This window comes from Haliotis cracherodii, unplaced genomic scaffold (assembly GCF_022045235.1).
Source record: "Haliotis cracherodii isolate W230 unplaced genomic scaffold, xgHalCrac1.p SCAF_1, whole genome shotgun sequence".
NCBI lineage: Eukaryota > Metazoa > Mollusca > Gastropoda > Lepetellida > Haliotidae > Haliotis > Haliotis cracherodii.
Genome location: NW_027266264.1, coordinates 27,399,831 through 27,460,915, shown reverse-complemented (window position 1 = coordinate 27,460,915; position 61,085 = coordinate 27,399,831). Strand labels below are relative to the sequence as shown.

Below are 61,085 nucleotides of genomic sequence, written 5' to 3'. Positions count from 1 at the left end.
CTGATTTTTCCACTAGTAAATAAAGTTCTTTGGTATGACCTCTTTTATCCCTGCTGACGTTATCCTAATGTTCAATTTCAGTCTGCCTCACCAAGCGTAAGAAAGCATTGTACATGATAAACCACACTGATGCAATTTTCTATATATATATTTGTAGATATGAAGCATTCTAGTTAATTGTGGATACACTGGGCAGACATCCTGATCGTCGTTTACTACTATAAGGTGTATGGTTGGAGGCAAGATCAAAGGCGCCGCACAGCATTTATTAGATAACAGACGGGGTCGTCCGTTTCGCTTTGAACAACCACCCCACCTGTCTGTAGGAGTTATATAATCAGTGCGCAAATAACTGTGTCAAGTCCACTGCCGGGCTGATGCGATGTCAGTGTCAGCGATGAACATGAATGCCCAAATCATAGACCTGTAGCACTCACAAGTTGCTTAGCCAAAATATTTGAAAAGTGTATATTCAATTCTCTGATAACAGCAAATATAACCTTAGAAAAAGATTCAACATACAAACAATCAAATGTAGAACACAGACCTATGCTTATTGTCATTTCTTCTGGATATGATCAACCTGCGGAACCCTATATCCGATGAAGTAACTAATGCTCGCTCATTAAAAGAAATCAAATCCTTAATTAATCGTTCTGATGCAATTATTAATAATTTTGACTTCAAATATTTTCATAGATCATGCCAAATTGTCCACTGTCGCCTTAGGCTCGGCTGCAGTGACTTAAACGCTGATAAGTTTAGACGACATGTATCAGACATACCAGACTGCACTTGTGGATATCACCTTGAAGATGCAATTAACTTTTTCTATAACTGTTAAAAAATACGATAATATCAGAAACACTGTGTATTTCTACACACATGGGTATGGTCTAAACATGATATTACATGGCAGTAGTTAAGCAGTTCTACAAACATGACTCTTCTTAAATCAGTTCATGACATCATTGTCAAAAGCAAAAGGTTTGAGTAGCTTAATTTTATGCATGTAGTAAAGGAAAACTGCATTACCTTATTTCACAGACACCACTTGCTTCAGTGTACTGGCTTCGTGTATTTCATTTGTGCATTTTGTATGTTTATGTTCATCACTCTCTTATATATATATATATCCAGCTGTTGTTAAGTTGTTACCTGGAGAGGTATTACATAAGCAAGTTTTGCTTGTTTACCGATCCAGATTTCTTTGGAAATAAAAATACGTTTAAGCCAACACAGCTAACCCTAAAACACATGATTGTAAACTATTCAAAAAGGAGCACTAATCTCTGGCTTCTTCTCGGGTGTCGAACTCAAACTCAAACTCATTTATTCTTAGAATAACATGACATACAATTATCTACAATTTTTATTATGTACAATTTAACAAAAATAATAAAAATAGGATACGTGGATACTAATACAATTTACCAATTGTATTGTACACATTGTTAAGGGATTTAGATAGGCCTTTTAGATTTCTTACACTGTTAGTGGTCATAATTTTCTTAAATGTTTGGAAACTAAAGATATTGCTTATTTAAGAGTTCATATCGCCGTTGGTGTAAAGCTTCACATCGGAATGAATAATGCAATTCATTTCCCACAGCGATAGAGTCACGGAGTGGACACTGGCTGTCTTCCCTGGGAATGTTCAGCCATCGACCAGTTTCAACTGGTAATCCTTGGTTAGAAAGTTCTGAATTTTAGTATTGGGAGAAATATTGATTTTAAGAGCAGTAGATATTTCGCAAATGAAGGTTGATTCTTCAGGTAATACGACCTTTGGATTTCCGCTTGGGCTTACTAGCTGCCGTGAGTCAATTTGCTCGTTAACGCAACCGAGCGTGACAAGAGACTGGGCTACCAGTCTGCAAGGACAGCTAAATAAACTTACGCATTTTTGAAAACTGATTGGTTACCCGTGATCTATGAAGATTTCAACAAAGGGCGCATGGTAATTAATTTCTTCAGCCTAAACAAACAGACAAATAACGGCGAAAGCTCATCGGATGTCGTTATTTGGAAATACCCCTGATTGTTACAGTTTGATAATAAAAAAAGTATCCCTGAGTGAAAGCATTTGCGGATTTCGGATTGCGTGGATGATACAATTACTACTCCCTTGTTGTCATCCACATTTTCTGGTATAACCCTACACTTCTGTATTTGTCGTAATTCACATGCTGCTCAGTTAATGAATTTATATTATGTATACTCAGTTGTAGCACCACTCAGATTACCGGATAAAGGTTCAAATTTGGTCTTTCTTGTACCTGGGGTAATTATTTAATCTAAATCCAGGTTTGAAGTGAGGTGGAATGTGAATTATGCACGTGGCAGCCCAGCAAGAGATGTATGATCAGATTTACTTTTTTTGTAAATCAACTGATCATTCCCAGACATCAAAGGATCAACAGGAAATACGTTGATTGATTAATTACTGTTATCTTGCACAGTGGATATGTCAAAAGTAAGTGTTTACATGTGAAGGTAGGGTTACTAAACCTAGGGAATACACTCATATCATGGCGTGAAGTACAGATGTAAAAACAACATACTTTGTTCAAAGGGTAACCGATAATACACTGACTGGTTGTTCATTGTTACCTAACTCAATGTATGTTTTTAAGAACCGTGGACATTATAAAAATAGTTGTCACGTGGGCTTTCTCAGCTAACTTGGCACCTATGTGAAACAATTGAAACAAACTAAGTGATCAGTTAAGAAACAGACACGGGTTATAATATTCGATACATTTAAATAACGTTTAAAAACGATATATTTAAATATTTTAATATATTTCATATATATTCCAAATATTGTTTCCAAATAATTATTATTAAAGTATTTGATTCTCACATAGACATTTGACATCGAATAAGTATTTTTGTACAGCTGCAGACGCAATGGATATTGTTCCTTTATGTTGATATTCCCGGATACATTATAACTTTGGTAGGTTGTAATAATGATATTTGCATTTTGTTTTCATTCATTCGCTGCAGCTTTGAACAGAATCATTCTTGTTCCTTTCCGTTTGGTTGGGAAGTTTTTCGATGCGCGATAGACGTTGTTTTCACAAGTATTTTCTTTTGTAAGCGTGTATATGTTACAGTCAATGTGTAAAATATGATTCACTCAGGCAATTTATTAAATATCTAAATATTTCAGTCATTTTACAAATTGACTGAATAATCCATTCATTTATTTAACCGACTGACTAAAAATGATAAAGACGACCAAAAGAGCTTAAACACATCACAATATATTAATTATGCTAAGAAAAGAAGCCAAACAATACAGAACTGTACTTGGTGATGATATTAAACATAAACAAATATTTGGAATTCGTTATCATATTAATAAAGATGGACATATTTTTCAGTTAATTTGTAAAATAAACTGAATATTTAGGCGTTTAATACATTTCCTTAGTGAAATCTGTTTACAGTTTGAATGTAAACATATACACACGGTAAAATAAGCAATGTGCAGATGAAATATTTACTTTGTGTTGCAAGTCAAAATAGTGTACACGAAGATCGCACAATTACCAAGCAAGTGACTTATCAAAACTGCATCACCATTACCGATGCTCCCCACAAATATACCTACATTTCAAAAACTGTATTTCATTTTTGTTGATCAGTGTGACCATATGTCCTTCTACTTTCAATAAAAATGCGCTTACGAATGGCGAGCACAGGTCGCGAACAAGTCTAGATTTCTGCTATATCATCCGGGTACTCACTGAGAAAATACAGTAATGCACAGGTAACAACTACTCCCGCGGAATTGCTTTAGATCAGTGCTCTTTTGTACGTTGAAATACTATATATTGTGAATGCCAAAATGATGTATCAAGGATCAAGTAGAAGATACATTGACCGTTGCACTGGGAGTTTATTCAACAGACCGTGAAAATAACACTGCTGTATCTTATTATTTATTTTAGATGACGCAGTCAAAGCTCACTTCTCCTGGCGGCCATTATCGAACGGCCAGCTAAAACACAACCCCGCGCTTACTTCTACAGGTCTCTTCCTGTAGTACGGTAATTAGTATTCTCTCCCTCAAGTGTATCCTCAATGATATAACCCACCCTCATTAATTACATGCTGCTCTTTTCCAGCCTCACGGCTATGGAGCTGTGATAAAGAGTCCAAGTCATCATAAAGTAATTAGGGTCCAATAAAAACAATGCGCCGCCAAACCTCATACATATTATCACTGAAAGTCGTACTACAGACGGTTAATGTCAAATCACAATAAAAGCATTTCAATTGCAATAACATGTTCCAGGACCATGTATTCTCTTAACACCATCGGATTTAGAAGCAATGGTCGTATAAAACAAAACACATCTATTTGATCACAACAGTATTCATGTTATTCCCACAAAATCACATAAAGAAAGGAGACATTAGGAAATACATGTGCATTATCATTTTTCGTCAGGATAACAAAATTTTCTCTCCTTGTTACCACCTCCAGGTTCAGCTTAAGACGGGTCCTCCTTTGGTCAAAAGTTTGTTCCCCCTCTAATGAGTGTGTCACGCGTTGCACACGAGTGGCGGACGGGGTGCACACCCGTGTGCAACGCGTTGCACACGGGTATCACACGCGTGACCAACCCGATGCACACTGGTTGCGTAACGCGTTGCCCATGCGTGTAAGGGGAATGAACTTCTAGGCAGTAGTGTACGTGATCACATTTACCCATACTTACCCACTTACATATACACATTTAAACATAATTACCCAGTCATATAATCACATTTACACATATTACCCCTGTCATATAATAACATTTACACATATTTACCAAGGCATATAACCATATTTACACATATTAACCCGGTCGCATAATAACATTTACACATATTTACCAAGGCATATGAGAACATTTACACATATTTACCAAAGCATATAACCACATTTACACATAATAACCCGGTCGCATAATAACATTTACACATATTTACCCGATCACCTGATGATATTTACCCTTTACTCCCCGCTTCCCTGAACATATTTGCACATTATCATCCTGTTACAAGTACACACATACACAAGTACACACTATACAATAGGTTTCTTCTCACAGATCCTATCTCAATATTTTGTTCTATCCAATGTCATGTTGTCACGACCAGTCAGAACACAAAACTGTCAACTGGTGTTTGTTTACTTCCTTCCGACAATCTCTCTTCAAAAGATGACAATGACGACATCAACACATTAACGTCGAAAGAAAAACGCATCAAGTTCCTGAAAAATTGTCATTGTGACGAGCTCCACGCAGTTATCAGACCGTAGCGACAAAACCACGTGACCTCATCAATCACGCTTGCTCATTGGTCAAAGAGTCTGAGATTTGCAGACATTACCCTGCAATGGACAAATGACATCACACAAGTCACGTGGTGGATGATATGTTCTGTTGTTGATTCTTACCACAGGTGGGCGTACCTGCGGAGTAGATGCTGGTGTCCTTACGCACGCTTCCTTGCTGTATGCAGGATGTGGTACTCTTTCGTCTTAAGCTTTCTTTGGGTTGCGTTTATTACTTCTGTGAAGGCTATGACACTCAAACCCAGGGACAGCTTAACAGGTAAGTCTGTTCAGGTGGTGGGATCCAGCATTTTGATAGCTCCTTATATTTCACACGTTATATATATGTAAGGAGAAGACAATTTTGAAAAACAAATGTTTGAAGTTAGAACAATAACTATGCCAAGTTTGTTGAAGTCCGAATATCGATTCTGAATATTTAGTGTTCAGTTTCGAAACTGTGACATTGCTAGGAATAATACTATTAAGATTCTGCGCATAAGTTAATGGTACGAATAAACCCATAAGTATTCTTGATTGTGCAGTGTGTCACATGCCAGTCATGTTGATTGTTTGATGTCGCCAATGCATCTTCTTTAAAGCATTTTGTTGTGATTGAACGAAGAATCTATGAGCAGGCGAGATTTCACTACTAAATAACGCTACAAAATATGTTTTATCATCATGTCCCATTTTTGTCATGAATTATAGCTTTCAGTCAGTCGTAATAAAGTGCATTTGCATATATTGTGGACTTTCAACACAGCGATCTACACAACGGCTGAGTAACAATTACACTGTTCGGGAACTAGACCTCTGAATTGAAGGTAATTGGGTTTCAGTATGCAATTTTAAAGTAAAGACGTCGAAGTGATGGGTATACTATGACTTTTATTAAGGATACGGGATAATTTAAATGTTCTTTTAGACACGGCCAGGTGACAAAACAAGAATTATACGGGGGAGGGTTAGCATGATTAAGTTTAGGGAAAACTTGAATACAATAGAAAAGTATTATGATCACACAATATACACCTCTGCAGTGTTATTTGTATTTTATCGCATTAATGGATACAGTGTGTAACTTTATGTTTTTTGCTAATCCATTTTACTTCATGATGTGTTGGTAATAAACTCCTTTGTTTGTAATAAACGAACTACGTTATACTTTGAAAACTTTTTATTTAAAAAAAAACATTTCCTAGTATTGTGGACAAGTAAGTTACCATTTCATTAATACATATTGTAGATTTCCATACATTAACCTGTCATGAACATATACATGTAATGTTTATTCGGAAAATTCTATGTCACATGTAATGTAATCACCACGTGATTTCAAGAAAAATGTATTTCTGAATGCTTTTGTTTTTAAAAAAAAAGAGATATTTTAACAGCTTTCCTACTATGCCCCAGAGAAGCTGTCTTAATTACCTATTCATGTCACAGTCGCGAGTATCATGCACACTATGAAAAGTGGGGAGCCTATGTGGGCCAACCTTTCCGCTACATAGTCACGGTGGCAGAGGGTCACTGCATGGCCTGACATTGATATATGGAACGCGTAAAAGTAACACCACGGGATTAAAACAAGCAGTACGAAAGTGATAAATGTACCAATCACTGCAAGTGACAATGAATGTACATTGTCATCTTCAAAGGAACACTATCACAAATGGAGATGACATTCACAAAGCGAGAATCAGACGATTTGCATTTGCGTCCTCTTAGATTCTTATATGGCTTTCAGTAAAATTCAGTATGATGTAGATGGCAATTTCCACATGACGTCGATAATGATGGCACCGCCTCCTTGGTCTAGTGGTAGAGCGTCCCCCCGGAGAACGGAAGGTCCGGGGTTCGATCCCCGGTGGCGTCATACCAAAAGACGTTAAAATATGGTACTTGTTGTTACCCTGCCTGGCGCCCGGCAAGAAGGGGCTAAAACAAGAACTGATCGGCACACACACACGTGCATGCACGTGCAATAATCTTGGACGTGAAGTTAAACACCATTTCACCTCACGTCACCGAATGTTATGTCTGTATTACGTCAAAACGGGTCTGCATTAAATCAACAAATTCGTCATTATTACACGCGTATTTCGTATGGATTTGGATAAGCTCGATTATTTTGAAACATATTATTGCTTATTATTGAAGAGAGTGGTGAAATTGCCCATAGACTTAATCAGTAATGTTATGATTTAATACACAGCAATATCCTACATGTGACATATTACAAGTCTACATTTTCTGTAATGCCCATGTTTTGAAGGAGTTTATCGTACACGTTGCCAGTGTTGATAGATTATAAGCATCACGAATGCGAGTCATGATATAATCGCTTGTACTATCAAATACAATTTCTGGATTGTTAACAACAGCGAATATGAAGTCAAAATTCGAATATTGTACATCTCAGCACTTCTATCCCCTTCTATGAATATAGAAGGGAAGAATCCACCTCTTTATGTACTTCCAACTCGAAATCTCCTTTCGTGAACACCCGGTGTCATCATTGCCGTCGCAATCATTTGCATATATGGTTGTTTGATTTTATTTCTCAATTATATTTTGTTGGCTCTTTTCTCAATTTTTGAAGTGCCAGAGATTCAATTTGTACATTGCAATGACGTTTGAAATGAAATTTAGTTCATATTATAAGTAACAATATGTTCACGTTTGGCAGCTCTTCCATTCTGGACAATCACACAGTTTCATCATTTAAGGGTTAGTATCCCGAAAAACACGTGGTGTCTTCAACGCAAGCATTTGATACTTACTCACTGTTTATTGCTAGAAATAAAAGAAAGAAAGCCGATGTAGAAAATAGAATAATAAGTCATTACTCCCTAACATATATAAAAGAAATATTTGCATTTCTGAATCGTATATGAGCTGCTTATTTGAGTCCCGGGCGTCTCTTGTTCTAGTAAGGGAGTGCGGTTTGCCTAGGGTAAAAGCGACGCTTGTAGTACGTCACCTTGTGTGACAGTGTCATCATGTAACGCGGTGGAACAACTGATTACTTCCACGTGAGTAGCCGACTGGCGCTATATAAGGAATATAAAACTGTCACAATGCAGCTTAAGCTGAGGTCACCCATCAATTTTTGTGTCAAATAAAGCCAAAAATATGAATTATTTATTATTTTGAATGTGAAGATGATTTTGCTTTTGTAATCTATGACTATAAAGTAGAAATGTAATCAAGAAATAGAATAGTGTTATATTTTTCTTTTATGATATTCTTTCATTTTGTAATTGTTTTTAAATATCATACTTAACTTCAGCATATTATTATAACCCATGGTGTAGCCGCATTAGTGCTGATACAACAAAAACGAGCGCAACCTCTTTCAAATACAGTTTTGTCCTACCAATCATGGGGTAACAGAATGTAAATATGCCCTTGCAATGAAAACTGTTCCCCATAATGGTAAACAGTATTCACTGCAAGGGCATATTTACATTTTGTTACCCCATGATTGGTAAAATGGTAAGACCCGTGAAGATTCCGGGGTAGAATAGGTTTTCAGCAACCCATGCTTGCCGTAAAAGGTGACTATACGGGATCGGGTGGTCAGGCTCGCTGACTTGGTTGATGCATGTCATCGATCCCAATTGCTTGGATCGATGCTTATGATATTAATCACTGGATTGTCTGGTCGATTATTTACAGACCGCCGTCATATAGCTGGAATATTGCTGAGTGCGGCGTTAAACAACAAACAAACAAAAACAAAATGGTAAACAAGGTTAACGTTTGGTTTTACATTCTTCAATCCCATGTCCGCTATTGCAATGAAATACAGAAGAGCTATGAACGGACGGACACCACTTTGGCAGATGCATTTCTGGGTCCAGCAAAACAACCACAAAAATGATAAGTTGTCTAAAATCCTAAGTATTTCTCAGTAATGGACAGCAATTAAGAAGCATTGAAGTCAACTCTCAATGTCCTGCGACATGCGCCACCATTATATGTGGTAATTTAAACAATATTTACTAGTAAACAGAACCTCAATCCCATGGATGCGCGACATTGTCTAATTACATTCATGGTGTGGGTAGTATGGGTTAGCGGAGAAGGTACGTGTTAGTTTTGTTGCAGTGACTTGGCGATTTCTAGTATCACAGTAACCAACATTCCGCTGAATGAATATGGTTTGTTGTTCAGTGTCCATATCATGAAACCGTGTAGCTGAATGAATATATACATGTAGCTATGAAGAGCGGATGTGCTCAGATGCGATACTGGAGTAGGAGTCTCTGGCACATGCATGAAGGTGTCGATTCGAGACTGCAACACAGCCATGGTAAACCCGTAGCAAATGCATCACCATCGAATAACCATTTCTTGTTTGTTTCATTTTTAGAAAAACAAACATTGGTGTTTACTTTCCATTGCCCGCCAGTTTATTAAGCTCTGGAAGTCTAGCTAAATGTGTGTATTCCTCATGCAATATATTGAAACACACCTCTATATATTCCCAAACTGTATAAATGACAAAACTTATATCACACTTTCACATGTTATGCATAGATGAAGATCTGTCAAATAGAAACGATCGCCTTAAATAACAAGTAAATGTTCGGCGTGCAATACACCTATGATCATGGGGTTCGTCGTGAGTCTGGTTCCAGGTTTTCAGCAGCATACTCCTGAGCTTCACCAACAGGGAACATGACTGGGACATGCCTTACTTCAGGTTTTCCTCGTTCATTAGAGCGGACACACCGTGATATAACGGTACTTCTGTGAAATGTAGTGTTAAACCAAACTCTTTGATTAGAGTGCTGAACGTGTAGATTGTGTACATCCATCACATCCCCAAACTGCACATTGAAGACATAAACCGCCGGGCACAAGAAGGTATAACATGTTTGACCGTGGCTAAATGTGAAAAAACAAGAAATGGTTATGTCAGTTTCGTTTTTGATCTTATGTTTGCAGTGATTTTCTGCGACTGTTTTCACCCTAACATTTTGATAACGTTTGCATTGTTTTGGTCCAATCCATTTTTCAAGTGTATACTTTCTTTAAGTTTATTTGATATTGTCGTTATATCTAGATGACGATACATATTTATTACAAAGCTAGTATTAAATTTGCATATCAATGAGATGTAGATATCAATGTGTCAAAATTGCAAATACATGTGTCCACAATTATCCAAATAATTTTACGGCACCAAATCATGTAGAACCCCACGGTGCATGTCTTGTGATATGAACGTCATCTGTTTCTTTATTTGCTTCAGATGTAGCGAATGTGCAGTTGATATTAGCTGATGATGGGCATCGATTCAGGAGGTCAGCTGACAGTGACCTTCCAATCAATTTGCATTTTCGAGTTTCATCTAGAGGAAATGACGTCAACCTCAGACTGCGGCGGTCTCTTACCAACCAGGCGTCAGATATTCAAGTGTACGTCATCAGGGAGAACAGTGTTGTGAAGGAGGACCTGCCGCCCATAGAGGTAGTGAATACATAGAGGTAGTGAATTCATAGAGGTAGTGAATTCATAGAGGTAGTGAATACTCACAGGTAGTGAAAACATTGAGGTAGTGAATACATAGAGATAGGGAATACATAGAGGTAGTGAATACACACAGACACTGAGTACAAAGGGGTAGTGAATACGTGAAGAGGTGTCTCATTTTCCCTCATGTGTTTTTTTTCTTGCCACCATACCCTGCAACACAATAAGAAACAGTAAGCATACATGCCCCAAACAACCTATGATTGTCGTAAAGGATGCCCATATGGATCGGGTGGTCAGGCACGGTGATTTGGTGGATGCAGGTCATCGTTTCCCAATTGCATGTAACGATGCTCATGATATATATCACTAGATTGCCTTGTCCAGACTCGTCCGTCATACAGCTGGAATATTGCCGAGAGCGGCGTTAAACAAAAGACAAGTTTTTCCTCAGTCACTCAATGACTCACTCACTTATTATCTTAACTCCTACATAGCTGTCCTGTATTAACCCTCTGAATGTTTACCCCCAGAGTGCTGCATCCTACCTGGACAAGGTATTGGGAGCCTCCATCATGGTGAGGAAACACCGCGATGGAAACTTCACATTGGTAAGTTCGACAACCTGACTGTCGAGAGCAATTCGGTCGGTAGGACAATGACATAGTTTACTTAAACGTGTCCTCGTGTTTAACAAGTTCCAATTGCATTATTTTCAATGGTATGTTTAAGAAATAAACGACTTGTGGGAGTTGTTTATCGTGCAATAAAACACTGAAGGGAAACTCTTCCATGTCATTTCATTAATTGGAAAGATAGTATTTCGTCCAGTGGTATATGCAAGTGTGTCACTGATTTAACAATGAGGAAACGTTTTCCACTTGCACTGCAGGAAGGGACATACTACGATACCTCGGGACAAGTGTACATCAGCCATATCAATGGCCCCAAATATGCCGTACATCAAATTGCCCATATTAATTATGGGAATGACTTTGTCATCAACGCAGGTATGTTTTACTTTTCAAAACAAAATCAACATATACGTCAACACCGGATATGATAGCTATACAGTCGAATATGGTGTATACATGTAAATACATCAACGCCAAAAAATAATCAGTCTTGAGTATCCGACGAAACAGAATACATTGGTCGTCAAAGGTAAAATAGCGGTGGACATTTTATGAATGGATCAGTGATGACACCGCGAAAAGGGCATGTTCTGCCCTTCCGGTATAGCACCGGTCTCTCCCACAATTTGTATAAAGAATATATGTGTTTGTTGCCTGCCACCGCGCAGCAGTACTCCTGCTTGGCGATGGCGGCAAGTAAAACAACAAGTGAGGGAACAGAATTCCAGTCACACGACAGCCCATTTACTGATTTTGTTGAAACTAAAAACGATATTTTAAATTTTGATTTTTTACGAAAGTCCACGAAACAATATATCCGATATGTGCTTGCCTCGCAATGTTTACTTTAAATATCCATTGCAAGAAACCTCTTCTGAAAGTCGCTTCCTGAATATATTCAACATTCAGCCATTGATTGCGTGAACTGTTACTTACGTTACTCCCAAAAATGTAGAGTTTGAGCTTTTTAGGATTTTGGAAAATCAGTTAAGGGATATCGCCGTTAATGACAGAATTCGCTATTGTCGTATAGTTTATATGATTATATGTGATAAAATAGTCGGGTTGTTTTAAATAGTTCGCTAAAAGAGATAGTACGTTATGTCCGTGCTCGTGATAAAGATGTTCTATTGTATGTAGAATGCTGACACATAAATGTGAGTCTGGCTGTTCTTCAAAGGCCAAATTATACGTCAGTACATATATGGTATGTGCATGTGATATATGATATATTTCTGTGTTCTAGAATCCAACGTGAGATCCTCACACACGACATCAGCACGGATGAAACGCAGAAGCGTAGACGAATATACTATCGAGATCCTCTTCTGTGCTGACTATAAAGATTACTCAAGGCACGTTAACGTCATTATAACTTTTGTGTTCATCCTCAACGTGTAAATAACACTGATATCATTTGTCATTTAGTTTTCATTGAAACTATTTCTGTTGGCAAACAATTGAGACACTGATATTTCTCTAAAAAAGAAGGGAATATTCGAAAATAACAGAAGGTTACATAACTACAAAGGGATGGTAATTGACCAGGAGAAAGAAGGACAAGGTGTAACATGGTAATCAATAGAGCAGTTTGGAGTGTATTGTAAAGGTGCAAACAACCAAGAAAAACGACAGGGGTTCGTTGGGAAAAAGGGAACATTTGAGATGGCTTGATCAATAATGGGTCATGTCCTCACGATTGGTTAAACATTCGTTCATACGGTGTGGTATGGTCCGAAATAATCGGCCAATGATAATTTGAGGGAGTCTTGTCCACATGTCTTGCAGCGTCTGGCCCAGTTCGGATCACCTTCTTACCATCTTTTATACATTGCAGTTGGGAGAATCATTTCCACAACCGTACACTTGCCCACAGTGAGATGAGATTATATTATGCATTTATTGCACAGTCGGTGAGTGAAATTGTCAAATCATCATCATCATCATCATCATCATCATCATCATCATCATCATCATCATCATCATCACCACCACCACCACCACCACCACCAAAATTGGATGATATAAATAATTTCATTGGATTTATCAAAAAGGACAAGATCGGGTTTGTTGACCTCTATATGTCTGAGGATGTATACGGGCCTATTCCAAAGAATTTTATATTTATCATATTCCATGACGCCCACTACATATTATGGGTCGTACTATGGATGGATCTTCTCAACACGCTGCACATAAGCTCGATGCAGTGGTCGTTCAGATAGCCTCTCCTTGATAAACTGAGTATAGGCCGATTTGATATGGCTCTTCGCTTGGTCGACACTCATTTCTGTACCGTCCAGCAGTACAGAACCATTAACAAAATCAACAATGAGATTATGTCCCACATCCTTGTTTATGTAAACTGTGGAATACCTTATTTTCATGAGTCTTGACATTCTTCACAAGAAACACATACAAACCAGACAAATTAAAGTGTGCAAAAGCGCCCAATATAATTCTATAATGAAGAGCTTCCACATTAATCAAACCACGTCATCCCATTATAACTGCTGTATATAAGCGATTGAGGGAAGAGCGAGTGTGTCGGGATCTATTGCCTTACATGATTCTACGTGTGAGAGTGTCAATACAGTGATTTTCTTATTTCGTCCATTCAACAATACCGAAAGAATACGAAAGGATGGGTACAGCAGAAGTATTTGCGACTCCAGATATTCTAGTCTACAATAAAATAATTGTACTCTGCTTTTAGGGTTTTGTCGCTTTTATTTGCATATTATGATCATAAGACAAATCTCGGTCATAAATCAGGTCTGTTCATAAACACATGTTGATATAAAATGCAATCTCTTATCTTAGGAACACCTGCATATATGACATTATATCATTTTTCGCAATCCGTCAATTCATTACACCCGTTGCTATCAATCATGTCTAGTACATCGACTCGACTTACAAAAATAGATCTATCTTTGATAGACGTAAAAATCGCATTATGTGATATTCTCTCGGTGATCATATGGCACAAGGTTCAACGCTTTGCTCGGTAATCTATCTTGTCAGACACGATCTGTTCGTGTGGCTTTGATTGCTCATAATTTGTGTCTTTGATTTCTTTTCAAGATGTCTGTGAGATATGCCAGCGTGACTGATGTGGATCCACGTATAAAGATTAACATACTTGTCACGGGCCTGCTCATTCTTGACGTAAGTAATGTGTGTTCATTATAGGGAGGAAAGATACTGTTAAAAGTATCCGATATCTAGTAACGATAATCAACATATCGTTTTTCTATTACCATATATCGTGTGACGATATTCATATATAGTGTAAAATATTAACATATAATCATATTTCGAGTTCCTATCATCATGTTATACAGTAATATATCGTGTTAAGATAATCCATATATCGTGTAAAGATAATCGATATATGTTAGTACAGTCCCATTGCGTGTTAATACAATCATCTATCAAGTTAAGACAATCATCGATCGTGATAAGATAATCAGCTATCGTGTTAAGATAATCTTATATTGTGTTAAGATAATCATATATCGCGTTACGATAATCATATATCGCTTTAAGATAATCCACATAAGGTAATTCATTCCGATTTCGTGGTAATAAAATCATCGTTCACGTTAAGATAATCGTCTATCGTGTTACAGTAATATCTCGTGTTACGATAATCATATGTCGTGTTACGATAATCATATATTGTGTTATAGTGTGAAATATTTGTATACAATCATATTCCGTGTTACAGTAATCATCAATCGTTTAAATACACTAACAGATCGTGTTAGGATAATCATATTTCGTGTTCATACATCATACATCGTGTTAAGATAATCATAACAAATTTTGAGCAACAAAGTCTGGAGCTATTGGAATTATTGCTCGACATAAAGGGAAAGTTGACTATTGGAAGGTTGAAGAATGATTCCTTTGTTCCACTTGATCTGCATCCATTATGAAATGAGAAAAATCTTCAGAAATCGGAGGAACTGGAATGAGAACTGGAATGAGAAGAAGTAGTTGTTCTTTCAAAGCGTTAATACTTTGGACTTATAACAACAGCTAATTTTCACAGGTAAGGGGCGGCCTTGCCCACAGTTAGATTTAATATTGACGTTCAAAACATCGTTTGTTTAAAACATTCAGCTTTGGAATTTTTGCCATTGGGTCACAACAGGGCCGCTACCATATATGATACTTTAATTACAATGGTAAAAAATGCTATACCTGGAAATCATTGACATCGTTAAGAATTAAAAAAATATTAACCAATGTGATGTCGACATATTCATCTGTATTTTGATGTGAATGTCTTAGTGAAACTATGTCATTGTTTGAATAAGGAAACATCTTTCCTTGATAAAGTGACGTAATTCTGAAGTGGTTTGAGGAGTAAGCTGTAGTGACAATCTCTCTTCTCCGACATCATTCACATCTTCATCTTTGAGTTGCTGCAGCTGGCTATCAGTGCTTAACTATTATAACGACCAAATTCTGAATGATTTGGTCTGAAAATAGTCAATGATAACAAGATGTTTATAACAAATATAGTTACATTTGATTTAAACACTTAGAACATTCTGATCATTATTTTTTAACAACGTACCCTAAATCAGTGAACATCCGAGACACCTTTTTTGCAATGAGATAAGTAGCTGACAATAAAAACAATACCCTTTGTTTATAGAAAATGACCTTGAATAAACATGTGAAAGGAAATCGTTGGGACGTTTTAGCCAAAGGCAGGCCATGCCTTAGATCTGTTATATTCATTTATATTATATGACATATATCTGTCATTAATTGTAAAGGTATGAGGGTCATACGCTATTGCCCTGTCCTACAATTTGCAATGTAAATATTTCCCTGTGCCCGAACCTGGTAGTCATGTAGAACAATTTACATAAACGTACATTTAAACATAGACATCTACATTATCACACAGAAGGATGACACAATTTCACATCAAGAGGAACCACATATACCTGATTGTGTATTATGAGATTCACATAAAATAAGTGACCTGAAATATCATGTATTTACTTTGAAAGTTTTTATTTTGAATGTTTTCAATTTTACGATGTCCCTATTACAGATTTGAACATGTTGAATCATAAATATAAAGTTAAGATATGATTTTAGACACATAAACATTTCAAGTTTACTTGAAGTTTAATTGACTGAATTTGACGTTAATGTTGAAACATCTCGTATTTCTTGAATAATGCATTTGATATGACCTTATATATTAGTAGCTTCGCCATGACACATCTATAAAATTTAGCAGGCGTCATTTGTCCCGATGTCGATACTGGGAGTACGTCTTACACGATGGTTGGAGGCTGATGTGAATAGAAAAGTGTTTGTCCCGGGTATTCTTTATTTCACATACTGAAGAGGCCACAGGCCTATAGTACAATTTGAAGAATATACAATTTTATACAAATTAAGTACATATCTCACCAAATCACTTCACGTCATTCCACCTCGCATCTCAACGCATTCACATAATTTCACACATACAGTACAATACCATACCCTGTAATTTCATAATTTCTATTTTACCATATCACAACTTGTTATATCATACAACATATTCTATAACATCATATCATATTGTATCATTATTATAAGATCATACTATATAGTATTATTTCATATACCATTATCATATCATAACATACCATACATACCATCGTACCATATATCACACCTATATTATATCACATTTCAACATGTCATATCACACAACACATTAGCAATTTCATAGCTTGTCCCATCATATCTTATCATATCATACCATATAATGCCATGTCATTCCATGTCAATTTATTTCATATACATCAATCAATATTTATTCAACACTGGAAGACCGCAAGCCATAAAATATGTACACTAAAAAAACAGTATTTACACAATTTCTATAATACACATAACATATTGCATCATATCCCCTCATGTATCATATCACACCACAACACTTATCATATCATATCACATCATGTCATGTCACATCATATCATTTCATATACATATAACTATACTAAACCATTTGTAATATCACATCCCACAATATCATATGACAGCCTAGTAGTTTAATACCATTTCTAACTCTTTTGTTTGTAGTTTATTCATAAGGCAAATATCTATAAATATGTACTTAATGTATATACACAATAGTTTCCTAATACCAAGCAGATAAGATTATTCTTTCATAAGGTTCTGTCGGTATAAAGAGGCATAATATATGTACATGGAAAAATTTTGTAAGATACTTCTTTTTGTGTTTGACAGCAGTGTAACAAATTTAATAATATTAGGGTACCTGTAATGATAAGCTTGCAGGTATTTTTCTCTAGGGTGTAAATACACTGGACATACTAGCTATAGTAAGAAATGAAATTCATCTTCTACTGAGTTTAAACTACATAGATAAAAGATTCTTCCTTCACGAGGAATGTTTACATAGCGCCCTGTTTCTATTAAAAGGTCGTGAGAAGAACATCTAAAACGTGAAAGAGCGGTTCGAAATTTTTTAACATTAACTTTTTATAAATAATCTTAATTATTTCTGATTTAAACATTTTGTAATAAAAAACACTTGTTTGTTAGAGTCAATGATGCTGTCCAAGATTGTAAATAAATATCCTTTAATCTCTGGGTTAATGAAAGTATAAACATTGATTTGGAATACATTTTGGTTTTGCCAAATATCACCAAAGTCACAACTGAAAAGTAATTCTCTAACACCTGTAACCCAGTTTCTTTTCCCATTATTATCATAAACTATCATCATATTATAACACGTTTTTGGCAATCTATATGAGGGCATGTCAATAAGTCTCAGCCAGTATTTAATAACTTTTATATTTGAATATACATAGAGAGGGAATCTTCCACATTCTCCATACACCACCAAGCTGGAAGCGTTTATTTTAACACCTAAATACTTTTTGCAAACATATAAATGAATCTTTTCTATGGCATCAAAGTGCTGTAAACCTCAGACTTCTGCCCCATACAACAAAATGGGAGTATCTTTATATCAAATATTTTAAAAAAAGATTGATGAGAAATGGTTTCTAAAACTTTCAAACTCTTATGGATACTTACAAAGACCTTTCTTGCTTGTAAAGCAGCTTGATACAAATGTTTATGCCATGACAAGTTTCTACTGAAGTAAACACCAAGATATTTATAAAATCCTGTAGTTCCTATTTTTCCAATATTCTTTACTTGCTGAATGACCTCCATTCTTAAATACCAAAACTTTTGTTTTACTCATGTTAACTGTTAGCTTCCATTTATTGCAGTAACTTTCAAGTTCATTAATTTGACACTGCAGTCCTTTGATTGTTGATGAAAAGAGAGCAATATCATCTGCAAATAAAAGTAAAAATATCTGTGGAATATCTGGATGGAGCTGAACACCATAATTACAGTTGGTATTTATTTGTACAGCCAGTTCATTTATGAAAAAAGTAAAGAGAAATGGGCTTAAGATACATCCTTGTCTTACTCCTAACTGACTAATAAATGTTTCTGAAATATCATTATTGTTTCGCACACACACCTTAATATTCTCGTAAATGCTACCCAATAGTTTGTTCATCATAAAGCTGAAGCCATGTGATCTTAAAAGGTTCTATAGTTTATGTCTCTGCCCTGAGTCAAATGCCTTGGCAAAGTCAACGAAGAGCACATAAAGTTTTCCACCCTTGACACTGTGGTATTTGTTAACTAAAACTTGAAGGATAAAAATGTTGTCAATAGTTGAATAGCCCTCTCTAAATCCAGCTTGTTCTTCATTGATTTTGTTGAGGGTATCTGCCCAAAACACTAACCTTTTATTTATTATGTTTGTGAATAGTTTACCAAATATACTTAGCAGTGAAATACCTCTGTAATTGTTTATATTATTTAGATCACCTTCTTTGGCACAATTATCCCCATTGACCATGCATCTGGAAATGTTCCATTTTCTAATATAACATTAAATATAAGTTCAAGGTAAGGTACAATGATATCTGAGGAATGTTTAAAAAACTCAGGAATAATCTGATCCATTCCTGGTGATTTGTTGCATTTAAGATGGTGTATACTCTCTAAAATCTCATCTCTAGTAATAGGGGAATCCAGTATATCATTTGCAAACTGAATATCTGTTTCAGTCTGAGTATTATCTTGTGACTCCTGGAACTGATTTTCAGGGCCCTGATAAGTAAATAATTGTTTAAAGTAGATGTACCAATCGTCAATGTTGATATTATTTGCCTTTTGATGTTTGCTTAGACTTTTCAGTTCTGACCAAAATAGTTTAGAGTCATGAATGTTATTTTCTAACCGGGTATTGTGGTTACAGAGTACATAAACGTTCAGTGGAATTTACATGGTTTTAAAACAGACCCAGCTGATTTTGTTGATCAATTTGTAACCTTGGATGAGTCTTGGGTTGATCACTATCGAAAAAGACTAAACAACAACCAAAACAATCGAAATATCAAACGTCTCCTCCTCCGAAGAAGGCAAAATCAGTTCCATCAGCTGGAAAGGCGATTGCTTCGGTTTTCAGGGATTCCTTCCGGTGGGCCACCTCTCAAAAGGTGAAAAAAACATCAATGACCAACATTATGCAAATCTGCTATGGCAACTGCGTGAGAATAGCAAGGCTAAACGTCGTAGAAATATCACTGTATCCACCAGGGTAATGCACCTGTGAACAACTTTGAACTCACGCCGTGATATAACTGGAATACTGTTAAAAGCGGCGTTAAACCCAACTCACTCACACACATTTTTCAGCAGATATTCGTAGCTCATTATCCCATGGCGTTGATGTTTTTGATTTACGTGTCTCAGTATATGTCTCCGAATGGAAAACCTTCTTGAAAAAGACCTGATCAGAATACGCATGGTATAAAAACTGAGAAACTACCACTATAAACGTATGTAGGTATTCATGTGCATATTGAACAGCATTATCATGTGGAGTTATGTCCCTTTCGCTGTTGGTCCGTCAATGAACTATACACATGGTCGGTGCCGGATTTCCTAAAGCGGTAAATGAGGACGACTCTAACATGTAAGGTAAAAAACGTTTGATATATGTCACATAATATATATGTTATTCATGACATGTGTTAACAATGCCGACATGCTGGCGCCCTTTCATAGCACTTCCTCTGAGCGCCATTCACACGTGAATAAATTATTTTAATAGGTATCGGTCATGTGTAACTAGGGCGTAGTACCACGAAATCCTAAAAAAGTCACTTTGTTCCATATTTCTAACATTGGTCCTTATCATCAGAGTAGTGCCTCTTCGCCATTAATGTATTATTATATTATAAGGTGAGGTGAAATTGGGTCGCGTCCAAGATTATTGCACTTATATAGCGACGTGCATGCACGCATGTGTGTGTGTGTATGCGTGTGTGGCTGCTTGTACTAGTCCGGACTGATGCCGATTCATAGTGCCAGCTCACTGAGATACCATGCCGCAGTTTAAAATGAATACCCAACCCAGACACAGTATACTGGCTCCGAGCCGACCAGTCCTTGTTTTAGCCCCTTAATGCCGAGCGACAGACAGGGTAACAACAAGTACCATCTTTGGTATGACGCGGCAATGTATCGAACCCCGGACCTTCCTCTCTCCGGGCGGACGCTCTACCACTAGACCACGGAGGCGTTCATTATGATATGATATGATATTAATGTATATTTATGTGTCTTTTTTTTACCGACGATGAACAAACAGCAGATTTAGTAAAACCACACGTTCTTTGAAATCATGTTACAAATATTTCAGCCAATGGACCCCGCCGTGGTCTTGTGGTAGAGCGCCCGCCCGGTGGGCGTCATACCAAAAGACGTTTCAAAATAGTACTTGTTGTTACCCTGTCTGGCGCTCGGCACAAAGGGCTAAAACAAGGACTGGTCGGCTCAGTAAACTGTATCTGAGTGTGGTATTTATGTCAAACTGCGGCATGGTATCTGAATGGGCTAGCACTATAATATCGGCATTACTCCGGGCTCGTAAAAGCAACCTCACACAAACACACACACGTGCATGTACATCGCAAGTGCAATAATCTCGGTCGCGAAGCAAAACCGCATTTTATGCATAGGTAATCCCTTAAGCTCAGTTGAATGTATCACATATGTGACCACATCAAAGAAAAGAAATATATATTCAACTGTTTTTCTTCAGACACCAGAGAAATCTTACTGGACAGAAAACGAGGCTAGTCAGTCGGGTACCGTAGAGGTCAAGCCAGCCCTGAGGTCATTTAAAGACTGGCTTCAGTATCAGGACAATCTACCACCAAGTGACCATTGGATGTTGTTTTCTGGGTAAGCTCTCCGCTTTATCTTGATGCGCATACCGGCCCTCAGTGTATCTGTGTCCACATCACCAGTGATACCGAAATGATCTTGTCCCGAGGCCAATAACTTGAGACGAGTAGAGTTCAGATGACCGGTGCGTCTCTAATTGTTTGTCGTTATTGAATCAACTGCTCACGATGAAGCTGATGTGACTTTAAGATTGGGATAGGGATTATTTCTTTGATCGTTTTCTTGCTGTAGTGACTAGAATTGTTAACTTTGACAATGTACTTTCGTTTCAATTGACAGCTATGTATACATACTGGTATCGGAACTGGATAAGTAGTACATATGGATTGAAACATGTATGATGTTTGATGTATGATGGTAGGACTTATGATAGTTCCTAGGGCTTCAAAGACCGCCTCCGTGGTCTTGTGGAAGAGCGTCCGCCCGGAGATCAGGGGTAAGATCCCCGGCCACATCATACCAAAAGACGCTCAAAGATATAACTTGTTGTTACCCTGCCTGGTGCTCGGCATTATGGAGCTACAACAAGGTCTGGTCGGCTCGGAGTCAATATACTGTGTCTGAATGTTGTATTCATGTTCAACTGCGGCATGGTATCTCAGTGGGCTAACTCTATAAATCGGGATCAGTCCGGACTAGTACAAGGAGCCGCACATATACACGCACGCACGCACGCACGCACGCACGCACGCACGCACACACACATGCACGTCGCCATATACGTGCAATAACCTCACCTCACCCTCAGGCTTCGATCCTGCTCCACATTAAGCAACATTTAACACTGTCATGTGGTGTTTCCTTTTGCAATTGCCTTCGAACTATGCCTTTGTTCGAAATATACCTCCGTCCATCCATCAGTCAATGGGTACCCGGTAGGGTAAGATGTTATAGGACTGTTCACCTTCTAACGCCTTACAGGCGTCTTGGGTTGTGTACTCCCAAAGGAGCTGATAAATGACAATTCGAGCGCACATGGATGGAAATTAGCCTCTGTTCATCCAGCAGTGAATGGGTACCCGGTAGGGTAAGATTGTAATGTGACTGTTAACCTTCTAGCCCCTCTAGCTTGGGTTGTATACTCCCCATGGTGTGATGGACGGAAATCCGAGGGAATACTTATCCAATGACCCTTGTTGTATTAATGCAGCGCTTCGAGCATGCATGGTATATGGAGTCATGCGCTTTACAAGGGGTCTCTTATTATTAACGATACATTCACTGAAATCATATCGTGGACACGGCTTCAAGTCAATAGTACAGGACAGATATGATGTCTTATTAAATATATCAATGTACTGCAATAATAGCTATACTCTACAAATTGGGGCCGATGGAGTACCCAAATACAGTCGAACCCCATTACCTCGAACCTGTTGTAACTTCGAGATATCCGGACTTTCGAGATAAAGAGGCATAAACATTATATCCTAACACGTTCGGGCCAAGAGAATAGTTTCGTAATAGTTTCGTGATATTGGTACTTTGAGGATAACGGCGTTCGAGGTAGTGAACGAGGGGCGACTGTAGTTGGCACCTTACACCAAAGCCCGGGATCGATTCCCCGTATGGATACAATATGTCACCCCCTGTTGTTGTAATATTGTTAAAAGAGGGGTAAACCCGTATCCACTCTACACAGTGCCACACTGACACAGCAATCCACCCTTTGTTTCAGGTATGATCTGACCAGCAGCGGTTCCAGGATTGTAGCAGGTACCATGTCAATTACTAGCAGTGTCGAGAACATGACAATGATCGATTCTATTACACACATGTAATAAACGCGTGTAAAAGATAATATAGATCTATAACGTCCTGTATTCTCGACATATTCATTAACTCCGTTTCATACTTCATTCACTAAAGGACACATATGTAAAATGTACACATACCTTCGTGGATAATTTTATCAAGCTTTCTTTGCTGTTAGGTCTGGCCACCTTGGCTGGGATGTGCACCTCGGCATCTGTCTCTATCATAGAGCAGGACTACTCGGCTAGTGTCGGGGCCACAGCGGCACATGAACTGGGGCACAGGTGGGTACGACAATTGATGAACTGGGGCGCATGTGGGTACGACTATTGATGAATTGGGGCACACACATGTGGGAGCTATTATTGATGAACTAGGACACATGTGGCAACTACTATTGATGAACTAGAGCACACGTGGGAACTACTACTGATGAACTAGGACACATGTGGGAACTACTACTGATGAACTAGGACACATGTGGGAACTACTACTGATGAACTTGGGCTCATGTGGGAACTACTATTGATGAACTAGGACACATGTGGGAACTACTATTGATAAACTAGGACACATGTGGGAACTACTATTGATGAACTAGGACACATGTGGGAACTACTATTGATAAACTAGAGCACATGTAGGTACTACTATTGATGAACTTGGACACATGTGGGAACTACTATTGGTGAACTAGGACACATGTGGGAACTACTTTTGATGAACTAGGACACATGTGGGAACTACTACTGATTAACTTGGGCACGGGTGGGAACTACTACTGATTAACTTGGGCACGGGTGGTGCAACGGCTAATAATGAACTACAACACTAATATTCTTTCATCAGTCTTTCCGCCGTGCATGATGGGACTTTGATGGCCAGGGGTTGTAACGCCGCTGACAACTACATCATGTCAAGTAAACTCATCAACCCCACCAACAATGCAACGGCATCACGACCTTGGGAGTTCTCCTCCTGCTCCGTGGCAGCGTTCAGAAACTACCTGGCAAGGTGAGACATGGTAACTTTTCCCGGGTGAGGCGGGTGTGGTCACAATGTAGAACCAGGGTGACATTTCACAGGGAGCTTCACTCACTCACTCTAAAGGTATCACATTGAAAACTTTAGCCTGTCCACATCTTCAATCATTCCTTCAATAGTATTAGAGTTGACGTATGTACGTTTTACAGTTCATCATATACCGGAATGTTGGAGATCCATTCATATAAAGTATGTATTTCTTCATGCATAGTGCCATTGCAGGAGTATATAAGTACATATAAGTAAAACTAGCTAATTTTCATTGCATGTGGACATTTTACGAAATATTCATATACAGTAAACTACGGTTATAACGAACTCAAAGGGACTACTATTTTCAGTTCGTTATAACCGTAGTTCGTTATAAGCATATATACAGCATAACTACAGCAAATAGTCGGAACTAAAAGTAAGTTCGTTATATCCGTCAGTTCGTTATAAGCGTGTTCGTTATAACCGTAGTTTACTGTATCCTGACGTACCCTATTTTCGAACAGTTAAGAGGCATTGGTGATATTTCGAGGCGTGAGTGAATCAAAATTCTACTTCATACCAGTGGGTGAAGTCTTCAAGAATACAACTCAGCTCCATTCCGAAAAAAAAAATCCTCGATAAAAGTTGTGACCTCCATGACCTCGTCTGTAAACTTCCGCAGCACTCGAGTGACGTGAACTATTTTCGAACACCTGATTGGTTTCGTACTTTGAGTAATTGAAAGTTTGAAAGCTATTCACAAAATATCTATATTTGTCAATTTATAGTGTTCACACTATTTTACTCTTCCTTATATCATGATACGGGCACCAATTGCAATGTTCTGAATGACAACGGAATTTTCTGACAGGTACAGCACTTCACATACACCCAATGTTGACAGCCCGAACGCATGCACTCTCTGTGTGGCAGTTTTGATGACGTCATACACCTCGTTATAGCGACAAATAAATATCAAATACGGCTGTTCGAAAATAGGTTTCGTTCGAAAATAGGGTACTACACGATACATCTTGATGCACCGTGGAACACATTTAATGGTTGTACAAGAACCATTGGGTGTCAATACACTTTACTTATTGATAATCAAATGTACAAATTCATATTCGTTTAAAAGCCTCAAGGTGAAGTTTTTGATGTCACTAACTCCAACAATGTACGAATGGAGATGAAACAGTATCCGAATTATCTTGTGATTGCCAAGTGATGGCACACATTGCTCTCATCACGTCCTTGTGAACGTAGTGTGAATATATAGATATACCCCTCTTAGGAAAGACTTATCATTTCAGGGTATATTGTGCCAGGGAGACAGGCAAGACGGTGTCCCCAGTCACCACTAAACTGGTTCCCGGACAGGTCTACTCGAGCGATATACAGTGTAAACTGACACTGGGGAATCAATCATATTTTGGCAGGGTGAGTAACCTCACAACTGTCTGCAAACACAATCACGCTTTTCTTGTGTCTAGGATGTATAAAGCAAGTGTCGTTCTCATTTTTCATATCAATAATCTAGTGTCAGCGTATGAAATTTCGTCGAGGCACACTTCACAAAACGATGACCCATACACTCTCAAAGGCGTTAAAACATACACCCTACTGCTGTTCACCTCTACCTCTGAGATTTGTCGACGTGTTTTCACTTTGATTAATGTGATAGTAGGCATGGAAACTTTTGAAACAATCAAATATTAAATTCATCGCACAATATTAACCTACAACCAAATCCGTATCTAACGAAGTCGGTTAGTATGGATGAATCGATATACGTATAGTCAAACATCGTTAACTCGAACACTATTAATATATCCTTGAAGACGCTGGGACTTCATGGCCCAAGCAGTATCTTTGTCTTTACTTTGATCTATTACATTCGGTGGCCCATAAGGGACATTGAACATTGAGTCTGTTTTTCAATATTTTGATATCTCACTTACTGTTATCGTAACCGTTTGCAAATGAACACGATTTGTCATACACATATGTGATAAATCACGTATAAAGAAGATATTGAATCGCTGAAAAGTGAAGCGAAAATGTCAAAAACTCAAATGAAAATGTCAAAAACAAAAACGAAAAGAAAAGGTCAAAAACTAAAATGAAAATTCCATGTTTTCGGTTGATTTTATACATGATTTATCACATATTTGAATGACAAATTGTGTCAATTTGCAAAAGGTGACGATAAAAGTAAGTGAAATATCAAAATATTGAAAAACAGACTCAATGTCCCTTATGGGCCACCATAATTACATGCTTGTCTCGAACAATCGTTTAATCGACTTGTTTCAGTGACCTGAATATAGACGAACAATCTATGATCCCAGGTGTGAATTAACCCTATAACTGACAATGCCAGAAATACGTCACTAGCAGATTTAACATATCTAGACCGAATTGTCTGCGTTCTTCTCAGCACAACTGACACTGTTTATCACGTTAAAGCTCTCGCATAACTTCAAACACCTTGTCATATATGTTGGTTAATGCGACCAGACGGAATAGAAATGACATTGACATAGCAGAAATATCTAATGAGTGTACGACAGGTCGTTCATTTCTTCTTCTTTAAAGCACAGAATGTTTCTTCTTTGCTTAAATTTATCGTTAATAGTCCGTTGACAGGACTTCAGATAAATTATTGTGTGTCAGGAGGGCGGTAAACTCAAAGTTAAGACGGGCGTTTTATCACCTTAGTGAAACCAGTGAACTTACACATATGCTGTTCGCTGTCCAAAAGACATCAGTGGCAAAAACACGCTGTATCACGCATTATAGACATTATGATCAATCAGTGACAACACTGGGTGTTCTGTATTCTGTATGACTGGGTGGTCCGTTTTTCAGGGATCCAGAATGACAGGCTTGTATGTATTGCGTGGGATCCAGTAGGACTGGGTGGTCTGTATTTCAGGGATCAAGAAGACAAGGTTGTATGTATTGCGGGGGTCCAGTATGACAGGGTGGTCTGTATTCCAGGGATTCAGTATGACAGGGTGGTCTGTATTTCTGGGAACCAGTTTGACAGGGTGGTCTGTACTGCAGGGGATCCAGTTTGACAAGGTGGTCTGAAAGGCAGGGGATCCAGTTTGACAGGGTGGTGTGTATTGCTGGGAACCAGTTTGACAGGGTGGTCTGTACTGCAGGGGATCCAGTTTGACAAGGTGGTCTGAAAGGCAGGGGATCCAGTTTGAAAGGGTGGTGTGTATTGCTGGGAACCAGTATGACAGGGTGGTCTGTATTGCAGGGGATCCAGTATGATCGGGGTTTTGACTCGATGTGCAGGGCAATGTACTGCGCCATCCCGGGGCGACCACGCTACTTCCAGAAGAGCTTCCCCATGGAGAAGACCACATGTGGAGATGGAAAGGTTCGTTTTATCATCGCCAAGGGGAACATATCTGTACATGGAATTGTAGTGCCTAGGGCACTCGTGTGCGCTTAAAACATGTGCTTTAATATCAATGGTACATAGGAACTGGAGTGAGTGAGTTGGGTTTAAAAGTCTCTTTTAACAGTATTTCAGTTATATCACAGCGTGTGAGCTTGATGTGGGAGGAAAGCCCAAAGTGATGCAGGTCTCAGATGGTTACCACTTCGGTGAAACCCACGAGCACAGGTATGGTGACAAATCTAGAAACATAATCGGGGCGAACCGGGATTCGAATCCACAATCATAGGTTTCTGTCGTGTCTAAGGGACGCAACTCTGCACAGCGAATTGCGGCGCCTTGTGCAACTGGGCCACCCGTGCCCCCCGTAGGAACTGGAACCCAACACAGTCACATGTGTAAGTCAAGGCAGGTTGTGACAGTTTGACATTTTGTTTCATTTGTTTTCATCACAGTGGTGCATTAAAGGAAGATGTGTCGTCGACCCGGAAGCACCCAGAACACCTGGTAATACATAATATTTTATATTTTATTGTATTCAGTCACAAGAATGATATTTACATATAAATGTGTAGCTAATTTGTCAGAAATATTGCAGTAAAAATAGTATTTCCTTACTATTAAAAGAAATTATCCAAACAGCGTAGCTCACTGTTTTAGTTTAAGACACTACTTAACCGTTGAAAAGGTGGTTGCTAACCACTTTTTGGCTGCTAAAAGCGACATACACTCCTACACTCATTCACTACGACTGGGGCCACTGAGGTCTTTATAGGGAAAAAATAAAATCACATCAAACAAACATCAAAATTTCCCTTTATTTGTTTTTAAAAGATAATGCAGTAACAATACATCTATTCCTTGTTTCAGAAAACTGTCCCCAAGGTGACGATCCTGACGAGGACTGTCAGTTGTCCGACTGCCCATTTCTCACAGAGAAGGGGAGGATTAGCTATTGTTGTGCCACCTGTGGAGTCAAGCCTGAGATAATCCTACACACCATGCCGCCAAACACTACACCAACCACTCCAATGACAACCACGATATCGACCACAGCGGTCATGTCTTCACCGCCCTCTGGCGACGGTCAGGATGCCGCAGAGAACTCTGGGCACGACACTATTGGTCCTGAATCTTCTACCAACACCAAGGATTCTTCCGACACTGTGTTATCTGGAGATTCTGAGTCTAGTGATAATGGTCTATCGAGTGATGTGTCTACGGGCAGTGATCAAGTCTCCGATATGACCCAAAGTCCTATCACAGAAAGTCCTGGTAGTGTTGGTCCAGGGTTGTTAGGAATAATACATGGAATGTTTTCAAGATTTCGAAATATGTTTGGAGGCCCCAGCAGAGGAAGCATCTTATATAGATCCTACCCACGCGACACAAAGACAAACTCTTCTGTTGTCGTGGCAACAGTAGACACCAGTGCCAGCTCGACGACAACACCCAAACGTGGAAACTGGTTCACTCGAATGTTTGGCAACAGAAACGTAAGCGGTGATCATAAAACCAAAGGCAAATTGATCTCCGTTAGTCCCAGACAAGGTGATAACGGAGGATACATCACATCCGTCCTAAACCGCCCGGGTAGTGGTTTCTTTTCGTCGCTTTTAAACCCAACCAGTGGAAATTCCCGTTCCTCCAATCCTGCACCCATAATTGATGGGTTTTCACGATTTTTTAGCATTGGTGCTAGAGCCAGGGGAAACGCTAGCAATGAAGAAAAAAATACTTTGAGTTCAGTTCCCCATATTGAATCTAGCAGAAGAAATACCGCTAGTATCACGCCAGTTTCTACAATACCAGTTGTCCGTGGAGGTGGTATATCCAGATACAGTAACAACAACGGAAGACTTAGCCCTCGCTGGCGATCACGTAAAGTTATAAGGGTGTCCACGCCAAGGTCAGCTAATTCGGGATTTTCAACTATCACTCTCAGTCGACCTGGAGCGAGTGGGTCGTTCTGTGTCTCCTGTTCTAGTTCCTGGACAGCTAAACAAAGGGAGATTACCCAACAGGAAAGAAAAGGGAGACAATCCCCATCATGGTCCAGTCGATATGGTGTATATAGAAACATATCCTGGCTTTCCAGAAATGCCATCCGTGAGATTGCAACATCAAACACAAATAGTGATGCCTTCAGAGTCCTCCAGCCTGTGCCAGGCATCTTTATTGGGAAGTGAGGCAGTAACAGCCAGACTGTCTTCGGGATTGTGGAAATGTTTTTACTGTTTGTTCGAGGGGAAAATGTTTCGTTGGCTCGAAAAAAGCAACATTTTGGTGCCTCTTTGCTAAACGACTATTACACAGGAATTCGATTTTAGGGTTCTACTGTCGAAAAGTACCGACTAATCTTTTTCAGTTTTTAAATAATCGGGAAACCACTATACTGATGGCTAAACTATGGATGTGTTATCAGAGGACATTACTGTTTTTTAATGTTCATCATATGTTCTGTCAGCAGTGTTCGTTGAAATATTGCATGTGTCGATTTAATAATATTTTTTTATCTATCTCCAACTATAAATCCCTCTAAAGGAGATTACAACAATTGTAGGCGAAAATTCTTCTGGATTCAATTCCTTTTTAAATACACTTTGTATAACATATGAAAAGAATTGGAAAAAGATCTAAAGAAACGAGCCATACGTAAATAACACGTATATACATGTTCCAATAACCATGCTCACTGCTAATTATCCAAGTGTTCAAAAGTTGGACTATTCCTCTATATAGAATTCTTATACGGAATTAAAGCAGCTTCTCAAACTATGATACAGAACCAATTGTATATAACCAGTAACGTAGGCATTCAGCAGTTATATGTCATCTTGCAATATCTGTTGATATCCAAGAGACATGTACACATATATCTTGTTGTAATCTCTACCATTAACAACAAATAACCGTCAAGTGTTTGTGTTGTGAGTGTCAGCATATATAATTTACATCCTGTGGTCGAACTTAGTCTATCTACATTAGTTTTATTCCCATACATAAATGGCATGTTTGTTATCCGATATTGAAATCCGGGCATGACATCTCTAAAGAAGTCACCTGTCTCCAGCTCAACCCTGACAAGTTGTTTCCTAGGTAGTATTTATGACGTATAGCAGAGTCTATATTGTTTGTTTTGTTGTTTCATAGTGATTGTATGAGACAGTGTAATGCTGCCGGATAGATATTCCTAATAAGGCCATTTAAAGTTCAAATATGTTTTCACTGCTTGTGCGGCTTATCTTTTGTCAGACAGTTTTGGTTTTGCCCGGTAATAATCGTTTTTGCAGCTAGTTACACAATCGTCCGGATTATAACAGAAGAGTTATCTTTCCTTACCCATTTCCATTTCCTATTCCGCCATGTTTGCTCACTTTTCGGCATGCTGACGAAGATGGTAACTTGGTGAACTTGTTGCCAGGGGCCCGACCAGTAAAGCGTTCGTAGCATTCGTAGTCGCAAGTCTACGTTAACTGTGTACATGCTCGAATTGTAGGGCTACGAACAGTTTGCTGATCGGGCTGTGATCTATATAAGTACATGTGCTTTATGGTATGAATAAGCTTTTAATGAGTATCACTTTGGTTGTGTACGCATTATAGTGAAGCACCGTTGAGAAGTGAGAAGATCATATGTAATGACATGCAACATTGGGACATAAGTATGTATTAATCTATCATCACATATGATAGAATACCCCATAAAACACGCGCGCACGCAAACAAACACAAGTACACGCGCGCACACACACACACACACACACACGCACACACATACACACACACACACACACACACACACATGCATACATCCACTGTAAAGTCCATCAAGTGTAAATGCTCTTATCACATTTAAACGTCACATGTCAAGTACAAATATTCATTCTTCTGAATGTGTTGAGCGGTAGAGGAGTAACCTGTCACAATATGTGTCCCAAACAAACACATGAACGTACGTATTGAGGTACGCTCGAGGTAGATGTATTTCTGTGTATCACAGAGGCTTGATAACATCCTGATCTGCATCAATTAGATATATTTAAAACATATTTAAATCTTATTTCACTTCCCCTAACATATATGAACAATTTCTGAACTGTTCCTGTTCCTGTGAATGTATATACATATATATATATGCATGTATATTCCAGCTATATGACGACGGTCTGATGATAATCGAGCCTGGACCAGTTAATCCAGTGACTGGTATCATGAGCAATGATATGAACAATTAGGATGTGATAACATTCAGTCAACCTTGTCACTGAACCTGACCACCATATCCATTTAGTCGCCTCTTACGATAAGCCCAGGTGACCCATCAGGAGAAAAGGGTGCTAGGATGCAATTGTGCTGTGACTTCATGAAGAAAGACGTTTGGCGTCAACTTACTTCCGTAAAATTCGACATGTGTGAGGACTGTCATAAAATATCCTATTTTTCTCTCATTAGTTGGTAGTAATAGTAATGTTATAAACACATTATTTCAAAACATTTCAGCATACATGTCTACGTTCAATTATTTAGACATTAAATCTAATTATGACATAAACAGTTTTATGTTTTATGTCTCTAAAAATGAGACTTTGTAGCAAATGGTTCCAAATGTTTAATGTCATGTATCTGTAATAAATATATATTGAAGCTTGAGAATTGTATGCTTGTGTTCCTAAGATAATGTAGTTTTAAGATATATTGAGAAGTCAAAATGCCAATTTTCACCCATAAGGTCCTTTATCTCATGGTTGGTTACATATTAGGATTAGGTTCCTCGATTGCCAATATTCATACCTGGAAGTTCCAGGGTTTAACATAATGTATGCATAGTGCGCGACAGCAGTATGTTACCCTCACGTCAACGGCAACACTTACAGTAAGAAGAGTACAGTTACCTCCCTTGCTATGTTCTCATCGCCATGCCCACCTCAGCCCTGATACTGTATATTCTTCCCCTGACATATATTGAAATACCAGCTACATGGGTGACGGAACGTATACTGTTTGTTACTGTTAGAAAATGACAGAGATTGAATAGCGCTGATTCTCTCGTATCCACAAATTTTGTGATGTTGCCGGTAGGACAAGACACGCTTAGCCTTTTCGCGAACACCAGGATGCATCACTATGTTCTTAAACCTATAAAATATCATTAAAATATAATATTATGAAATACAACTGTATGTTATCTCCAAGGTAGGCAAGCTCACACCATAAAGACTTACACACTGTTTTTTTTATCCTATGTCTGTGAGATGTGTATTATTGCATCATTAATAAAACAATTTTTAGAAGAAAAAAACCAACTTTTTTCTGTTATGACAATTTCATTTCATTTCATTGGCAACAGGTACAGGGCAAGAGATACATCAACGTGTCATACATACTTCCACTCAACATAGAAGGTAGGGAACAATTACTGTTATGGTCTTACAAGCACCCGGGAACAAACAGTTCGATCACAGTAAAAGAAATGAACATTTATAGATACAACAAGGCTGAAAAACATGGATATGGTGATCAGTTCAGTATTCCGGTATGTTGTAACCGTTCTACTTCCAAGCGATTAGACTATGCCTTGACGCGTGAAGGAGTGATTAGACTGTGCCTCGACCTACACTGTACGCATGCATAATTAGATTGTGCCTCGACCTACGCATGCGTGATTAGACTATGCCTTGACGCGTGAAGGAGTGATTAGACTGTGCCTCGACCTGAGACTGAGTGATTAGACTGTGCCTTGACGTACACTGTACGCATGCGTAATTAGATTGTGCCTCGACCTACGCATGCGTGATTAGACTATGCCTTGACGCGTTAAGGAGTGATAAGACTGTGCCTCGACCTGAGACTGAGTGATTACACTGTGCCTTGACCTACACTGTACACATGCGTAAATAGATTGTGCCTCGACCTACGCATGCGTGATTAGACTATGCCTTGACGCGTTAAGGAGTGATTAGACTGTGCCCCGACCTGAGACTGAGTGATTAGACTGTGCCTTGACCTACACTGTACGCATGCGTAATTAGATTGTGCCTCGACCTACGCATGCGTGATTAGACTATGCCTTGACGCGTTAAGGAGTGATAAGACTGTGCTTCGACCTGAGACTGAGTGATTAGACTGTGCCTTGACCTACACTGTACACATGCGTAAATAGATTGTGCCTCGACCTACGCATGCGTGATTAGACTATGTCTTGACGCGTTAAGGAGTGATTAGACTGTGCCTCGACCTGAGACTGAGTGATTAGACTATGCCTTGACCTACACTGTACGCATGCGTAATTAGATTGTGCCTCGACCTACGCATGCGTGATTAGACTATGCCTTGACGCGTTAAGGAGTGATAAGACTGTGCCTCGACCTGAGACTGAGTGATTAGACTGTGCCTTGACGTACACTGTACACATGCGTAAATAGATTGTGCCTCGACCTACGCATGCGTGATTAGACTATGCCTTGACGCGTTAAGGAGTGATAAAACTGTGCCTCGACCTGAGACTGAGTGATTAGACTGTGCCTTGACCTACACTGTACGCATGCGTAATTAGATTGTGCCTCGACCTACGCATGCGTGATTAGACTATGCCTTGACGCGTTAAGGAGTGATTAGACTGTGCCTCGACCTGAGACTGAGTGATTAGACTGTGCCTTGACCTACACTGTACGCATGCGTAATTAGATTGTGCCTCGACCTGAGCATTAGTGATTAGACTATGCCTCGACGCGAGAATGAGTGATTAGACAGTGCCTTGACCTACGCAGGCGTAATTAGATTGTGACTCGACCTGCACATGCGTGATTTGACTGTGCCTTGACGAGTGAAGGAGTGATTTTACTATGCAGCGACGTTTGAAGGAGTGATTTTACTGTGCCTCGACGAGAGATTGAATGACTAGACTGTGCCTCGACCTGCACAGGCGTAATTAGATTGTGCCTCGACCTGCGCATGCGTGATTAGACTGTGCCTCGACGTGTGAAGGAGTGATTAGACTGTGCCTCGACGTGTGAAGGAGTGATTAGACTGTACCTCGACCTACGCAGGCGTAATAAGATTATGCCTCGACCTGCGCATGCGTGATTAGACTGTGCCTTGACGTGTGAAGGAGTGATTAGACTGTGCCTTGACGTGTGGAGGAGTGTTTAGACTGTGCCTCGACGTGTGAAGGAGTGATTTTACTGTGCCTCGACGGGAGAATGAGTGATTAGACTGTGCCGCGACCTGCGCATGCGTAATAAGATTGTGCCTCGACCTGCGCATGCGTGATTAGACTGTGCCTTGACGAGTGAAGGAGTGATTTTACTGTGCCGCGACGTGTGAAGGAGTGATTTTACTGTGCCTCGACGAGAGATTGAATGACTACACTGTGCCTCGACCTACGCAGGCGTAATTAGATTGTGCCTTGACCTGCGCATGCGTGATTAGACTGCCTTGACGTGTGAAGGAGTGATTAGACTGTGACTTGACGTGTGAAGGAGTGTTTAGACTGTGCCTCGACGTGTGAAGGAGTGATTTTACTGTGCCTCGACGGGAGAATGAGTGATTAGACTGTGCCGCGACCTGCGCAGGCGTGATTAGATTGTGCCTCGACCTGCGCATGCGTGATTAGACTGTGCCTTGACGAGTGAAGGAGTGATTTTACTGTGCCGCGACGTGTGAAGGAGTGATTTTACTGTGCCTCGACGAGAGATTGAATGACTAGACTGTGCCTCGACCTACGCAGGCGTAATTAGATTGTGCCTCGACCTGCGCATGCGTGACTAGACTGTGTCTCGACGTGTGAAGGAGTGATTAGACTGTGCCTCGACGTGTGAAGGAGTGATTAGACTGTGCCACGACGTGTGAAGGAGTGATTTTACTGTGCCTCGACGAGATTGAATGACTAGACTGTACCTCGACCTACGCAGGCATAATTAGATTGTGCCTCGACCTGCGCATGCGTGATTAGACTGTGCCTTGACGAGTGAAGGAGTGATTTTACTGTGCCTTGACGTGTGAAGGAGTGTTTAGACTGTATCTCGACGTGTGAAGGAGTGATTTTACTGTTCCTCGACGGGAGAATGAGTGATTAGACTGTGCCGCGACCTACGCAGGCATAATTAGATTGTGCCTCGACCTGCGCATGCGTGATTGGACTGTGCCTTGACGTGTAAAGGAGTGATTAGACTGTGCCTTGACGTGTGAAGGAGTGATTTTACTGTGCCTCGACGCGAGAATGAGTGATTAGACTGCCGCGACCTACTGCAGGCGTAATTAGATTGTGCCTCGACCTGCGCATGCGTGATTTGACTGTGCCTTGACGTGTGAAGGAGTGATTAGACTGTGCCTCGACAGTGCCTCGTCACCATCTCCTATAGTAATAAAATGTAGACAATGTACCCCCATAACTTAATATAAAAAATTGTTCAGAAATATTAACTATGTTTCCAGATTGTATTCATGCAATCGGAACAAACGCGCGACGAGGAAAAGCCTAGACCTTGGAATTTTTAAATTCATTTTGGAAAGAAGGACTGCCTATGTAAACATCATACGGAAAGATAAACATAAACCTGTCATCTGAAGGTGTGTGTCAGTCCAGTACTAGTTGTCGAATAGTTGTTTATCAAGTACAGGACTTGACCTCGCACAGAGTGACAGACGTGGTCACGCGCATCAGGGCGAGACTGGTAACCTGTCATTTGATCAAAACTGTTTCGGCGACATAAATAATATGAATATGTCAGGAATAACGACTTGTTCGCTATGATGTAATTTTGTCTTTTCTACACTAAATCAAGTCACATGACCTCCTCTAACTGAAGGATTATCGATTCCAGCTTCTGACCTACAACAGTTCAACCAACATGGGATTCACACTATCAAATATAGACGCACACACGTTTTAACCTTTAACGTCAGTGTACGCCCCGTTGCCTAATGATTTACTGCTCGATGCTAGTTTCCACGGCCACATATGTGAAGATCTTAGCAACTTTCCAGTTGTTTCCAGTTGCATTCATTTCCAGTTGTCATGTTTTTTTTTATATAAAGACATTGCTCTTCTGGAAGATGTTTAAACATTCTTATTTAGCGCCGCAGTCATTTGTATTATATCTATATGACGTTTGCGTGTAAGTAATCGAGTCTTCACCAGGCAAACAAGTGATTGATATTGTGACCAAAGATACGGTGTAGATGAACCACTATCAACCAAGTCACCTAGCCTTACCACTCGACCCATATGGTCCCATCTAACGACAGGTAGATGTTTCTGGTGACTAAAGCTAACATGGTATCCTCGCGGAGGTGACAAGGGTTTTAATAAGCTTGGTTCTGTGAACAAAGAACAACTCCTGCCAGACACATCTCCAGCTGCCTCACACCTCTCACACCCAGGAGCTCTTGCTGAACGTCGTTTACATTTGATGAAAGCACCTGCTCTATTCACAACACTTTTTTATTTCAGGCTCAGGAAAAGACACAACATGAATATACTCAAAGGTAAAAGTTCCTGTGACACAAACAACAAACAGAATCATTGTTATACTTTTACTGCCGCGAATAAAATATTATTACATGGGAAAACAAATGTTTCACAGAATGGTAACGATTACCTTTGCATGGGTGCGTTTCTTCGACCATGTTAAGACACTCTTTCTCTGGTTTAAATCCAAATAGTCATTCACAAGATTACCAATGAAAAGATTCCATGTCACAATAACTTTTAGCCTCTGAGATAAACATAGAAATGTTAAAAACCTTCACTTACGAATGACAGTTTTGGAACATCTGAAGTGTGCTGGCGAAAAAAAATATATATATCTTGTATGTTAAAGGAAACAAAGCCTAAAACAGCTACGCTGTAATGATAAAATTAGATCAAAATCGTTAATAATCGTTACTGCTATTCTCAGTAACTTGTTGGATCAACTTAAGTCAATGAGAAACCAGTACTTATTTAACTGGCGTGAAGATTGTCCACCTTTGCTACATTGAAGAGATTAAGTTTGTTTGCTTCCAGTCGAGTATATAACTTCAGGTATGGTATCACCTAAAACACTTTATAACCTAAACTTGAAGTAGTACAAACGCTCACCTGTATGGTACATATAAAACGTTAACGCCAGAGAATAACCAGACTCGATTATCCACCGAAGGAATGTCACTGGGCGTAAAAGGCAAAATAGTTTGAAAATTGTACAAATGGTGCCGATTAATAGTGGAATTTGGTGGATACGATGGTTTACCTAGGCAAGATTTCGGGTAAATTACGTCATATCACCATACTGATTGAGGAAAGCCCTAGGATTTCGCGGACACCTGGTACCAGCTCTATTTGATTCACTCGGAATCCTGCAACGGACTCTGCATTTAGAAGCTATTTCTTATGATAAGGGAAATGGTTTCGTCACATATATTTACAAGCTACTTTGACACATATGTAATATTTTTGGAATAGGAGGTGTATTTTAACATACACCATGCTATATATCTACCGGATTAACTTTGCATTTGGAAGTTAGTTTAGTCTTCCTGATTTAAAAACATTAACATTACTTTGCACAAGAATAACTGCATTGGAAGCTAAACAAATATTTTATATTGTAAAAAAGGATTTAACACCTGTGCATAAGAAAAGGATCAATTTTTAATAAGTGACACATCCGGATTTGTCCCGTCTATTATTGTGCATGTTTACATAGGGTGTTACCCGAATACGTCAAAATATGTAAAGTGATGATCTCGCTGAGGCGTTACATGGGCAGTCTGATGAACACAGGTCCCCGGGATGCACGTTTACCTTCTAACGATTATTACAGTCTTTTAAGTTCTTTGGTGTCTACACCTTTTGAGATACAATCGAGCATGCCCTTCCTTATACAAGTATTTACTTCAAAGAGCGTCATACGACTCGAAAGCTGTTTGATAGGCGGGAGCTCGAGGACTCTAAATTTGACGCATGATTGCTGAAACGATGTCCTTTTCAGTTCTCTGTTTTCCCTTATAGCCGTGTATGTTCAGGTGAACATTTGACTTGCCTACGCATGTGTTCTTGACGGGTGCGCCGGGTGCTCACACTTGGTGTCATCACTGTGCGATGATTATTCATAAACACATGCTCATGATATAGTCTGAATCGTAGCATGGAGATTTTTTATGCTTGCAGAAGAGTTTTGTCGCTTTTTTATGCACACATATTGTAAACGCTGTGAGGGGGCACGGGTGGCCCAGTCGTCTAAGGCTCCGCGATTCGCTGTGCAGAGTTGCGTCCCTTGGGCAAGCCAGAAACCTATGATTGTGGGTTCGAATCCTGGTTCGCCCTGATTATGTTTCTAGGTTTGTCAGCACCATACCCGTGCTCGTGGGTTTCACCGAAGTGGTAAACGTCTAATACCTGCAAAACTTCGAGCTTTCCTCCCATATGAAGCTGACACGCCGCGATATAACTGGAATATTGTTAAAAGCGGCGTTAAACCCAACTCACTCACTCACTAAACTCTGTGAAGACGTATTTTTCTGTAAAACATCAACCCATAAAATCAATTCAGAGCGAACATCGTGAAATACTTTGCACAGTGATACATATTCTGGACGCAAACACACAAAGCAAATATTTAGAAAAAGTTTCAAAAAGGCATGAGCATGTGCGAACGTCCATGCATGCGCTGGTTCACGAAATTCAGTCAACGTAACAGTTGTTTTGCGACTATGCCTTGATTTGTGAAGCATGTACAATGCAAGTATAGACTAAGTAAAGCTTCAAATTGATAACACAGCTATGGTAATTTGTATGTCCCAATACACTGCATGTTAATGAAACTTGTATGCCAACACACTTGATGTAAGTGAAATGATATGTACAACACACCAACGTTTCTCCTATATCACATCGCCGTGTATATATTCGACTAACCGGTGGTTGAGTAACGCCATTCATCGTCGGGAACAGGGGCATCCAATTAACCAAATCACGGAGTGTGACACACCGATAGGTCGCTTACCACAATCAGTAAGGTGGCGAGAGCCAATTCAAAGCAGGGTTTCAGTGACAATCAAATGCTACACTATCCTATGTCAATATAATCCACGTTGTGGTAACAGATGTGACTGAAAACAATTTTTTTGTAAATTAAAAATCAATAAGAATGTTTGAATTATATTGATATGTTATTGAGAAGACACTGCATTATCTACACATTGCCGTATAAAGTACATAAGTAATAATTGTGTATCAAAGTGCCTACGTTTCATCACAAAATATTCAACAAACATAATTTGCCAGAACCATTTTCCCACGCACAAAAAGCCCATGTCTGTTGGCCCGGAACAAGGAGTAAATAGCATGGCTTTGTTACAGCTCAAGTACATACTATACCGGACCCAACTGATTATTTTGGTCTGGAAATAAATGCGCAATAGGCGTTAATGTGTCAGTCACGTTTTCGGAAATCGTGGATATTAGAAATGCATAGTTTAAGGTAAACAGGATCCTGCAAACAGATGTTGTACATGTTGTTATGTGTGTAGCCAGCTGTAAACCAACAGGGTCGAAATTGTCTTCATCTTGCGGATGTTCACACAGCGAAACGTCGCTTACTCGACGAGACAGAAAATGCATCGAGGACCGAAGTTCGAGGACAGCACATTTTGCTGGGAGCCTACAAATACATCATCTGAAGCAATATATCGAGTTATGGGAGTTCGGTTTAGCGAAGTTTGAGTTTGTGTGTCCCCCACCATGATATTGCTCGATTATTGCTAAAAAGCAGCGTACAACCACACTTACTCACTCACTCACTCACTCAAAGATCCAAACAGGGTCTTGTTTTGTTTACTTGTCTAGGCTTGGTAGTCATGCTTCAATTGTCATGCATGATTTATCTTTTTGTGTATATAGACGTTTTTTATTTCAAAAGAATCGACTTGTTGATATCTTACCTTTTTTACTCACTGAGTGACCCGTGAAGATCCGGGGTAGAATAGGTCTTCAGCAACTCATGCTTGTCGTAAGAGGCGACTAACGGGATTGGTTGGTCAGACTTGCTGCCTTGGTTGATGCATGTCATCAAATCCCAATTGCGTGGATCGGATCTCATGACGTCAATCACTGAATTGTCTGTCCCAGACTCGACAACTTAAAGACCGCCGTCATATAGAGGTAATATTGCTGAGAGCGGCGTTAAACAGCAACCAACCAACCAACTACAACCAACTACTACTACTACTACTTCTACCACCGCTTAGGACCGAATCTCAATGTCAATGCTGATGGTGCTGTTATGCTGGACGGTACAGAATTATGTATCAACCAAACAAAGTATCATATCAAATCTTATTGAGTTGGTATCGAAACAAAGAACATCAGCTGCAAGTATGATCTTATAATATTTTACATTTTGTATGATAATGTTTTTTCATTGTGATTCGTGAAGGGTGGATACCCTACGTCCAACACCCGGGTTCCATTTTCCATAGGGGTAAAATATGTGAAGCCAGTTACTAGTCTCCCCTGCAGTGATTTAACTGGAATATCGCTAAAAGTGTGGTAACAGTTTACTCACTAACTAACTCACGGGTGGCACAGTAGTGTAAGTCGCCGCTATTAACTGAGCGGTTTTCGGTGCTTAAAAGATGTCTGGATCCGCGCAAGTCGTTGACTTTTCCCGATTAAGATCACTAGTCTGTCTCCACCATAGCAATGCGTATGGGTTTCACCAAAGTGCTTAAAGTCTACAAACGAGCCACTAACCTACTATAGGGCGGTCGGGTAGTCTAGTGGTTAAAGCGAAAAAAGTTTCATAGCTAATATTTCCAAGGGGTTTAGGTTTTGTAAAATTCCAATTAAAATCTTTTGGCTTGCAGTGCAGCTTTGTTGCAATGCAGTGACAAAGTTAGTCGATTTGTAACATTACCGCCAAATAACTTCTTACAACCTCAAGTTTTTTACCTTTATATAAACATTTTTCTCGTTTTGATAATTTCACTCCATTTTTTAAAACTATAACCTTTGTCTTATCGATATTGACCTTCAAATTTCATTTGTTACAACAGTATTCAAGTTCATTTATTAACTTTTGAAGTCCAGGAACTGTGCTCGAGAACATACATGTAACTATATCATCAGCAAAAAGAAGTAGAAAAAGTTTAATAGTTTCCGGATGGAGTTGCCCTCGTTACAATTTTCAGATATTCGTATCGAAAGTACATTTAGGAAAAACGAAAACAGAAATGGACTAAGAATACATCCTTGTCTAACCCCAATATTACAATAGAAGGAATCAGATAAGAAGTTACTGTTTCGAACACAAACCTTCACATTGTGATATATGCAACATAGTAATGTACTAATTTTAGTACTGATACCTTGAGATTTGTTAATTGAGTCAAACACTTTAGCAAAATCAACAAATATAGCAAACATTTGTTCTCCTATTCGTGCTAAATATCTCTGTACAATTGTCTGCAATATAAATACATTATTAATTGTAGTGTATCCATGCCTGAGACCGGCTGGTGCTCCATCTATCTTATTAAAGGAATGGGTCAAAAATACTAAACGTTTGTGTATAATACTGGTAAAAATCTTACTGAAAACACTCCAAAGAGTTATACCCCTATAGTAGTTGGAGTCATTAGTTAATCCCTGTTTGTGCAAAGGAATTACAATCCCCAAAGTCCACTGTTCTGGAAAATAAGTCTTTTCAAGCATAACGTTTAAAAGGATTTCAAGGTAGGGGAGAATTTCGGAGGAATTTCTAAAAACTTCAGGAATCGAGTTATCTTCACCAGCTGCTTTATTACTTTTTAAGTTTGCAATGCTTTCTGAGATTTCATTTCTTGTTATAGACGTATCAAGCATATCTGAAGTTAACTGACAAAAAGAGTTATCAAATGCATTCGATTCGTCGATATCAAAACATCTTTCCTCGTTCTCTGTAGACGTTGAAAATAGATCCTTGAAATGGTTAAAGCAATCATCAATTGGAATATTGTTTTGTGTACAACAATTAATATTTGGTTCTTTAAGAATGGTCCAAAATTGTTAAGAATCGTGTATACAATATTCAAGTTTTTCCTGCTTCCCTTTGTAAAAAATGCTTTCTATTCTCTGCATACACTATTGATATATATATTTCTTATATAATTATACTCATTTAATGAGTCATTATCCTTTTTCTCCTAAAATTGTTTAAATATATCATTCTCTTTTAGGTAGCTCACATTCACGGTCTTTTCATGTCACTTGCTGACGTGCACAAGGCCTCTGACAAGTATCTAACACTTTCGTCTATATTGTGTAACACTTCGTCAGCCTTTTCTAATGAAGAGTAGCATTCAGTTGTACATTAATTGGTCAGCTTTATCATTGATCCAAACGAATCTGGAAGCCTTCTTATTACCATTCTCTTTTTTTATTATCAATTATTGAACTGCTGTTTTATATTTGATCTGAAGAAGTTCAGGTGTGTTGTTTTTAATCATTTAAACTAGAACGTCACTACGGCAATTTTCATGACAGGAAGCAACGTAAAACACGAGGCTGTCATGTCTACTTATACTATGTTATATTTTACTGATCTGCTGTTATTTACATACATAGTGGTACGCTCGCCTAGAGGAAGACCCAATATTTAATAAAACTGAGTATAGACAGCGGGGGTCAGTAACGTGACACTTCCGCAAACTCTTACCTATATTTCATCATTTGATGTATAATTTTCCACGAATAGGTAAACGCATGACACCTGAAGGAAAACGTCAATGTATACTTGAATCTCTGTCACATGAAAAGAAGTAGGACTGGGACAGTGAGCGACATATTTATTAGACAACAACGCCGAGAATAACCAGTGCGTGTCCTCCCCTACAAATAGAATGAGTCGCGGACATGGTCTCTGCACAGATGGTCCTCGAAAATTCCACATACCCCCCCCCCCCCCCCCCCCACACACACACACACACACTCCCACACACACATTTACACAGACGGACATACACACACGCCCCCCCCCCCCCCCCCCCCCCCCACACACACACGCACACAGATATAGACGTACTGAAATACAAATCCTCTCCCTTACACACACATACACACATATTTCAGCATTACATTTCACTATACAAACACTTGTATCAACATACAGCAGTACAATATTTCAATACCTTTATAACTATGTGAACACACACCAATCTAGTATTTCAACATCATTAACAGCACGATAAAGAAAAGAGACAAAACCCTAAATATTAATAAGAAATATCTGCCAAAAACATGTCAAAAACGATTCTGATTATATATCATGAGCAAGTTTTTTATGAATCCCTATGGAATAGCATACACGTGTTGCCATTGTGGTTGTAATACTATTCCAATGATGTATACTGTATTGATATTCTGAAGAACTCAATAAAACTAGGGCCGTGGGATAGCATAGTAAATATAGCGTTTGAGCGTCCCGGCGAGGGCCCGGGTTTGATTCCCTACATATGCAAAACCCATTTCCAGTGCCTCCCGCCATTATATTGCATTAATGTTGCTAAACACAGCTTAAAACCATATTCACTACCCGATCTCTAAAGAAAGCTATTTTGTTTCTTTACTTTAAGCAGGCCTGAATGTCTTCTTAACCTTTGTATGACATTCGCTGCAGATTATAGGTCAACCATTAAAAAACACATTGACTTAACATTTGCTACCTGAGAACGGCACCAGTGACCTCAGTCCCCGGGTCAGGAGGAAGAACTGCCTCGACCTTGTCACTGTAATTACATCTGATATATCACTACTCTATCTTAGTTGACAATACATCACCACGCTCGTGGTGGTGTGACTACCTACCAGAATTGATGTTGATTTGTGATTGACACTTATGTCATCGCTATCTACACTAGTTTTGACGGCAGTTTGCTCAGGTTTCATCCTGACAGTCATGAAATACATGAACACAAACGTAGATATGTATGTCAGTATCAATCAGTTGTTCTCTCCCAACATTCTGCTCTCCTTACCAAGTGTCCCGGGGCACACCAAACTAGGGCGTGCGTCAGTGCTGTGATCCTACTATGCCAACATGAGGCAAGGCATGGCAATGGGTTTTTTATGTCTCAAACTGATAACTCTGTAACGTGATTTCAGCGGTCAATAAAAGTTTATACCCGGAATCTGACGTCCATTCAGTGATAAGATCAGAGAATGTGTAAACTGCCGGGCAAATGAAAGTAAACACCGATGTTTAATGATGTCTAAAAATGAAACAAAAAGAAATGGTGATGCATTTGATACGGGTATCACAGTTGTTTTTGACATTATGTATTCAGTGTTTCGGCGATTGTTTTTAGCCTAGTATCGTTTTGATAAAAAATAATTGTCCAATTATTTAGTATATATTCTTATGTTTCGGATTTATTTTCGTATGAAGGAACGTTTGTTATTTGTAGGTCTTAGGAGAACGGAGAATGTAAGGTATATATTATTAGATGAATGTCATGAATTTCATCGCTACTTTATTACACAGTGGTTTTTGTTTAGTAATATGATCTCTGTTATATGTCTTCAAAATAAGCCATCCCCAGCCCTCTCTGCACAAGGACCAGCACTGAGTCTGTTAATGGAATGTCATTTTGTAACTTGAAACTCCACAATCTCTGCTCAGATCTGAGCACATTCTGACCACTGGAGGATATAGTAAATGTAAATGTTTAAAATATTTTTTTATATCTCAAACAAGTCATAAATGTTAATTAATTGTCTCCCGAGTAAAGTGGGTCTATGTTCCACGGTTTCAGGTCTAGGCGTTGTACTTCACACTGACACACTGTCTCTCGGTAGGTTAGTCATTAACTGTTAATTTCATACAATCATACAATACGAGTTAACAGACAAGTGAATAATACTTGATGAAACTGCCATGTTGCAGCATTTACCAATATTATTAAACACTTATTGAGGATAACGCGTACCTTTGTCAAAATAATATTCGCTTAGGGTATCACCAGACTACACGAGGATATGTTTTACTTATAACATAAGTGAGTGAGTGAGTATGGTTTTACGCCGATTTTAGCAATATTTCATCAACATCACGGCGGGGGACACCAGAAATGGGCCTCACACATTATACCCATGTCGGGAATCGAAACCGGGTCTTCGGCGTGACGAGCGAACGCTTAAACCACTAGGCTACCCGACCGCCCCTGTTATAACATCAATAATGATGTCCCTGGTAAAATTATTTTTAGTTTTTCCTTTGAGCGTTTTATTAGAAATGAATTTCAAACTTAATGGTTTATAAGTAAAGAACATGCTCACAAACATTTTTCTTTCTTGACGTGTAGGTAGGTTCTGTCACACAACTATAGACGTCTTGTTTTGCCAAACCTTACACTAAAAGTGTTCAAAGAAGGCGTGGTGTTATTCTACTCGTTTCTGCGAACAAATAGCTGCAACTTCTAACAGCAGGATAGCAATCCTATGTTAAATTATGCTCGACAAAGGGTGGAATGTTTACGTGACCCGCTAAAAGTATGTATCCGCTAACGACACCTTGTTGTTGGAATGTTTAGAAATATTTACAAATGACAAGGCAGATTTGTTCATACATATTCAAACAATCGTAGATATCTACATGTACGTATACACTTGTGGTTTTGTTATGTTCTCACCAGAGAAAGACGTATATATTCTTGACGCCGTTAAACGAAATTGACACACATTACACATTAGCATATTATAGAATTAATGTGAAGTTTATGTTGTCTAACCAAATAGATAAAGCGATGTCAATTGGCCACTGCTGGAGGTGAGTTAAGAGACATTCCTGCTCTCTTACTTATAATAGTATATGTTCAGCGTAAACAACAACAACAAAAATATATGTCAGTTTATGCTTATTCACTTTGTACTTTGTTCATCAGTGGATAGCAAAGTCTAAACTAAAGGTAGACACAGCGATTATTGTTGGTTGTGTATTCACTTTAAAGAAGGAGGTAGAATAAGTGCACTTTTAGGCCTACTGGAAATGTCCAAAATGTAACGTTGCGAAAAAAACTTTTGTAATAATGGTATGAACATTACATGTTCAAATGGTTGACAACAAGCATTTTTTCTTTCTCAAACTTGCAACTTCTTAACTTCTGGCATGTTTAAGTGCAAAGGAAAGGCTAAAATAATTGGAAAATGTCGGTTTCAGCCTAATGTGAGCACGTCCGGGACCCATTACGAACTTTTCGAAATACTTTTGTTCTGATTTTATCTACATCATCTAAGAAATCAGCTTGGATCAAGCTACTCCAACATACAAAGCCAGTCCTTGGTCTGAAAAGGAAATATGTGGCAGTCATGACATTTTTCTACGCAGTCGTGGAATTTCTGTACCATCTGTAGAATAAATCTTTTCTTAGAATAGGAATAGTGTATAAAACGCTATTCCGAATCCAAGAAACCATATAAAGAAATATAATGCAGGGTCCGGGAAAAGTAAAACCAAATCCTTGTCAAAATTACTAACATTCAAGGCCTAATGGAATACTGTCAAAGAGTATAGGGAGTTATCACATGTGGATCTTGCAAATTTCAAAGGATTTACTTGAAATAGAGATTTTCAAGGATTATGGAATGAATTGTGTGGTTATTATTTGTGAATCTCAGCCCAGGACAAAATGTTCAAGTTTAAAAAATTAGAATGTTTCCACCCTTCGCAGAGCTATCTCTAATGATAAACTGCAAGAGAAAGTACATTCTCTAATCAGTAGGGCTTTTGTTTCCAAGAAAAGAGTTTGGATATTTCAGCACAAATTTTTAAAGATGTGGTCAATTTGTTGAGACAGAGAGTAAATCTAGTCTGAAATATTCAGACACCAAAATATGAGTTGCTGGATTTTCTGATTGACAATACCTTTATGACGACAAGTAGTAGGTATCTCTGTTGGTACTATTTGTGCTCCTCTGCTAGCTGAACTGTTTCTCTTGGAATACGAATCCTTTTTTACTGGATTAGTTAAATCAAGGAAAGGACATTTCGTCAGGAAGCAGCACATCAGTTTCAGATGAAAAGATGACCTCATTTCTTTCAACAGTGCCAAGATAAATGCGTATCTATCTTCACCTCATCTAGCCACCAGAGTTGGAAATCAAAGAACAACGTTAACTGACAATCCATATTCGGCTTCCTGTCTGGATCAATACATATCAATTTAAATAGATGGCAACCTGCTGTACACAGGTGTATGACAAGAGGGATGATTTCGACTTTACCATGACACATGTCCCCGTCATGTACCACCAGTTCCAGCTAACGGCGTCTACATTTCCAAGCTGCTTAGTTACTTGAGAACATGTACATGGTATTTTAATTTCATGGAAAGGTACATTTTACTTACAGCTAAGCCTTTATGTCATGGCTTTACAATCAAAGTCCTGGCGTTTGTCACACCTCCTTACTCTCTGGTACTTACTTTACACACGCACACACACACACACACACACACACACACACACACACACACACCCACCGGGTTTTAATAGATACCGAAACTAAGGTTGTGTCTCATAGTATCAACCAATGGTCAACTTTTGAACTTTATCTAGATTAAAGATGCTATCCTCTACGAATGTATTAAATATCATGTCTCTCCCGAAAAGTTTGATCCAATTCAATCTAACATTAACGTTTCTGTAAGAAGATAGTTGTCGATTTTTTCACTAATGTATATACTTTAATCTTGAGATCATGATTTCTTGTTGCTCGTTAAAATGGAAAACAATCCGATTCGCCTGATCGCATACCCTGCCAATATCATTATCTGGAGTGGAGTAAATATTTTTAAAGGATTCGCTCGTCACGCCGAAAACCCCGGTTCGGTTCCCGACATGGGTACAATGTGTCAAGCCCACTTCTGGTGTCCCCCGCTGTGGTATTGCTAGAATATTGCTAAAAGTGGATTAAAACCATACTCACTCACTCACTTTAATGGATCAGGTGGTCGTGTTTGGTGACGTGGTTGACATTGCGGCGTTGTACCACAACGACGTGGATCATTATCATGCTGATCATTGGTCAAGACTCGATTCTTTACTTGCCGTCGTCGTTTGGCAGGAGAATTACTTTTACTATGAAAATTGTGCAAGTAGCAGGTGATACGGGTAGAGCAGGGCACGCTTACCCTTGACTGATTTAATTATATCCAGTCAAATACTTTTCAACACTATTGTGCCTTTTATGCCTAATGAAATTTGTTTCGGCAGATAATCGAGTCTGAATGTCCTCCGGCGTTGACGTTTTGAGTTCATATATATGCTGCCTAAAAAACAATATGGATGTCTGCTCAAAATACAAAAAATGTAAGGCGTCTGTCAAAACAGAAATGTATTACAAGAAAAACTATACTAAGGGGTTACTGCCTGTGTCTCGTGGCGACAAGACTTTTTATTGACCCTGCGTTTGACACCCGGGAAAAACATACTTCTGTACATGACTAAAAGGTAACCAACCTTTATAAAGCAATTAATTTCAAATAATACATTTACATACTTTTATATGTGAGTAGAGAATATTTAATTGGTCATCACATAATTGAACTTGCAACAGATTCACTCATGATAGTTCTTTTGAGGATCATATCAGCCACCTGAATAGCCAACCTTTTCATCTACTATCTGTAGTAAGTGAGTGAGTGAGTATAGTGTTACGTCGCTTTTAGCAATATTCCAGCAATATCACGGCGGGGGACACCGGAAATGGGCTTCACACATTGTACCCATGTCGGGATTCGAACCCGGGTCTTCGGCGTGACGAGCGAACGTTTTAACCACTAGGCTACCCAGCCGCCCCCTATTATCTGTAGTGTTTCGGTGAGTTTTAATAGATACCGAAACTAAGGTTGTGTCTCATAATACCAACCACTGGTCACGACCAGACTCGATTATATAGCGGCGGTCGTATTATAGCTGAGGTGTTGCTGACTGCAAACATGTTTACAAAACAATTGTCAACTTTTGAACTTGATCTATATTAAAAAAGCTATCCTTTACGAATGTATTAAATATCATCTCTTTCCCGAAAAGTTTGATCCAATTGGATCTAAAATTAACGTTTCTGTAAAAAGATAGTTGTCGATTTTTGCAGCGAAGTATATACTTTAATCTTTAGATCATGATTTCTTGTTGCTCGTTAAAATGGAAAACAATCCGATTCGCCTGATCGCATACCCTACAAATATCATTATCTGGAGTGGAGTAAATATTTTCCTTTTCACTTCTGTTATTGCCTACATGACTCCACATTTCCCCGGTCAGCCTTTGTAGCTATCCTCTCAAGTGAGACACTGTAACGGCATGCCCCACACAGTTGACTTGCGGCCATTGTCACTCACATGTTTACATGACAAAACCACACAGATAACATCTACACAACATATACCCAGGTCCGTTCATTCAGTTTTATTGGCCACGCATGAAATCGTATCTTGCCGCCAACCGTATTTCTCAATGTGGCTTATGATCTTACGTAAATAAGGTCCAGAAAGACGTCATTGGCTTAAGTCCTGATATGACTAACAGAATGTCTGTTCCATGACGCCGGATGACATCTTGGTGACCAGTATCCATGGTATTTTATAGAAAAGAAACAACTTGTGTTTTTCCTTATTGTTTCTGTATTTATTCATAGTTTATTGATAATGTGTACTTCTATAAAAGGAATGTGATACTATCTGTTTTAGATATACTGAACACATTTGCGCCATGAGTTTTGCTAATCGCCTTAGCGTGAAGTATACATAAGTATGTCATTTAACATATTTTTGGTTAAACTGGCATTAATGATTGGTTCTGAAACAATGTTTTTATTGAAAAAAATGACCTCCCCACTTCACCACGTTGTCTTGTAATTATACTTTTAGGATATCAAACATGTTAATACGAACTGATTCTGAATTACATCTTCTTTCTGTTTCTTTATTAGCAAATTTCAATAGTTTTGTTCAGCTTTAATCTCAAATGAAAATCCTATCATGAGCATGTTCTTATCTTTGGATTGCGATCTATTAATGGTGATAACAGGTGTTCTCCCAAAAGTGGGCGTATGCGATGGCACCTGTTACAAATACATGCAATTTATCAAATGTGTACATGAATAATAACGTTTTCTATTCAACGCTGTCGACTTTGACAACACTGATATTAATGCAAGGGTAAAATGTGTCAAACAGAATTATTTTAGAGGCCCTCAGGATCCGTTTCGTTTTAAGATTTGAACACATGTGCAAATCTCTGATCAAAGATTCCATTTGAACAAATAGACAAAGGCAATAGTGAAATGGTAGTGAAAAGACAACCTTTGTCACCGTTTAGCCATTAATATATATATTCCATGTCAGAAGTCCAACCTTGCAAGCGTGAGACAGAAAGCGAGTTGTCAAGGTATGAAAAAGTCCGATACTATTTCGAAAAAATATTTCAACGTTTTCTGCAAGTTTAAAGTGAACATTTTCAGTGTGCCCAAGGGAATCATATTGTACCAAGCTCATTAGTTTATCAATGCAAGAAAATTATTGCGATGAGAAAGGTATATTTGCATTGCAAATGTGACTGAAGTTCACAGTGTGTTGATGTCTACCTCCAACCAACTTGACCTTTGCCCTGTCTAGGTAGATGCTTGAAGGCAGAGATCACAAACACTGATAAAGAGATCGACGGAGACCCCGATACCATCAGATCAAAGCCTCACGATAACTGGTAATAATGCCGAAAAACAAAATGATATGTTTACATGCGTTCCCAAAATCCAGGATGGTAAATAAACACCTTTTTCAGGTGTTTTGCATTCCGCATAATGTTAAGGTACGCACCCCCAAGTCCCACCACATCACTTATATTAATGCAACGTACATGTACTATATTGTACATTGCCATCTCATCCTGGGATCACTAACAGCCTTATCACAAATCATTTAATACTTTACGCATGACTTAATTAAAACAGCTGTATCTCATTTTAATCTTAAATTCTAATTCACGACATAAGTTGATAATTAAGTTTGACTTCATACACAATGCTCAAAGGAAATAGGGATCTAGCCCGTTTGTAAATTTTACTAATGGGCGTAAAAGTCAAATTTGCGATATCAATGCATCACTGCGATGGCACCAGGTGTCTGCGAAAAGGGTAAGCATCTCCTGCAGTACCCGTCACGCACACAGTGTTAAAAAAATAAGTGTTTGTTGCCTAAAGCTGCACTCAACAATACTCCTGCCACACGAAGGCGGCCTGTATGCAATCAGACCAGATAATCTAGTGACAAATATGTCTACTCTTTATTATCAAATGGATCATTACTGAAACAGCCTGTTGCTCAGGTTATCCACGGCTCTATAAATGTGCTATTGACACATGTACACCAACACCTGTACCCATAAAGCCTGCACATGGTGCGGACATACTCATTAACAATAATTACGAGAAACAAACTGTATGAATGAGCGAATGCGAACTACAAAATTAATGGTAATCTCCTGTGACTATTGTTGATCACAACATCCATTCATTTGTACTTAAATAACAGTCATTATTATCAATATTTAATAAACACATCTTTCGTAAATAGAATATTTGTCCTCACATAGATTCGTTCTTTCCGTTCATTATGCTTCGTGAATGTCGTTTCCTGTTTCGCAGTGTTCGGTCACTAATAAAGTGATGAATACCTGTGCCTAATTATTGTATTTCCTGCACTCTAACCACGGGGAAATTCGCTGTATATTGTTGGAATATTATTTTGGCTCAGCAATCGTTCAACATAATGTTCATGGTAATTGAGGAACATGTGGGTACCTACATCTCCATGTTGAATACGTTTATATGCTTAAGTTGTACAATGAAACTGACATTATCAGATCATTTCCCATCCCGGAAATAAGTTAAAAATTTATCAATATGTATATTTACATATGTTGTTCCATTTTTGTAACTCAGGTTGAAATACAGAAACTGACTTAGGTGACTACCCTTTTCATTGTTTTCTCTACGTCTCCGCATCGTAAGACGTGACAGGTGAAACATGGCGTTCTGGTACCAACTTTTCTTCATATATTGGTTGTATCTGGAAACTTCATAAAAATGAAAACAATATCATATTCAAATAATTATATGGATGGGAAATATATAATATTGGCTATGAATAAAGTACGGATGGTAACTATTATTCTCTACATGTATTATTTAGAAACTCTGTATAACTATGATATATGACCTGTCCATACTAAAAACATGCCAATAATGTCACAATAAATCCATGCGCACTGCATGTATGATATTGAATAATTATTGTAAAGTATGATGGAAAATTGAATAAAAAAATAAAATAACCTATTTTCTAGATCTATATGTTTGACTTTGAACAGTGTTGTGAGTGAACTTAGAATGTTTTCCCGATTAGACGACAACGTCAAACAATGCTGTTGTATATTTTCCATTCATAAACGTATTACAAGGTTGATATTTAAGAAAACTATTGTGAAAATGTATACACGTACTTTACAGGTGTTGATCGAGTCAATATCAGACAGTGAACCTTCTGTTGGAGGGTATTGTGCGCGTACATATACTATTAGTATCAGAGTCTTCACTTGATTTTACATTGGGTCCAGAAATGATACTCTTTACAAATTCATGCACGTGGGCATATGATATCAGCATCAAGACAACAAATTAACTTTCCAATTATAATGTTAAATAGTTTCTAGTCTTCAATACAATGCAACATGTTTTGATTGAGATAATCATCTCTTCTTCCTTTATTACCAATAATACGATAGATCCAGCTGATCCAACAGGACGAAATGTAATTAGCATGATGAAATGGATATAAATCTGATATTGCATCAGGGGTGCTTAAGTGGCTCACTTATGGAACTCATTTAACAGTGTGAATACAGTTCGTATTCATGTTACCATCACGGCAAATCTATGCACAAGAGCCTATCCCTGCCATACCCAGCAGATGCCACTTCATCCTGTATGACACACTCCTACATGTGTTGTTGTTTACGACCTCAACACACCTTGGTTAGATTGACAAAGATAAGGATGCATAGTCATATCAGATCATACTGATGATGATAACTGAATCTTAATAGCATACTGAGATGAAAGAGATAACATATGTAATGTGATATCGTGGACGTACGTATTTTGAGGATTGACACGCATCTCTGAACAGAATTCGGGAATTAATATTGGCTCAGCAAATTTTAATTTTAAATATTGTTGTATTCTTGTCTTGTCGTAGATCATGGTAATACGACATGTTAGTAAATACACTGAAATCTAATTTGTCTGTATCAGAATGACTTCCCTTAGTGCACACACTGAAAGTGACACCCTTAGTGCACACCCTGAAAGTGACACCCTTAGTGCACACCCTGAAAGTGACACACATTCTACTAGACCCGTGAAGATTCCGGGGTAGAATAGGTCTTAAGCAACCCATGCTTGCCGTAAAAGGTGACTATGCTTGTCGTAAGAGGCGACTAACGGGATTGGGTGGTCAGGCTCCCTGGTTTGGTTGATGCATGTCATCGATCCCAATTGCGTGGATCGATGCTCATGATATCAATCACTGGATTGTCTGGTACAGACTCGACTATTTACAGACCAACGTCATATAGCTGGAATATTGCTGAGTGCGGCGTTAAACAACAAACCAACCAACTGACATTCTATTAGGATACATCTCTTCCTATATATAAATCATGATACAATTTGAAAAAAACATTGAATACCTAAACCACCAACACCATCCTATCAATGACATCACAAACACCAAACACCTGAAAAGTATTAATATTCTCCAACGGGAAAAAATAAATATACCAGATAAATTAAATTGTTGACTCAAGGTATAAACTATCAAGGTCACCATTCAACGTGACAATTATGAAAAACGTCAGTCAAATCATCCCTAAATATTTGTGTTTCCTTCAAAAATTACTCAGGGCGTAATACCCCAGACATGATTTTGTCAATAAGATGGTCACTGAAGCGTTCACGGCTCAGTCACGTGACACAGACGCATGAGGGCGTATGTTCATGACGTCACGGAACAACGGAACGTTCGTAGAATCCACTTGTTTTCATACCTGTTTTGCTCATCGATTGTTTTCGATAACTGTGATCAACCAATCAGAGCTGTCCTTCGGTGATCTAACAGGCCAACCAGCTGTATATAAGGCAAGAGGTTTCAGAAGGGCGTAAGTAACAACCAACAGTTCTAGTAGTAACATTTGTTGGCACTTGCTGGACGACGAAGGACAGGGTTTGAAGGCATATGAAATCCACGATGCACCTTTTATGGCTTTGTTCAGTATTTTTTGTGCAACTTGCAGCTTTACCACTTTTTGATGAAATCCCACATGGATCTTGTAAGTGTTTATTTCAATTTTCTTTTACTTTTTAATCTTAATCAACTAATGATACATTGATATTTTTTAAAACATTTGGAATAATTTCAAAGGCCTCTTAAAACTGTTGTGCCTTCGTGTTCCGATCATTGCATTACTTGTGATCTTAATGCTATTGAAAAGTTTAACCTTGGAGTTTGATGCTTTGAAATCTAATAACGCAATTCACTTAAATGAATATCAGGTTCGATTTATATTTACATCGGCTTTTAAATTTAGACACTGAAACATGCTTTCAAAAATAAATTCCTCCGATGTTTTTTCTTGTTATAATTACAATGTTTCTGTATTCACTAAATTAAGAAATTTGAGAACATTAAAATGTAATGTTACACTCAAATTACACATTATCAAATGACAAAGACACCAACCACTAATCTACCTGAATGCTTAGATGAACATGCAATGTTTAAGATGTATAAATGATGTGTGTATGTTGTAATATTTAAATTATTTACAATCTTTTGTCATGTACATCAGGGGTGACCCTACAACGACACTGGCTAGTCAATATATCAGTAATTTGACATATCACGACGATTTGCTGCTTGAACGTTTTGTGTATGTCTGAATAGTCAATCAATCAACCTCAAGCTAAGCCAATAGAAAACAAGCAACACCAAGGTCGCATTCTGTACATAGTTTATTCTCTTAATGCGAAGAAACAGTCCATTACATGAATATACATAAGGTAACGCAGCATCTCGTTTGTCGTGCCCCTATGCTAATCCTAAATTCCATGCAGTTAATATCAGATGTGTGAACATCAACATACCCTTAACCATAAAAATGAGACATGAAACATTTCTTGTCAGAGTGACGTCTCCCTCAACGTCATTTATGTTTGTCTAGTTTAAATAAGGACATTTTGCCTTTGTTACATAATTTTACCACTGACAAAAGAAAATTTGTTTAGCTAAGATCACTGAGAAAACATTATTTGTATCATTATAGTATTTAAACATGCCAATATCTCAACATAAACTGAAGGGCAGAAACAAAGTATACCATTTCAAACTGGATTTGACCAGAAACGTTAATAAAATGTTACTAGGCTGAAAGTCGCCAAGACACTGCAAACGTAAGGTCTAAAACATAACTATGTTGCCAGTATCAAATACACCACCATCGACTAACCATTTCTTGTTTGTTTCATTTTGAGTTATCATCAAACATGGGTGCATACCTTCTTTTGCGCGGCAGTTTAGTTAATAGTCCATTAATGATAGACATTACAATTGAAAGACGACATGACAGTACAAGAACTTCAGACATAACGGGTGCTACTGGACGAACGATATTGGCGTTCAAATGTTACCATAACAATTATTCCTTCACGATTAATTGAATTAAATTAGAAGTTGTTTTTTTCTTCAAATATATATATATATATATATATATATATATATATATATATATATATATATATATATATATATATATATATATATATATATATATATATATATATATATGTGTGTGTGTGTGTGTGTAATACTGTTATCAATTTGCGTGTTCATCTTGCAGTAAAAGCAAAGATCGAGCTTGATAGAAATGCTCCCTCCAGAGCAAAACGCTCGACAGCTGATGACCTGCCCTACTTTCTACATCTTCGAGTGACGGCCGAGGGTAAAGACGTACCCCTGAGGCTACGACGAACACCCGCGATACGATCCACTGTCCTCAGTCTTGACGGGCTGCGAGAACACACTTTGAACACACAGGTAATAATTATTCACGTGACATGTAAAATATTCATTATTCCACCTGGACTGTTGTCTCCAAAAACCAACATTTGCCGTAAAGTTACGTTGGAGGTTCTAACTCCACCTTGCAGGATTCAAGAGTATCGAAATCTCTAATTGTCCATTAATTTCGTAAATAAACCAAATGTGAACATTATTGTTATTTTAGACTGAGCAAATCAACATCTTAATTATATTTCTGAAGTCAGACTCACGTATGCTCAACATATATCTGATGCTGCCTCGCTCACATTCTACAAAACTGGAACCTTATTTCAGGATGCTGGCGTTTTCACCGACCGCGAAAGTGGCGCCTCCCTCGTGGTCAAGAAACGATCGGCAGGAGAAGAGACATATGATGTGGTCAGTTCTCATTGTTTTCACTTCAAGTAGGTTTTTGTTTGTTTGTTGTTTAACGCCGCACCCAGCAATATTCCAGCTATATGCCTGCGGTCTGTATAATCGAGTCTGGACCAGACAATCCAGTGATTAACATCATGAGCATCGAACCACGCAATTGGGATCGATGACATGCATCAACCAAGTCAGCGAGCCTGACCACCCAATCCCGTTAGTCGCCTTTTACGACAAGCAAAGTCGCCTTTTACGGCAAGCATGGGTTGCTTAAGACCTATTCTACCCCGGAATGTTCACGGGTCACTTCAAGTAGGACATGACGACATAATCCTACTTAAACTAATAGTTAATACAATGCCGTTATTGAGTTTTTTGTATCCCCACGACGTTAAATAATAATAATAATGTCGTTGTTGTTATCATTTAATCTGTAATTAATAATAACAACGACAAAACTCTTTCATTAATCATACGATTCCTACTATATCATGTGTTATTAATTACTATCAAATAGTAATGTTACCAAGTGTTTAGTTGACCTTCTTATTTGCATAAACATGTCATTTATTGAGAAATGTTTATCTTTGATGGCCAGGAGGGTAGCCTGGTGTTGGACGGCCAGGAAGTAAACATTGTACCACTCAACCGCTTCAGAAGAGAGAATGGTGATGCTGGTGATCATGTGATTCACAAGAATGGCGTAAATGTGAATAACACTGGTGATGCCATCCCCAACCCTAACCCTCTCCGTGAGTCTCCTTCAGCATAAACTTACAGTGTGTAGACATAGTTGGGCCTGGCCTCAGTGTCCATTGTATACATGGGTCAGCCCATATACATGTAAACTGTTCGCTTTGTAGCCTTTAAAAGGTGCCTCGAGGTTCCTCGGAGGAGATCGATGGCACACATATAGGTATGATTCTGATAACAAAGAAACATATCGCTCGACATGTTAAGATGACGTTGTTGGGGTGAAATGCATAAGTTTCAAATAAATCAGAGCAAGTGAAATCATAAAAGAAAGAATGAAAAAGATAGATATTTAATTTCAGAAAGATGTATAGAAAATGTGCCTGAACTGAGGGTGTATTTACCACAATCACCTGAAACATACATTCAAGGTTACCAAGGACTCTTTCAACTAAACGGACCATATTCTTCAAATAATTAGTTCTCTCCCCATGTATATTACATTTGAAGAGAAAATTAGTCTTTCATCAGCATTTCAAGGGTTTCTTCATACATTTCAGCGCCTAATCCCCCTAGCAACGACATCGACCAAGTTGAAGATGTGAGGAGGAGACGCCAGGTAGACCAACACATTGTGGAGGTCATTTTTGTCGTCGATGCCAGGGATTTCGAGAGGTATGTACAAATACTTGGCCAAAGATAAATATACCCTGGGTACCCTTCCACACGATGCTGGAATGCGGGGATGTAATTGAAATGTTGTTTTAACCTCAACGCACTCACTGTAACACTTTTAATGTATTTCAGATGGACTGAAAAACTTCAGACAACAGAGGCGGATGTTCTCAGTCAAATGAACCTGTACTATACCGCCGTAGCTGCATCGGTAAGACCACTTCGTTCTTATATTTAGGGTGGCGTCGGATAGCCTAGTGGTTAAAGCGTCGTTCGTCACGCCGAAGACCCGGGTTCGATTCCCGACATTGGTACAACGTGAAGCCCATTTGTGGTGTACCCCGCCGAGATATTGCTGGATTATTGCTAAAAGCGACGTAAAATCAAACTCACTCACACACTCTTATATTTAGGGGTAATACATCTTGACATGACAAGCGTAAACGGACCCGAAAGAAAACTGGTTCGGCGATGATATATTTTTAATACGACCAATAACACTCAAACTTCACTACCACTGTTAATATTTTAATTTAATATGTTGTTGTGTTTTTCTTGTAGATGAACGATCGTTTCGTTAATGTCCAAAGTGTTTCTGGTTCAACTCTGAGTATTGCCATTGAGGTTACAGAGATTCGAATAATTACGGTAAGAGAACTCCATTTCCACACTCCCCTGCTTAGGTATTCAAAACTTGGTTCTGATTTGTTCAATCCAAATGTGTAAATTGTGTCTTACAATTAACTGAAGAGTATGCATGGATCATCTTTCATATTGTACTTCTATGTTCCTTATGACATTGTTGACCGCCTCCGTGGTCTAATGGTAGAGCGTCCGCCCCGAGAGCGGAAGGTCCGGGGTTCTATCCCCAACCGCGTCATACCAAAAGACGTTAAAAGATGGTTCTTGTTGTTACCCTGTCTGGCGCTCGGCATTAAGGGGCTAAAACAGGGACTGGTCGGCTCGGAGTCAGTATACTGTGTCTGAGTGGGATGGCATGGTATCTCAGTGAGCCATCACTATAAATCGGGATCTTGTTATCTGGACTCGCATATAATTACGTTGCCAGAAGCAGTTCTATATGTACCCAGGGAAAGCAAACCTTATTTGATGCTCTTCCATCACATAAACCAGAAAGCGTATCTTGCAGGATCCAGCTTTGTCCAACTTCACCAGCGCCTCCGGCGACATCGCCACCAACCTGTTGGATTCCGAGACTGCTCTTAATCAATTCAAAAGTTGGGTTGAAGCCCAGGATTTTACCAGCCTACCCAAGAACGATCATTACATGTTGTTTTCCGGGTAAGCAATACTATCAGTCTATCGTCATACTACATTCCGCCCAAATAGTACGGCCATGAACATTAACGTCTAATAAACAATGTCGCCGGCTTTCCTTTCTGTCTTTAGACATGACACCCATGGTCTATAACATGACGGCATAGTAAGGAAATACAAGGAACCAAACTTCACACCTCTGCAACACGAAATGCATTCATTCAGTGGTCAATATTTCCCCCTCTTAATAAAGCCTTGATTTGTGATTTTTCAGGTATGACTTGTCAAATGCTGGAAATTCTGGACGAACAGGTAAGAATGATTTTCATACAGAATGTCATATTTATAGTTAGTAAGTGTGGGCATTTTGGATTAGTTGAGAAAATTAAGATGCAAGACTCCACCCAGTACAATCGTCAATTCTGCTCTTAAAACGTTTTGTGACCTAGGAGGGACGTGCAGGGGATAACATCTTTCGTGTATATATATATATATATATATATATATATATATATATATATATATATATATATATATATATATATATATATATATATATATATATATATATGAATTTTATCGATGGTATATAACACCTAACTAAATAAATAAAGTATTGAATGAGTGATATTTCGTGGAAAAGAGCAACAAACGTATGAAAGTAAACATTTGTTTTGTTTGATCCAGGTGTCGCGCTGAGTGAGTCAGTTTGTGAGAGAGACTCCGTTTCTGTTGTTGAAAACAGTTTCGCAGGAGCTACACCCGCTACCGCTGCCCATGAACTAGGACACAGGTATGAGATGCTCTGTCTACAGATTTAGACATAATGTGTGGGTTTTGTGCTGCTTCATCAGCATATGACAGCGGGCAAAACCAAGAATTGTAGCCAGGTTTGGAATCGA

The 61,085-nt window shown here is 38.7% G+C and overlaps 2 protein-coding genes across 2 annotated transcripts in view; both read left to right on the top strand.

Moving 5' to 3' along the window:
- The first annotated feature begins 5,437 nt into the window (after positions 1 to 5,437).
- On the top strand, positions 5,438 to 30,183 carry LOC139462568 (uncharacterized). The gene is made up of 15 exons (XM_071244402.1): positions 5,438 to 5,621; positions 10,608 to 10,825; positions 11,362 to 11,439; positions 11,721 to 11,838; positions 12,710 to 12,818; positions 13,301 to 13,376; positions 14,551 to 14,634; positions 21,662 to 21,804; positions 23,486 to 23,523; positions 23,741 to 23,846; positions 24,412 to 24,576; positions 25,893 to 26,019; positions 27,851 to 27,973; positions 28,450 to 28,501; positions 28,865 to 30,183. Exons 1-15 carry the CDS (start codon positions 5,438 to 5,440, stop codon positions 30,181 to 30,183), a joined length of 2,940 nt encoding a protein of 979 aa, XP_071100503.1.
- A 25,071-nt stretch (positions 30,184 to 55,254) lies between these two features.
- Positions 55,255 to 61,085, top strand: part of LOC139462557 (serine-rich adhesin for platelets-like) — a 9,961-nt gene continuing 4,130 nt past the window's right edge. The window contains exons 1-10 of the mRNA XM_071244377.1: positions 55,255 to 55,399; positions 56,966 to 57,162; positions 57,463 to 57,546; positions 58,136 to 58,289; positions 58,791 to 58,905; positions 59,038 to 59,116; positions 59,467 to 59,553; positions 60,056 to 60,207; positions 60,458 to 60,495; positions 60,871 to 60,976. Of these exons, the coding sequence (XP_071100478.1) occupies positions 55,306 to 55,399; positions 56,966 to 57,162; positions 57,463 to 57,546; positions 58,136 to 58,289; positions 58,791 to 58,905; positions 59,038 to 59,116; positions 59,467 to 59,553; positions 60,056 to 60,207; positions 60,458 to 60,495; positions 60,871 to 60,976 (1,106 nt within the window). The 5' untranslated portion in view covers positions 55,255 to 55,305. The remainder of the gene's footprint in view (positions 55,400 to 56,965; positions 57,163 to 57,462; positions 57,547 to 58,135; positions 58,290 to 58,790; positions 58,906 to 59,037; positions 59,117 to 59,466; positions 59,554 to 60,055; positions 60,208 to 60,457; positions 60,496 to 60,870; positions 60,977 to 61,085) is intronic.

Excerpts from the sequence above, each read along its gene's own strand:
- LOC139462568 (XM_071244402.1), top strand. The coding sequence starts at position 5,438 with ATGATATGTTCTGTTGTTGATTCTTACCACAGGTGGGCGTACCTGCGG. Across the intron at positions 12,819-13,300 it reads GACTATAAAGATTACTCAAG|TTGGGAGAATCATTTCCACA; the intron begins GCACGTTAACGT and ends TATACATTGCAG. Across the intron at positions 23,847-24,411 it reads GCACATGAACTGGGGCACAG|TCTTTCCGCCGTGCATGATG; the intron begins GTGGGTACGACA and ends TTCTTTCATCAG.